Below are 72,089 nucleotides of genomic sequence, written 5' to 3' on the forward strand. Positions count from 1 at the left end.
TCTCCTTCCTTCATGCTGTCTTGGCCTTTCTTCTCTTCTTGGAAGCTCAGTCCCACCTCAGAACATTTTCACCTTCTGTTCACTCTGCCTGCAACTCTCTCACCCGAGACATCTGCATGGCTCCTCCTTCAGGGTGTTTCACAGGCAGCTGTCCAGGTGTCAGCTGGGACTACAATCTCCTCTGAAGGCTGGATCAGATAAGCACCCACTTCTTTCCAGCTCTAGCTTTAACATGATCTCTTTCAACATGCATTCTTGATTCGCTCTTTAATCCTGTGCAGTATACAGTTAACTTAGAGGGCTTGGGTGCTTCAATCCTGCACCTTCCAAAGGAAGGCCTGTCTGCCTGATGCCCTTGCCTTGCTCCTGAGAGGTCATCTTTAAGGACCAGGAGTGTCCTGCCCGATAAAAGTTTTTGTATGCTTTAGACCTTAGACCATGTCAGAGAATAATGCTCACAATGTGACTCTTGGTGGAGGCCTTGGGCCAACATGCACTATTAGCTTGTTCTCTGAAGAGGCTGAGGTCAGCCACATGACTGGTCAGCCAGGCTCATGTGAACAACTCCCAGTAAAAACTCTGGACATCAAGGCTCAGGTGAGTTTTCCTGGTTGGAAATACATCATTGTTGTCACACATCATTGCTGGGAGAGTTGACAGCTGGGATTGCACTGGGAGAAGATACCTGGAAGCTGATGTCTAGTATCCTCTGAGTCTCACCCATGTGCCTTTTTCTTTGCTGATTTTAATCTGTATCCTTCCCTGTAATCAACTGTGACCAGGGTTATAACACCTTTTCTAGGTTGTGAGTCTGAGTGATTCATTCACCCCAAACCCTAACCGTCATTCACCCAGCCCTCCTCTTTTGAGATATTTATTGCCTTTTTCACTGAATGTATATTCTTCTTCATTTGCTATTTCCTGTCTCTCTCCCCAGACAGAATGGAAAGCTGGAACCTTGTCAACAGTTCTCATAAGAGCAGAAGACCTGAGTGGCCAGGGGTCAGGTCCTAAGTGTGCCAATGTCTGGCGGGGTGGCCCTGGGTGAGCAACCTCACCTATCTGTGCTCCAGTCTCCCTATCAGTAAAACAGGAACAGGAGCATGAGATCCTCTTTCATAGACCACCGGGAGAGGGATGGACTGATTTATTAAGGCCCAGAAAGGCCTCTATAAGTACTAGCTTCTAAGTGTTGATTGCTACCCAGTATTAACAGCTCAGTTCAGGATAAAGAAATTCAGATGACCCCTCTGAGGCCTTTGATATGGAGAGGCAGGAGGCAACCAGAGATGCCCAGAGGATGGACAGCAGGACAGGAGAATTGCCAGGAAGGGCTGGAAATCCACCCTGTGGCTTTGTTCCCACACAGGCCTACCAAGGCTATTTGGAACTCTCCTGGGAGCCAGGCCCCTGGTCACCACAGCGGAGTAGATCCTGGGGAGTGGCCGAGGTCAGTAGGAAGGAGAGGGTGAGCAAAACCAAATTCTACAATCTGGGCTCCTAGGAAGAAATGTGTGGGAAGAACTGGGAAGTGGAGGGTCAGAGCAGCAGCTGGGCTTTTGGACACAATCCTACACATCCTTATGGGGAATGTCCCCCTCCCCACCCCTGCTTCTAGTTTCTTTACCATAGGTTTTTGTGGGTGCTCATGCCATATATTTTCAGGACACAGGAATCAGAAGCTCATGGTCTGAGTCTCCAGGGAGCAGTACTTCTGGAAACAAGACTAAAAGGAAGAGAACAGAGCCAGAGGGGGAGCACTGGGGTGTCGATTTGAGAGGCAATGGGAGGAGGTGCCTGGCTCTGAGCAGGCTCTGCACCTCACGATACCCACACCACCAGGGCTCTCACATCAGGGCCAGGCCTTGGCTGGGAATGAGGCCACTGTGGACTTATATGCAATCTGGGAGCTCCCTCTGCCTCTCTGAGCCTCAGTGTCCTTCCTAGTGACACAGGTGCTCAGATAAAATACTACAGTCATGTGTTTCTCCCTCTATCTCTGTCCCTCGCGAGCCACTCCGCCATCCCCCACCCCAATACCAACTTTAGCAAACTCTGAGGGCTCTGCTTTCAAAATCCATCCAGAATCCACCCACTTTTCACCTCTTCCATAGCCCCACCCTGGAACAGCCCCATTATTTCCCACTTGGAACAATGCAGACACCTCTGTCCTGGTCTTTCAGCTCCCAGTCCATACCCCCTACAGGCTGTTTTCCCAACAGTGGCCATAGGGCAACCTCAACTCAAAAACCCTTGGTGACTCCAGGGTCACTCAATACCAAAGTCAAAGACCTCCTTGTGACCCACAAGTCTCTACATGTCCTGCCCGGTCCCTCCCTGACATTATCTCCTCCCACTGTCCCCTCGCTATTTCCTCTAGCCCCACTCTGGTTTCCTACTGATCCTGTCTTTCATGCTTATGTTGAGTGGTGGATATACACAAGCATCTGAGATTCTGTGTGTGTGCGTGTCTGTGTGTGTGTGTGTGTGTGTGTGTTTGCCTTTGTTTAATTGTTCCTCATAATTCATAGGTTCCATATTTGAGAACTCATCTACTTGCACAGTGAAGTTGGAGAAGTGCTGGTCTAGACTAGGTGTTCTCACCTTTTAATGTGCACAATTGAGGCAGGATAATTACGTGTGTTGGGTACTGTCAGTGTTCAGCAGCATCCCCAGACATTGCCAAATAGCCCCTGAGGCACAGTCATCTCTGGTTGAGAACCACTGCCCCACAGTGAAAACTAGAAGCATCCAAACAGAATTACAATCAAAACCCCATCTCTTATCATTTTGTGCTTTGAGTAGAACAGTAAACTCCTTCAAGCCCCATTTCTGCAATGGGAAGAGAGTTCATAATAATAATACCTCATAGAATGGATTTTTCTAAAAATTAGATCATACAATTCTTACAAAATGATATTCTCAGTACATGTGTCATAACAATATCTAAATGTATCTCTTTATAGATATTTTATGAGGTACCAAATTTCATCTCTTAACTTGTGATATAAGTATAACATCCCTAACTTTTGACAAATATGTCAGAAAGCCAAAGAGTATGGTTCCCAGGATTGCACCTCTAAGGAACACAGTTCCACCTTGTTGAAGAGGAGAGTGCCAATTTTCCAGAAATATCTGGTCTATGTCCCATCCAAAATCAGACTTTGAAGAAAACATGAAGTCAGGGATGAGATAAGTTTAGACCTCTGGAAAACATGGAGCCATACAAACTAAGTACACTTGACTTCTATCCTGGTCTCTTGGGATCAGAGAATCATTAGGAAAAATTTCCTTTCTGCTTATTCCAGGTGGCCCAGAGGGAAATCATCTGCTTAGTAGTTGGAATGACATGATGGAAATGTTTCTTATGATCAGATATAGAGAGAGCTGTAAATATCTCTCTTGTGGACTCCCTAAACTTGTACAACCTTGATAGACAGGACATGGTTGTTGCTTTTGATTCCTAAGTCTGGCTCAAGAATTGATGCTTCAAGGCTTCCTGCTGTCTCGTGTGGGGACAGAGGTTCAGTCTCATCATCCACCATCCAGGGAGCAATTCAGACTTCCACACGGAGACCTACCTCTCAGAGACCCATCCAGGTGAGCCTGGGAGGCCAGTATGTACACCAGGAAAGGGTCAGAGAGGGTGGAACCTGAAAACTTTTACCTGAGTCACTGTGACTCTAAGCAGCCCAGCCTAGAAATGAGATATCTCTGTACTCTAGATTAAATGTGTAATTAATTTAGTTAATGCATTAAGAAATATGTGTTTGTTTGAATCTGCACTATAAAGACCTTAGTTTACAATTAAGTGATGGGAATGGATGTCCAGTTGGATGACACTATAGAATGAGTGAGATACATAAAATGATTGCAGTAAAATGAGAACATATCTGAGAAGTTTAGTTGTTTGAAGAGAAGAACATAGAGCATTAGGTGCAGATGACAGTGCAGTGGAGTGAGTGTTTGCATTAAATTTCAAATTAACAAATATTTCATAGTGAGGGACCAAATGACAGTTCATAACTTGTGATGTAAGGTTGAAATGCCAAATTGTTTTGGCTAATGAGTCATGAAGCCAGCCCAGTGCGTAACACCCAAAGTTTGTATCAAAGGAATTTAGTTAGTTCTCCTCCTTATTGAAAAAAAAATAGCAATTTTGTGAAGACTCCAGGGCCTGTGTCTTTAACACAAGTCAATATTTATATATCTGAGTTTTCTAATCAACACTAGAAATACCTTAAATCAGAGTTGGGATAAGGTGCTGGGAGGGTAGTCCTCTGAAAGCAAACAGATTTCATGAGAAAGAACTAGTAGATATTGGATTAACTTGACTTCTAAGCTGGTCTTTTGGGAACAGAATCTGCAGGAAAATATTCCCTTCAGTCCAGACCCACAGAGAAATCGGGTGATTAGAAGTTGATGTAACAAGACAGAAATGGACCTAATGAGCAGACATAGGAGCTGTAAATATCTCCTCATCTCCAGTCTCTCAGCGTGTGTGACCTTGGGCTGGGTGGGACCTGGTTGTTGCTTTTGGAATCCTAAGTTTGTCTAGGAGACCTGTGCTTGCCTCCTTCCTGCTGTCTTGTCTGGGCAGAGAGCTTCAGTTTCCATCATCAGCCATCCAGGAGGTTGGACTTCCCCATGGAGACCTTCCCCTCAGAGTTCCCAATCAGGTGAGTCCAGAGGTCCAGTAGGTACTACAGGATAGTGTCAGAGAGAGTCAAAGCCAAGCATATGTACCTGAGGTCTCTTGACAGGCATCAGCCTGTGGTAGGTTGTTTGCTTGATAAATAATTAATGATTAGTTAATGATGCTAAAAGGAGAAGTGAGCATTGATCTCAGCAACATATGGGTAATTGTTGACAATTAACTGATGGAAGACCAATGAGAAGTGGCAATGGGAGGCATAGAATATTTCAAGTAAAAGTAGAACATATACAATGAGTTTTGCAACTAAAGGAAGTAGGAAAATACAGTGCTAGGTATGGAAGCATGTTCAGTAAAATGAGGGCAGTTCTTCTTTGTTTTTATCATGGGATCTATTCAACTATGTTTCCATATTAATGGGAAAGATCCAGATCCAATATATTTCTTGTAAAGATTACCTTGCAACAGTAGTTCATAAAACATGCATTGCGTAGTATATCCTTTCACTCTGGGTATTCACTTCACATGCAAAAGAATTTATTTGATAAGTAAAAGGAGGTATGCTAAATAGCTTAACTTTGCAATTTCCTCATTACCTGTGACCTGAATATATTAGTGGTTTGTTATTCATTTGTTTTCTCTCTTATAAATTGTCTGTACAAGTCTTGACATTTGTGTAGTGGGGTCAGAGTGTTTTTATTCCTGTTTTTCATTGCATTCCTTTAAACAAGGAATTGGAGGGTTTTTCCCCCACTCACTTTGTTGTCATTGAGTACCTTCATGTATGTATAGTGGGGAATTGTGAGTGTCTATTGATAGGGTGGGCTCAAATCTGTCACTCAGTCATATTGTATTCTCTCTGTTGCTTTTTTATTTTTTACTTTTCTTACTGAAAAAAAATTTAGCTGCTAATTTTATATTCTTCACTTGGGAATCCTTGCTATAATACAAAAACAAAAAGTGAATGTTTTGAGTAGTTGATACTAATATATCACCCTACACACATATTGCCAACTTGTTTCACGTCTCTGTTATTCCTTATTGTTCCTGTTGGCCTTTGTCGTTAGCTCTATTTCCAAAATTTGAATCATCTTCTACCGTCCTCTGGAAGGCATTCTTTTTTACGTTTGACTACAGATTACCTTTACCTTCCATTAGCATACTTGAATTAATTTATTTTTCTATAAGAAGAAATTATAACTTAGACACTGCTTTCTCCCTGATTATAAAAGCCCTTCTATACTATTCTTTTATTTGCAAGTCTGTGGAATTTTAAGCTGGAATTAGTGGACCATGTTGATAATATTGACTTATTATTATTTTCTGTCTTTATATAGATCAATTTGATTCTAACTTTATTTTGTTTCATACAATTGTTTTGTAACCACTACACTTAACCTAATATCATTCCTACTGATAATCTTTAGTCCATACATTCTTAAGTTTTGTAAAAAATGTGTCTTCCTATGTTATGCACACATGCACAGTCATATGCTTTTATACAAATGCGTAATAGCATCCTGTGCCCATCAGAAATTCTCTTTGTGTTGTACAGTCTTTTTTTTCCGTGTGCCCACTCTTCCTTATTACTCAACGATACCTTATGGTCTTCCCTCCAATCAACTAGCGTGATGCCAATTCAGCATTACTATGTGCACTTAATATTTTAAGAAGTGGCTGTGCTAGTCACACTTTGAAAGTCTTCCATATACTTTCTCAATACATTGCAATTATAACAATTATTCAAAAACATTCTGAGATTGTTACATTAAAACTCCGGTTCTCCACCAGAGGTAGTATTGTTTTCCATGGGACATTTAGCAATGTCGAGAGACATTTTGTTTGTCACATGGGAGGTGCAGATAGAATCCAGTGATGCACAGGAGAGACCACACCACAGACAATGATCTGGCTCAGAATGTCAATAGAGCAGAGATTGAGAAACCACGACTGAAAGAATATATGTACTTGTAATAGCATCTTCAGATTGGTTTCCCAATGTTGTAACACGTTATAGTTCTGCCAGAAAAGAAAATAGACTACCCCTTTGTTACCTGTTTGAAAGTTCCAACCCCAGTCAGTGTGACACCTTTTTAAGTTTTTGCCCAGGCTTACAGGTATGCAAAACCTCTTTGTTGTTTCCTGAACTTTTTCTAAGTTTGATCAGTCATATATTTGTTGTTCTTTTCAATTTGAATATTATTGTTACATGCTTTTATTATTCCATTATTAGCATTTAAAATATTTTTAAAAATTATTATGGTGGGGTAGGTAGAAGAGAGTAAAAGGGGAGATAAATGGTGATGGAAAGAGGCTTAACTTTGGGTCTTGAGCACACATTACAAAATACAGATGATATATTATAGAATTCTAAACCTGAAACCTATACACGTTTATTGATTGTCACCCCAATAAATTCAATAAAATTTTAAAAATAAAAAAGTATTATTTTTCAATTGGCTTGTTTTGGCCATAAAAATGTTTTACATTTTATTTAGTTAAAATGTCTGTCTTATTACCTTTGAGGCTCCTAACTTAATTGCAATGGTTTGGCCCATCTATAAACATTAATATGCAGTTTTCTCTATGCTCACCTAAAAAGGATAAGATACTCTTACACTGAGTAGGCAATCCCTTGAAGTTTTTGTAACATGACTGGTATAGGGGATCAACTTCATTTTCTTCCAAGAAAATATTTATTCTTCCAGGTTTATTCAACAATTTAATCTTTTCAAAAATATTGAATTGCAACCTTACCTTGTGTTAATATATACTGAGCCCTAATTCCTGATTTATTCAACAAACAATAATGGAGCATCTGCTATTTTCCTCTATTTCTAGGAACATTATAGATTATCTTCTACTAGAGGCCTGGTGCACCAATTCATGCACTGGTGGGGTCCCTCAGCCTGGTTTGTGCCCTCTTGCAATCTGGGAACCCTTGGGGGATGTCAGACTGCCAGTTTCGGCCTGATCCCTGCAGGCCAGGCCGAGGGACTCCACCAGTGCATGAATCTGTGCACGGGCCTCTAGATCTTTGGTTAATCTCTTCCCATTCTCCCCCCTTCCTCTTTCCCTCAGAGATTCACCAGTCTGTCCCATGTTTCCATGCCTGTGCATTGAGCATTTGCCTCCTGGTGCTCAGTGTGCATCATAGCTACTGGTGGAACGATCAAATAGTTGAACAGTTGAATGGTCGTGTAGGCTTTTATATATATAAATGTCTATGCCTTTGCCAATTAATTACTAATCTATATTGGTGTCACTAAAGTATTGCTATTTTACACCTTGTTTCTGTTACTTTTTGATGCTAAGCTCAATTTTCTTTAATTGATTTCAGTTGCTTTAAAATCACTCTGTTTAACCAGGTTTCATTGTCTCTGTCATTCCTTTAATTTCATAACTTCACATTTACTTAAATGTGTTCTTATTTAAATGCACATATATTCACAGACATTTGTGAAAAAACAAAGGCGAACTAAGGTGAATTCTTGCTTGTTTGGATCTGGCACAGTGAAGTCAGAGTACCATGAAATAAATGTTTGCATGAGAAGGTGCTCAAGCTAAATTATGTGAAGAAAGTTACTCAGTGTAGAAGGATGGCTCCTCAGGGTGTGTGCAGGATTTATTGATCATGTCTTGGGAAGCCTTTGCATGTTAGATGAAAACTGGAACCAGAATTAGACTGTGCCAATTCACTTGTCAAAAATGAGGTCAAAACCCAAACTCCAAGAAAGACAATGATGCCACATTAGAAAAGTAAGAAAGGGGCTTGTCTCGTCTGCCATCAACTACATAATGACCTACTGTAACTTGACAAACAATGGGTCCATGCTGCCTGACACTACTTAAGCCAATTAAGCACAGACAGTGTTGAATCATATATGAGCATTTTTTTTCCAAGACTGAAGGTAGTATGGGAGAGCAGTAAGTCATCCACAAAAATCTGCTAAGCACCCCACTATAAGCCAGCTGCTTATATTGGGTAAAAGTACAAAGATTACATGTGGAAGTAGCCAAAGGGTATGGCAAATGGGCAGTTAACAGGTAAGCAGGCTGGAGATTTGCAAAGGCCTGCAGGTATGCAAAAGGACTGGGGATATTCAAAGGGCTTAGTGATATGCAAGGGCTGAGGTCTTCAAAGGGCTGGTGGCTCTGATTTCTGAAACAAAGTTGTTGATCTTTCCATGATAAGAGGCAGCTCAAAATGGGAGGATGGGCTGCATCTCCAGGTGAGCTCTCAGGTCCCCTGTGTGCAACTGCCAGCCAGGTTACAATGTGCCTTCTTTAATCAGAACAAAACAGTCACTGTTAACAATTCATGATTAATATTTCTACAATTCTAGCTGGTCCCCCAACATTCTATTTCTGCCCCTATCACTACTGGCCAAATAAATATAGAAGAGGCACAGGAAAAACCGGTCTTCTGCTTGATGTTAAAAATATTCAAACTGTGTTGTTTTTGTACATTTCCTTTTGTGAATTATTGGTTTATTTTTTGGTAATTTTTCCTTTGGGGTAGTCAATCTGTAAGTTGTTTCACACCATATGTTTATAACTACTTCTGTCTTTTGGAGAAAGTTATTTTTTCTCCTTTATTATTTTTGCTTGGCCTCAAGGGGGTGTTATTTGGGTTGGAAAGCTGCTAGAATCCAAAGATTTTGCTTCCTCATCATCTCTCAGGGGCCAGCTGAGCTCATTAGATCTCTTTTCTTCCTCATGTGCATTTTATTCCTGTTCATGTTTCTTTAAATGCAAGGCAGATAATGGACATAGCCATATGAAACCTCAAGCGTATTTGTCCATGGGAGGCTTATGATAAGAATATCTAGGTACTATTTCTAAATTCTTCTTGGAAAATATACTTGATCTGCACAACTTGACTTGTATTTACTCCTAGAGTGAGAAAGACTTGGCAATAACACAAATGAAGAGGCCATTGTGTGTACGTGTGCGTGTGTGCGTGTGCCTCATAAACTGAGAGCAGTGCTCAGAACAGAGGTGCCTAGACTCTTTTCCAATGTGACTCTAATAGCAAGGGAAGGTAGTAAGGAGGATATCCTGTTTGATTAACTGGATGCTTTTGCAACCAGATTAATAAAGTGCAACATTTACAAAGTGTGCATTTACATAGTGTTCAACAGCAACATGCAGGCTACCTTGTTCTTACTATTCTCTGCCACCATCTCTCACCCTCTCTGCCTTGCTCATTCCCCTGGACGCACTGGGTCATTGTGAGCATCGTTTTTTCTCAAACAACCATCTTCTGAGGGTCTTGGCATTGACTGTTCCTTTTTGTCTGCCAAGAACTTCCCCCTTAGTCTCTAGCTTATTCTTCTTTGAAGTATCTATTTAACAATGGCCTGTTGGCAAGTCTTGGCTAAACTCTATAAAAAAACACACACACCCTCTACCCACTCTCTCCATTTAATGTGATTTTCTCTTCTTTACAGCATCTGTACCATTGGATATGTTATATTATCGTTTTTATTTGATTAAATTCTGTCTTCATCATTAATTTGTAGAGACTTTTATTTAAAGCATTCCTATACTCTGAACAGTGCCATGAACATAGTCTATAGTCAACATACAGGGTGTCTCCAAACATGTATACACACTGTACAAGCTGATAGGTCAATTTTGAAAATAAAATGCATTTTGATAAACACTGCCTTTATAATTATTCAAAGTGTGGGTTACATTTTTGGGACACCCTATATATACCTCAAATGAATGAAAGATATCCTCAATAAAACAGCAATATACATTATGTTTGAAGAATTGATTGATAAAAAAAGGAAATTCTAATGAGAAATGGCAATAGAGATGACGTAATGGAAACCAGATCATACACCAAATATGGAAATTATTTTCCTGATTCTAAAATATAAATGTGTCATTTATTCTCTGTTACTAATGCTGGCTAATGTGAAAATTTGTTTTTCATTTTTTCTATTTTCTGATAGTCACCTCTGACACATGGAACCAGGCAATGATACGCATATTTCAGAATTCCTCCTCCTGGGACTTTCACAGGCACTGGAACTACAACCCCTCATATTTGGGCTTTTCCTCTCTATGTTCCTGATCACTGTGTTTGGAAACCTGCTCATCATCCTGGCTGTCAGCTCAGACTCCCATCTACACACTCCTATGTACTTCTTCCTCTCTAACCTGTCCTTGGTAGACATCTGTTTCACCTCCACCACCGTCCCAAAGATGCTGGTGAACATCCAGACACAGAGCAAAGCCATCACCTATGAAGGCTGCATCACACAGATGTATTTTTATACACTTTTTGTAGTGTTGGACAACTTCCTCCTGACTGTGATGGCCTATGACAGGTTTGTGGCCATCTGCCACCCCCTGCACTACACAGTCATCATGAACCCCCGGCTCTGTGGACTGCTGGTCCTGGTATCCTGGATTCTGAGTTTCTTAAATTCCTTGCTACATAGCTTAATGGTGTTGCATCTGTCCTTCTGCTCAGACTTAGAAATCCCACACTTTTTCTGTGAACTCAATCAGGTGCTTCAACTTGCCTGTTCTGACACCTTTCTTAACAACATTATGATATATTTTTTAATTGTGCTACTAGGTGGTGGTCCCCTTGTAGGGATCCTTTACTCTTACTCTAAGATAGTCTCCTGTATATGTGCAATCCCTTCAGCTCAGGGGAAGTATAAAGCATTTTCTACCTGTGCTTCTCACCTCTCAGTTGTCTCCTTATTTTATGGTACGAGCCAAGGAGTTTATCTCACCTCTGCTGCTTCCCAAAATGCACAGTCAAGTGCAATAGCCTCGGTGATGTACACTGTGGCCACACCCATGCTGAACCCCTTCATCTACAGTCTGAGGAACAATGACATAAAGAGGGCCCTGGTAAGATTCCTTGGCAGGTAAGCTTTTCAAGGGCCAACTGTACTAGGCTGAAGAAGTGACCATGAATGAAGGGTTCAAAACCTCAGAGCCCTATTATTTTCTGATATAAATTAATCCAATCTTTTGACCATACATAATTGGAAATTCTCATCTCATGGGTTAACATGAATTCTTTTAGCATAATTTATTCTCTTATGGTATCCTATCATTCAAAGTATTATTTCTATTGTTTCCTTGAAAGAGTAGTCATGAGTTATACTCTCCTATGGACATAAGTACATTTGGGTAGTAAGGATATTTACATAATTTTCTGGAGGAAAATTGGAGACCGCAGTTTTCATGGTGCACATCTAATCATTAAAGTGTGGATAGGATGTCTCTGTGTCTGTGTTCTTATTCACTGGGTGAATAATTACCTGGAGAGTTTTATGTGCTTTTTCTGAACTATTTTTCTGCTTCTTCTGAAAACTTTCAATGTACTCCTTACTAATGTGCTTCTTTCTAGTGCTCTAAGTTAAATATCTCCTCTTTTCTAAACCTTTTCAAATCCACCAAGGGACAGTGAGTGAACAATGTCCATATCATACAATATATGTCTGAATGAAGCTTATCTCACACATATTTTCTCCACAAGTCACATCCCAGCCTCCCTGCACTTAGAAACATTATAAGGGGGTACCAATTTCAACAGTGAAATCACCAACAGAAAGAACAAAACTGTAAAATGTGTGGCACTACAGAGACTATGAAAACTACACATTTATGGTATCAGAGCTGAAACAAGAAAGCAGAGTCATGCCTTGTTGGACCTCAGATTAGAAGTGGCCAGTAAGCAATTCAGATTGTTCTCTTCTCTGTGCATGTTTGAGAACTACTGAGTTCTTACCAGTACTGATTTTAGGATGCAAATAAGTGTTTGCAAGTTGGTGAGTTCTCAAATGTGGAATCTGTGAATAACGAGGAATGACAGAACAAATGCACACACACACACGCACAAACATACAGAATCTCAAGTGTGTGTGTCTGTGTGTGTGCCCACGATTCATCATAAGCAATAATCACAGGAATAGTAGGAAGCCAGTGGGGCTGGAGGAAATAACAAGGGGACAGTGTGAGGAGATGATGGCAGGGAGGGACAGAGCAGGACATGTAGAGCTGTGTGGGTCACAAGCACTTCTTAGACTTTTGTTTTTGAGTGTGGTGGGAGCAGAGGTTGTATTCAGGGCCCTCTTTATGTTGGGTGAACAGCCTGTGTGTGTGTGTATGTGTGTGTGGGGAGGGGGAGCAGGAGTGGAGTGGAGCTGAAAGGTCAGGGAAGAAGTGACTGAACTGTTCCAAGTAGAAGACAATGGGGCTTATCCATGGTAAGGCCATGGAGGAGGTGAAAAGTGGGTGGATTCTGGATGGATTTTGAAAGTAGAGCACTCAGGGTTTGTTGATTCTGGGGTCTTGCGGGGATAGAGAGCAACAGAGATAGAGATACAGATGACTCTAGGATTTTGACTTGAGCACCTGGACCACGAGGAAAAATACTGAGGCCCACAGAGGTAGAGGGAGGTGCCCAGGTTCCAGATGGGCCCCCAGTGGCTTCATACCCAGCCAAGGCCTGGCCCTGATGTGAGAGCTCTGGTGGTTTGGATATCATGAGGGGCAGAGCCTGCTCAAAACCAGGCACCTTCTCTCATTGCCTCTCAAGTCCACATCCCAGTACTTCCCCTCTGGCTCTGTTTTCTTCCTTTTAGTCTTGTTTCCAGAACTACTGCTCCCTGTAGACTCAGACCATGTGCTCCTGATTCCTTTGTCCTGAAAATAGATGGCATGAGCACCCATGAAAGCCTTATGTGGCAGAGGCTGGAAGCAGTGGTGGGGAGAAGGAGATTTCTCCCTTGGGGTTGGATAGGCCTGTGTCTAGAAGTCCAGCAGCATCTCCAGGGCAACCAGGAGAGGAGAGGAATCCTCTCAAGCCAGGCCAAACAGGCGGCTCCCCAGGGCAGCCTTCCTTTGAGGCCCTCTGGTGCCCACCCCGAGCCATGGTTCCAGCTTCTCTGACCCTCCATCTCCCAGTTCTTGCCGCACATTTCCTCCTAGGAGTCATGATTGTAGCATTTGATTTACCTCACTCCCTCCTTCCTACACAGCTCTGCCACTCCTCGGGACCTCCTTTCCAGTGGCTCCATGAACCTGGCTACCCAGGGAGTCTCAAATAGCTCCAGCAGGCCCTGTGTGGGACCAGAGCCCTTCCTGGCACATTTCCTGCCCTTCTTTCCACCATCTGGGCATCTCTGGGTCCCTCCTGTCTCTCCATGTCAAAGGCCTCAGAGGAGTTTTCTTAACTCACTTGTCCTTAACTGAGCACTGACACCTGCCCTAGTTACTGCTTTTCTAGGTTATGAGTCTAAACAGAGACCAATACTTGGAAGCACGTGCTTTTAGAGGCCTTTCTGGGCCTTAATAAATCAGCCCACTCATCTCCCGATGGTTGATGAAGGAGGAACTTGTGTTTGTGTTCCTGTTACAAGATAGGGAGACTGGAGAAAAGAACCCAGAGAAGCCATACCTCATTCCTGATCCACAAAAACTGTGAGATCATAACTATTTGCTGTTATTTTAGGTCCTTACGTTTGGGGCAATTTGCTGCACAGCAATAAATCACTAGCACAACATATTTGGCCAGAGATTAAGAGGTGAATCAGGAATTATAGTGTTCGCCCAGTTGAAATAAAATTGTAATAGATGTGTGCCTTGGGCTGGTTTCCCTGAACGGCAGAGTCTGAGATAAGGATTGAGTGTGGGTACATCATTAGCAGTGGATCTTACAAAGCATGAGAAGAGAAGAAGGGACATGAGACAGGGAGGTGTAGCCAGCAAATCATGAGAGTTTGAATGAACAATTTCTGCAGTTGGCACGGGGGTCAGTCCTACCAGGGACCTTTGAGAGAGTAGAACATACCCCTGAGGAGTGAGGGAGCTGGGTAATTGATTTACCAAAAGTGGTGGAGGGTCATTCTCAGGGATGCAAACTCCTTATCAATTTTGATCTGCAGCCACATGGGCCACAGAAAGCCCTTAGGCAGAATGTCACGAGTGTTCACCAGAGCAGGGACTACAGGGAGACGAATGAGGCACAAAGATTAATTGTTCCCTTGGCCCCTGTTCTAAAATGTCTCAGCACATTGCTGTGACAGATCCTGTCTTATTTAACATTTTGCTATTTAAATCATCATGAATGTTTTGCATTAATTTTGATTTTTTAATATACTTAATTTAAATAAGAGTCATCTTGACTACTTGAGTTCCTTGGTGTCCCTTAAATTTTGTTCCAGCCCTGGGGATCATGGATGAGGGCATCAGTACACATGGAAGAGGACTCGGGTGTCAGCTGCCACATCTGAATAGCGTGGGCTCAGTTCTGCTCTAGTAATAAGCAAACTCCAAATCTCCATGGTTTAATGCATCAGAGATTTTCCTTCTCACCTAGCTACTGTCTGCACACAAAGGAAAAGAAAACAGTGTGTGGCCACTTAGGTCTCCTGCCCTGGATTTTTTTCTTTTTTGGTTTTATAAATACATTTTTATTGATTTCAGAGAAGCAGGGAGAGGGGAGAAAGATAGAAACACCAATGATGAGAGAGAATCATTGATATGCTGCGACCTGCATGCCCCCTATTGGGGATGGAATCTGCAACCCAGGCATGTGCCTTTGACTGGAGTCAAACCCAGAACTCTTCAGTCTACAGGTTGATGCTCTATCCACTTAGCCAAACCTGCTAGGGCTGGATTTTTTTCCTAATGTGGTGAAATACAGGTAACATAAAAGTTACCATCTAACCATTATTTAAGTTGACAGTTCAGTGCATTAAGTACATTCACATGCAACCATCACCACCATTCATCTCCAGACTTTCTTATCTTCACAAATTGGCAATTGGTCCCCATTAAACATTCATTCCTCCACCTCCTCCCCCAGCCCAAGGCACCCACCATTCTACTTCTTGTCTCTATGAGTTTGACACCTCTAGGGACCTCATAAAAGTGGAGTCACACAGTATTTGCCCCTCTATGACTGGCTTCTTTCACCAGCATGATGTTCTTAAGGAACATCCATGTGGTAGCATGTGTCAGAATATGGTTCCCTTTACTAAAAATTTAAAGTGGTAAAAAACACATAACAAAATTTATCATTGTAACCATTTTTAAGTGTGCAGTTCAGTAGGGTTAAGTACCTTCACATTGTTGTGCAACTAACCTCCAGAATTTTTTAAAATATATTTTATTGATTTCTTACAGAGAGGAAGGGAGAGGGATAAAGAGTTAGAAACATCGATGAGAGAGAAGCATAGATCAGCTGCCTCCTGCACACCCCCTACTGGAGATGTGCTTGCAACCAAGGTACATGCCCTTGATAGGAATCAAATTTGGGACCCTTCAGTCTCCAGACTGACGCTCTATCCAGTGAGCCAAACCAGCTAGTGGTAGAATTTTTATCTTGGAAAACTGAAACTCTACACTCACTAAACACTAACTCCCCATTCCTCCTCTGCCCAAGCCTGGTGACAACCATTTTATTTTTAGTTTCTATGGATTTAACTCCTTAAGATATGTCATATGAGTGAAATCATGCAGTATTTGTATTTTTGTGATTGGCTTCTCTCACTGAGCATAATGATAGCAACTCTCCTTCCTCTTTCAAAATCCTATTTCTCTGTTGTATGTGCATTTCAAATGTCACCTTCTTCCATCAGGAACTCCACCCCCAAGCAATGCAAGTATTGGATTGGATTATGAATATGTTAAGAGCAGATCAATAAAACGAAAAGGGCTGTCTACATGAGGATGCCCAAAAAAGATGGTTATCAATAAAGTAACAGCTTTCTATTTCTGTTAATCAATGAGTTAAGTCCTTAGAGTGAAGATATCTGGAAGGAAAAAGTTTTACTTTTTAAACCTAGAAATGACAAGCTGGAGATAAGCGGCAGAGGGGTGATGTTTATATTTGGAGGGGCCTGATCCTTTAGAGTAGAATTTCCACATCTGCTCATTAAACATATTTTTACTCTCATTCTTCTCTCTAAGATTATTCAGCCATTGAGGGTCAATATAGAAATAAAACTTTACTGAGTTAAAATTTACACAATTGGTAGCCTGTTTGCAGAGATGTCCCCCATTCTTTGTCTGTTTCCATGTCTTCGTCAATGTGACTGTAAGCTCCTCCCACCCAGAGTTGAAGTCTTCTTCTCCACCTTTGAATCTGGGCTGGACTTAGGATTTTCTTTCTTTAGTTGTTTTGGTCAAATTAATGGTGGAAGTGATAGTGCGTTTTACCAGGCCTTGGTGCATTTCTACTGCTCTCGGAACCCTGGCTGAGCCATGTGAACAAATCCAGGGGCCTTCCAGAGAAGAAGAGGACATGGGGACAGAGCTCATTTATTCCAGCCAAGTCCTCCCTAGATCAGTCACCATAGCTGAGTCCCTAATACATTAGAAAGCCCAGCCAAGGTCAGCAGAGACATCCCTGCTGACCCATAGCTGACCCATAGCTGACCCATAGATGACTGCAGCCTCATGAGGAGACCAGCAGGGATCAGAACACCTCCTCACTACACAAGCCCATTGGAAAATAAAGGAATTGTATTAAACAATTTGCTTTTAAGATGGCTTACTATACAGCAATAGTGAATTGATACTATAATCAAAGCAAACAGAACTGAGGGAAATGTTAGTAATCTGCTACTTCTTACTTTTGGCATTTGTACTGATATTTGAGGACAGCACTCACTATCATTCTGTTATTCAAATGCATTTCAGATAACTGTATAGCAGTGCCTCCACTGAGTTCCCTTCCAGGTAGTCAGGGCAGGGTAGAAGGACATGCATGTTTGTGCAGGAAAATTTGTGATTCTTATTCACATGACTTGGCAGAATTTTAACTCCTGTGTGATTCATCCTTTGATCATAAAGATAGTATATATTCTTGAGTATAAAGCAGATATATGTATTGTATGATATTGAGATTGTTCACTCACTGTCCTTTCAGTGGGTTTGAAAAAAAGTTTAGAAAAAGGTAGATATTTCATTTAAAGCACTAGAAGGAGGCACATTTGTAGGGATCACAAATTGAAAATTTTCAAACAGAAACAGGAAAATAACTCTGAAAACAAACAAACATAAAACAATTCACACTATGGATCCTTACACATGAACCTCATATTTTATACTTTATTTTTTAATTGATGTTTTAAAGAGAAAGGAATGAAGAAAAAGAGAGAATGGAAAAGAGAAAGAGAGAGAGAAAAAAACATCAATGTGAAAGAAAAACATTGATTGATTGCCTCCAGTATGCACCATGCCTGGGGATGTAACCTGCAACCTCGATATATGCCCTACAGCATTTTTGGTGCACGGTTAGACACCCCAACCAAGGAAGCCACTGGGTAAAGACCATATTGCACAGTTTAGAATTGATGTCTAGAATTTTTGTGTAGTAATAAATTATATGGCTATTTTTGTTTCCTTATATTTAAGGTCATCTCTAACTATAACCATATAAGATCAGTCTATTTATTAAAATATATATTTCCATGCAGATTCTTCTTGGACACATGTATTCGATAGTCGGTTTTTTACAGTGGATATGGTAGGCATGTGGTCACACAGCTGAACAAAAGAATGAAGAATATAAAACCAGGAGACCAGCTATAAAACATACTAGCATGTTGAAGTCTACATCATCAAGAAGAGCAGTAAAGGTGGTGCTACAGAAACTAATGATGAGCATGTAAGTGAAAACTGTGATCTCAGATTTTCCTCCACAATAAAATTATACAAATGACCTAAGTAGCCAAGAGTAGTTTTTTCCATAGGGGTAATATAATTCATGACCATATTTTCAGGGAAACAATAGAAAAATTACTAGGAATCCTATATAATAAGAGAGGAATATGCTAATTAGCTGGGACACCCTCACAGGTAACGTCAGGCAGGAGCGAGTGGGCGTGGCTGCCAGCCCCAGGAGGCTGGGCATGTGAGGCTTCGTCAAATAAAATAAAAGGCATTCACATGTCTGAAGACGACTGTGTTCAAGGAGGAAGGGCTCCAGTTTTGTTTTCTCACACCCAGTTAGGAGGACTCCCTGGGCGGTCCTCCCCTCCGAGCCCTGAGAGGATGGGCGCTCTGCTCCGCCTGGGATTCCGGAGGGGAGGTGGAGTGAAGTACTTTCCCTCTGGGACCCCGCTCTCCCTTGGAGCCCTGCGCGGAGGGCCCTCTCTCTGGGAACCCGGAAATCCACCTCCCGGGGTGACTGTGCAGCAGCCAGGCCTGGCCAGCCTCAGGCAGGGCAACCTACCCAGAGGACATGTGGCTGCCATAGTTGAAGTCATCCTCGATGGAGGAGCGGGGGTAGTGGGGATTGGAGTGGCCATGTCAGCAATGGAAACCCAGCTCCCCATCAAATGAGTAGAGCTCACGGACCTCAGTGGTCCTTGGTCACTTCCTGAGCAGCAGTCAGCCCCCACCGGGATCAAACCCAAAACCTAAGAAGGTGCCCTGACAGAATGGAACCCAAACCTTTGCTGTGGCAGAGGAGCTCCAACCCACAGCAGGGGCCAGTGCACGCCAGAGGGGTTTTGTTGAGGGACCCTGACAGGCAGCGTGCAGTACAGTGGGTTAGAACCTCCTCCTGATTCAGCAAGGTTGCGGGTTGGAACCCTGGTCAGGGAACAGACAAGAAGCAACCAAAGAGAGCATAATAAGTGGAATAGCACACTGATGTTTCTCTCGCTCTCTTCCTCTCTCTAAAATAATCAATCAATAAAAATTAAAATACAAAATAAACCCTCTGACCCTAACCAGTTTGGCTCAGTGGATAGAGCGTTGGCCTGTGGACTGAGGGGTCTCCGATTAGATATGGGTCAAGGGCATGTACCTTGGTTGCCCGCACATTCCCAGTGGGGAATGTGCAGGAATTTGCTGATAGATGTTTCTAACTCTCTATCCCTCTCCCTTCCTTTCTGTAAAAAAACCAATAAAATATATTTAAAAAAAAAATAAACCTTCTGGCTTGCAAAGTTGCTAAAACAGCTAGAAAGCAAAGTCCCATCCCTTTCCGTTCATTCAACAAATACTTCATATGCTCCTTCAATAATCACACTGGGGATGGGTGTTTGTTTGTTTGTTTGTTTTGGTTAATTCTCACCTGAGGACATTTTTGCATTGATTTTTTTTTTTTTTTTTTTTTTTTTTTACAGAGAGTAGAAGTGAGGGAGAAAGACAGAAACTAATGTGAGAGATATCAATTGGTTGCCTCCTGCTGAATCCCCAACCAGGGCCCTGGATTAAGCCCAGGTACTTGCCCTTGATCAGAATCTAACCCAGTACCCTTTAGAGAAAGGAAGGGAGAGGGAAAGAGAAAGAGAAACATTGATCAGTTGCCCAAGCAATCCAACAGGGATGAAACCCATAACATGTATTTGTGCCCTTACCTGGAATCAAACCCATGACCCTTTGGTGCATGGGAGGACACTCTAACTACTGATCCACACCAACCAGGGCCTGGAGGTACATTAAAAATTTTTTTTTCAGATCTGCCCTTGCCAGGTGGCTCAATTGGTTGGAGTCACAACCTGTATACCAAAGGATTTCCTGTTGGATTCTAAGTTAGGGCACATACTTAGGTTTAGGTTAGATCCCACGGGGTCAGCATGTGCAGAGGCAGCCTACTGGTATTTCTCTGTCACATGGATGTTTCTCTCTCTAAAAATCAATTTTAAAAACATTCTCAGGTGAGAATTAAAAATATATATATATATATATAAAATTTTCAGATCTAAAATTTTATTTGGTTATTTTTTAAATTTTATTTTTCATTTATAGTTCACATTCAATATCCTATCCTATATAATAAAACCCTAATATGCAAATAGATCGAACAGTGGAATGACTGGTCGCTATGAACTGACCACCAGGGGGCAGATGCTCAATGTAAGAGCTGCCCACTGGTGGTCAGTGTACTCTCACAGGGGGAGCGCTGCTCAGCCAGAAGCAGGGCTCACGGCTGGCAAATGCGGTGGAGGTGGCGGGAACCTCTGTGGCAGCACTAAGGAGCAGTGAGCTGAGAGGTAAGGAGCAAGGGGTTCCGGACTGTGAGAGGGCATAGGCCGGGTTGAGGAACCCCTCCCCCCCAAAGCCTGGGCATGAATTTCGTGCACCGGATCTCTAGTATGTCATAAGAGAATAAATTATGCTAAAGTAATTCATGTTAACTCATGAGATAAATGAGAATTTCCAATTAAAAGATTGGATTAATTTTTTTCAGACTTCAGACTCTGAGGCTTTGAACCCTGCATTCCTGGGCAATTCTTCTGTTCAGTACAGTTGGCACTTGAAAAGTTTACCTGCCAAGGAATCTTTGCAAGGCCCTCTTTATGTCCTTGTTCCTCAGACTGTAGATGAAGGGGTTCAGCATGGGTGTGACCACAGTGTACATCACTGAGGCTGTTGCACTTGACTGTGCATTGTGGGTAGCACCTGAGCTGAGGTAAACTCCAAGGCTAGTACCATAAAACAAGGAGACAACTGAGAGGTGAGACACACAAGTAGAAAATGCTTTATACTTCCCCTGAGCTGATGGGATTCCACATATGGAAGAAAGTATCTTAGAGTAAGAGTAAAGGATCCCAGCAAGGGGACCACCACCTAGCAGTCCCGCTGAAAAATACATTACCATGTTGTTAAGAAAGGTGTCAGAACAGGCAAGTTGGAGCACCTGATTGAGTTCACAGAAAAACTGAGGGATTTCCAAGTCTGAGCAGAAGGACAGACCCAGCACCATTAAGCTTTCTAACAAGGAATTCAGGACACTCATGATCCAGGACACCAGAACCAGCAGTCCACAGAGCCGGGGGTTCATGATGACTGTGTAGCGCAAAGGTTGGCAGATGGCCACAAACCGGTCATAGGCCATCACAGTCAGGATGAAGTCATCCAACCCAGCAAAAAGTATAAAAAAATACATCTGGGTGATGCAGCCTTCATAGGTGATGACTTTTTTCTGTGTCTGGATGTTCCACAGTGTCTTGGGGACAGTGGTAGAGGTGAAACAGATATCTACCAAAGACAGGTTGGAGAGGAAGAAGTACATGGGCGTGTGGAGGTGGGAGTCTGAGCTGACGGCCAAAATGATGAGCAGGTTTCCCAACACAGTGACCAGATACATGGAGAGGAACATCCCAAATATGAGGGGCTGCAGTTCCAGTGCTTGTGAAAGTCCCAGAAGAAGAAATTCTGAAATTTGTGTACCATTGCTTGGTTCCATGTGTCAGAGGTCACTACTAAAGAAAAAAAAGAGAAATAAAGAAAAAATGAATAACCAATTTTCACATTAACAAGCATTAGTACCTGAGAATAAATGACATGTTCTTGTTTTATAATCAGGAAACAATTATCATATTTGGTATGTGATCCGGTTCCCATTATGGTATCTCTGTTAGAATTTCCTTTTCTACCATCAACCTGCTCTTCAAGCATAATATATATGACTGTGTTATTGAGGATATCTTTCATGCATTTGAGGAAAATATATTGACTATAGATCATGTTCCAGGCACTGCTTCAGTATGGATCCTTAAAAACAAATGTCTACAAACTAATGATGGAGCAATAATATAATCAAATGAAAAAATAATATGACATATCCAATGGTGTAGCTGATATAAAGAAAAGGAAATCACATTAAATGGAAAGAGTAGATAGAGAGTGTTATTTTTTTACTAGAGGCCCAGTGCATGAGATGAGTGCACTTGGGGAGGGGGAACCTCAGCCTGGCCTGAGTCCTCTCATACTCCAGGACTCCTCGGAGTATGTCTACCTGCCGGCTTAGGCCTGATCCCAGAAAGGATCGGACCTAAGGTGGCAGTCAGACATCCCTCTCACAGCCCGGGGCTCTCGTAGTCCAGGACCCCTCGTTCCTTACCACCCGCCTGCAGTGGAGGCCAGAGAGGCTCCCACCACCACCGCTGTGCTCGCCAGCCATGAGCCTGGCTTCTGCTTGAGCAGTGCTCCCCCTGTGGGAGTGCACTGACCACCAGGGGGCAGGTACTGTGTTGAGCGTCTGCTCCCTGGTGGTCAGTGCATGTCATAGTGGCCAGTTGTTCTGTTCGGTTGATTTGTATATTAGGCTTTTATTATGTAGGATGGTGTTTAGCCAAGACTTGGCACAGGTGAGTCTTTAACAGACACTTCAAAGAAGACTAAAATGGAAACTGAGGGGGAAGTGTTTGCTAGGCAGAAGGATCAGCCTGCGTAAGGGCCCTGAGGAATTTGATTGCTTCAGAAAACCAATACTCAACATGAGCCAGTGTGTCAAGGGGAATGAACAAGTCAGAGCAGGATGAGAGATGGTGTCAGAGAATATTAAGAAACTAGGTAGCCATGTGTTGCTGTTGAAATTTCAAATCACGGAGAGTGCCCTTTGCACACTATGTAAATCTTGCACTAAGTAATCTGGTTGCAAAAGCATCCTGTGAATTGCAAAGGATCTCCTCCTTCTTGATATTGTAAGTTATCTTGGAATATATCAGTCCAGGCACCCCTGTTCTGAGGGCTGCTCTCAGTTTACAAGGCACACACACACACACACACACACACACACACACACACCATGGCCTCCTCATGTATGCTATTTCCATGTCCTTCTCACTCACTCTCACACTATGTAGGCAATGAGTAAATATAAGTCAAGCTGTCCATATCAAGGTTCTTTTTCAAAAAGAACTTAGAAAAGTACCCAGATATACCTAATGGTAAGCCTCCCATGGACACATAAGCTTGGGGTTTCATATTGCTATGTCCATTTTTCAGCCCTGTATTTAAAGAAACATAATAGTTTAAATAAACATTATAAGTGAGAGAGCAATAAAATGTACATGAGGAAGAAAATAGATCCAATTAGCTCAATTGATCCCTGAGAAACAATGAGGAAGAAAAACCTTCTTTGGATTCTGGCTGCTTTCCAATTATACCCCCTGAGGCTAAGCAAAATTAACAGAGAAATAAAATTGTCCAAGAAACTAAGGCAGTTGTAAATCTATGATGTGAAGCACCTTACAGATTGACTATCCCAAGTGAAAACTGACTAAAAAATAAACCAATAACTCACAAGGAAATATGCAAAAACAACACAGGTTAAATATTTTTAATATCAAGCAGTAGAAGACCATTTCTTTTCCTGTGCCTCTTCCATATATTTTTGACCAGTTGGTTTTTGTATGGTGGATGACAGATGAGACAAGGCCCCCTTCTCACTTTTCTTAGGTAGCATCTTTGTTTTTCTTTGACTTTAAGTTTTGATCTCCTTTTGACAAATCAATGGGCTCAGTCTAATTCTGGTTCTGGTCTTCATCCAATGTGCAAAGGCCTCCAGGATATGATCAATAAATCCTGCACATGCCATGACAGTCCATCCTTCTACACTGAGTGACTTTCTTCATATGATTTAAGCTTGAGCACATTGTCATGCAAACCTTTATTTCATTGGACTCTGTCTTCACCATCACGGTGCCAGATCCACACAAGCAGGGCTTCCCCTGTTTTGTTCACCTGTGTACTTTCACAAAAGCGACTATATGTGCACTTACATAGGAACACATTTACCTAAATGTGAAGTTATAAAATGAAGGGAATGACAGGGAGAATAAAACTTGGTCAAACAGAAGTGATTTTCAAGCAACTGAATTCAATAAAAAATGAATAGAAGGCCCCCTCTGCAGGATTGACTGCGGAGGCTGCAGTTGGGGTGGTGGTGGGGGAGGCAGCAGGCCCAAACAAGATGCTCCAATTCACTTCCTTGTAGCTGTCTTCAAAGGAAAAATCACTCGCCGTGTGCTCTTGGCACAAAGTCAAACATTGATTTTTAAAAACTAGTTTATTTTAAAAACTATGGAGTGCTTTACAAGTTTGCATGTCCTCCTCGCATGGGGGCCATGCCAGTCCTCCCTGTATCCTTCCAATTGCAGTATATGTGCTGCCAAAGTGAGCACTCTTGATTTTTTTTAATCTTGAAATTTCTTCATTTTCTTTCCTTAGGTTCTTAAGTCATTGCCTGAATCAGAACCTGGCTTTTATTTATTTTTAACATTAAATATGCAGACATACTTTAAGCACCTTTCTGGATGACTAGCTCTATAGTGGGAGAAAAATGGAAATCTTTCCATTGAGGTTAAGTCCCTATTTAAAAAATATCGCATTCTCTATTTCGCTTTTTTGTTTAATATCCTCATTTCCTCCCTTCTGCCTTTGTCTTCTATAATGAGTATAGAAAATTTTTGGAATGAAGCAGAAAAGTACCTCAAAACACACTTTTCTTCCTGGTTTTTGGATCTAATTTCTAAAGAATGCTATTTTAAATATTTATATACATTCTTTGAACACCAGGTAGCCAAACCAATAAGGAAAGTTAACTCTCTGTTTATGGCTTTTGCATCTTTAGTGTTACTCCCACTGTCTCCTCTGATTCCTAGACCTTTATGTAGACATGTCATTATCCCATGGCCAAACCTGTGAATTTAAAGATGTAAATTACAGCTTATTTATTGCCCGTGCCTTATCTTGTTCTAAATAAATTTACGGGATAGAGCAGCAGTTCTGAATTCTAGACTTGAGACCACTGAAGCAACCATTTGATGAGGTGTACTATGATCAAACACTGGAAAATTCAGGGAGTCATCTTTGGTTTCTTATTCAAATGAATATAGTCATAAGAAAGTATCTGCTACATAAGAAGGCCAGTGTTAAGCAAATACTCACCACCACTCTTAACTGAAGTGGGGGGGAGAGGAAGGATTTTTTAAAAAATCAGCATTGCCATACAGTACAGTTCTTAATGAAATGTATTGAGAAATAATCTGGAAACTTCAAGTGTTTTTCCCTATATAAGAATACCTTTCCTGACTTGGGGGTTGTGGTCTTCAGGAAAATAATTGCCCAGAACATTATGACTCTGCATCAGTGTCATATAATACATTGAATAATCAAATGCATTAAGAATATTCACAATGTTATTGCTTCTGAATATAAGAACTACAGGCGTAAGCCTTAAACATATATGTACATCAGGTTTAACATGCTTGAGATTCAGACTCAGGGTTGAAAATTTGATCGGGGTCCTTTGCTAAGATAAAAGTTTTAGTTCCTGGCGTGTTCTCTCCCACATATAGTACAGCACCCCATGACTTCTTTAAGACTTACCACTAAATGCTCCCTGCTTATGGACAAAGAGCTATGGAGGAGTTTGAGTTACCAGCCGTTATCTGTACTTAAGTCTTTAAAGAAAACAGTGGCCATATCTTAGCATTATACAGAGATCAAACTGAGGCTGTTTCTCCTTACTTTGTTTATTGTCTTCCAAGCTTGTATCCTTAATAGAGTTAACACTTACTTGAGGGACATTCCCAAAGACTCTCTTGAGTTGCTACTGCTTCCCACACTCCCCCATTTTTATATTCTTTTCTCATAGTTTTATCATTCAAATATAAACTCTTTCTTAGACTTAATGAAAGGCTGCTTGCTGCTTTCTGAAATTAAGTCAGGTAAATTCATACCGAGTTAGATTTTTTTCATTTGAATGAAATATATAAGATGAACAGTTCAACAGCATGTGGCTTCATGGCCACATTTATTTGTGATGTGGTTCTTATTTTTAGCAAGCAGGGAGGGTGCCACATAAAACCTGGTGTAGTTCAGAGAAACCTTTGCACATCAGTTACATATACTTTTCCAGTCAGTCTGCCATTTACATGAACTGTTCTGTATTAATGACTGAGCATGGGCATTACCACAGTTGTACCATCTTTTTTAAACTACATTTTTAGGACCACATTTTCATTGCAGTGAGATGCTCCTTGTAATTTAATGGTCCTTAGTGTACTAACTGAAGGCAAAATACTCTGAAGAGATGCTCGTGAAGTTTGAATTTTTTACTTCTTGAATATTTTTCAGGTTTGATATTTGCTGAGTGGGTATGTATATTTTGTTTAATTTTGCTTTTAGTGGAAGTTTTAAATTTTTGAGAAGATCAAGCAGAAATAGAAATCCATTGCATATATATATACTTACCCCATCTTGTAGATTTTGGTTAGTGAAACACAGATGGGAGTGGGGTTTTATTGTAAGAAGAAGAATGAAAGGAAACTAAAGTTAGAGAACCCTTTCTGTTTGAGCTACTGTTTAGAAGAGCCAGCTTTTATTACATTGCTGATCCACATGATGAAGATTTTGATGCTGTTCCTGACTAAATGAGGAGTATTTAATGAAAAAGGGTTTAGGTTACATTTCAGAATTTATCAGCTATGCACCATTAAAAAATAAACTCACTTGGAACTCTTAAAAAAAACTAATAGAAATAAAGTACAAAATAGCAATAATTTAGTGATACCAACATGGATTAGTAATTAGATTGGCAAAGGCATAAACAGAAGATAGTCCTTAATGTTCCTAGAAATTGTGGCAAACAGCAGATGCTGTTATTATTTGTTGAATGAATCAGGAGTTAGGTATGTACTTATTACTATATCAGTACATTGAACACATGAGAAGGTTGCATTTCAATATATTTGGAAACATTGAATTACTGAATAAAAGCTGGAAAAATAAATATAGACTTGGAAGAAAATGAAAATGCTCTACTACCTTAGTCACTATACAAAAAAATCAGAGAAATTGACTACTCACTGTAAGTATAACCAATCCTTTTTAGGTGAACATATAGAAAACTACATATTAATATTTATGGATAGACCAAATCATCATAATTATGCCAGGAGACTCAGAAGTAATAAGACAGACATATTTAACTAAATAAAATGTAAAATATTTTTATGGCTAAACCATCACCCAAAGTCAATTGAGAAATAATAACATATTAGTTTCTATGTTATTTAAAAAATTTTTTTGAATTTATTGGGGTGACATTGATGAACAAAATTAAATAAGTTTCAGGTGCACAGTTCTATAATATATCTTATGTATATTGTATTCTGTGTTCAGCACCCCAAGTCAAGTCTCCTTCTATCACCATTTATGCCCCTTTACCCTCTTTTACCTCCTCTATCATAATAATGTTTAAAAATCATTAAAAAGGCTGATAATGAAAGAATAATAGGCATAGAAAAATTAAATTCTAAGTAACAAGACTGTCAAATATATTAATATTTGATCAAACTCAGAACAAGTTCAGAAAACAACAAAAAAACTCTTTCACATCTGTCAGCCTGGGCAAAGCTTAAAAAGGTGTCACATTGACCAGGGTCGGAACTTATAAACAGGTAGCTAAGGAGTACTCTATTTGCATTTCTGGCAGAACTGCAAAGTGTTACAACAATGGACAACCAATCTGAAGACAGCTATAAGCATTACAAGTACATATATTCTTTCAGTCATGTCTCTCAATCTCTGCACTATTGACATTCTGGGCCAGATCATTGCTTGTGGTGTGGTCTCTCCTGTGCACTGCAGGATGTTTAGGGCATCTTTGGGCTCTACCTACGCCTCCCATTGACAGGGAAAAATGTCTCCGGACATTGCTCAATGTGCCCTGGGGGAACAATACTGCCTCTAGTGGAGAATCAGAATTTTAATGTAACAATCTCAAAACATTTTTGTATAATGGTTATAATAGCAACATATTAAGAAAGCTTTCAATGTGTGAATAGCACAACCACATCCTAAAATATTATGTGCACGTGGTAATAAATACTTGGCATCATGCTAGTTGTTTTGGTGGGAAGACCATGAGGCATTTTTGAGTAATAAGGAAGAGTGGACACAGAAAAAAAAGACTGTACAACACATGAAGAGAATTTCTGATGAGCACAGGTTGGTATTTATACATTTGTACAAAAGCATATGAGTGTATATAAGATGGGAAGAGAAGTATTTTAATAAACTAAGAACTTATGGAATAAAGATTCTCAATAGGAATGGAATTAGGTTAAGTATAGTGGTTACAAAACAATTGTAGGAAATACTAACTTAATAATATCAAACATAGGCCACAAATTCCAGGTTAAATTTCCAAAAACTTGGAAATAAAAGAATATTAAAGAAGAGCTCTTAATATCAGGGAGAAAGCAGAATCTAAGTTATAATTTCTACTTATATAAAGGTATATGGATTCAATTTGCTAATGTAATTAAAGGTAATTTTTAATCAAATATAAAATAGATTGTTTTCCACAGATCAGTAGGTGATGCAAATTTTGGAAATAGAGCTAACCACAAAAGGCTGAAAAGAACAATAAGGAATAATGAAGATGTGAAACAAGTTGGCAATATGTGTGTAAGGTGATTTATTAGTACTATGTACACAGAAGAAAATTCACTTTCATTTTTGTTTTATAGCAAGGATTCACAAGTGAAGAATATAAAAGTAACAGCTGAATGTTATTTTTCATTAAGAAGAGTGAAAAATAAAAAAGCAATAGAGAAAATACAATATGTCTGAGTGATACACTTGAGCCCACACTATTAATAAACACTCACAATTCCCCACATATACATACATGAAGGTACTCAATGACAACAAAGTTGGTGGGAAAAACTCCAATTCCTTGTTTAGAAGAATGCAATAAAAAATAGGAATAAAAACACTCGGACCCCCTATACAAATGTCAAGACTTGTACAGATAATTTACAAGAGTGAAAACAAATGAGTAATGTACAAATATATTTAGATCACAGGTAATGAAGTAATTGAAAAGTTAAACTATTTATCCTACCAATTTTTACTTATGAAATAAAATCTGTTACATGTGAATTGAATTACCAGAGTGAAAGAAGATCATGTGAAATGTATGTCTTCATGAACTACTATTGTAAGGTAATATTTGTAAGAAATATGTCTGATCTGGATCTTTCTCATCAATATGGACATGTAGTTGAATAGACCCTATGATAAAAATAAAAAAGAACTGCCCTCACTTTACTGGACATTCTCCATACTTACTACTCTACATTCCTACTTCCCTTAGTTGCAAAACTCATTGTACATGTTCCACTTTTACTTGAAATACTTTATGTCTCCCATTGTCACCTTTAATTGAGCTTCCATCAGTTAATTGTCAACAATTACCAATGTGTTGCTGAGTTCAATGTTCATTTCTCCTTTTAGCATCATAACTTACTCATTAATTAGTTAATCAGACAATCAAACAACCATAGGCTGACGGCTGTCAAGAGACCTCAGGTACATGTGCTTGGCTTTGACTCTCTCTGACACTATCCTGTAGTACCTACTGGACCTCTGGACTCACCTGATTGGGAACTCTGAGGGGAAGGTCTCTGTGTGAAAATCCAACCTTCTGGATGATTGATGATAGAGACTGAAGCTCTCTCCCCAGACGAGACAGCAGGAAAGATGCAAACATTGGTCTCATAGACAAACTTAGGATTCCAAAAGCAACAACCAGGTCCCATCCAGCCCAAGGTCACACACACTGCAGACTGTAGATGAGGAGATATTTACAGCCCCTATGTCTGCTCATTAGGTACTACTCCAGACTCTAATAATCTGATTTCCCTGTGGGTCTGGACAGAAGAGAATGCTTCCTTGGAGATTCTGTGTTCCCAAAAGACCAGCTTAGAATTCAAGTGAGTCCAGTTTTTACTGGTTCTTGCTCATTACATTTATTGGCTTTCAGAGGACTAACCTCCTAGTACCTAACCCAAGCCTTATTTAATTTTTTTCCTAAATTTAAGACTGAGGCTCTAGCCTGGATTAAAAAACTTGAATCTCCAAATACAGACTTGTGATATGGACATAGCCCTGGTATCTCCAGAAAGTTACTATTTTTCTTTTCATCAACCAAGTTCCTTCTGTATAAATGTTGAGTGTTACACACTGGGCTTCACGACACATTAGCTAAAATAATTTGGCATTTCAACCTTGCGTCACAAGTTAAGAGCTGTCATTTAGTCCCTTACTATGAAATATTCATTTATTATAAAAAATATAATTAAAATATTTGCACTCTAATCTAAGCTTGGAATAGGAAAGTAAATAGATTCTTCCCTGTAGCCTCCAGAAGAAACCCAGCCCTGTAAATATCTTGTGTTTAGCTCGCCGAGACCCCATTTCCTGTTTCTGATCTCAAGAATTGTAACAGCATAAATGTGTTTGTTATAAATCACTTTGTTAGTAATTTACATTAGCATTAAATAGTGAATACAGACATTTATCCAGTGAAATTTTGTTCAGGAATCTGAGATTAAGTGTCAAAATTCATTCATTTAGCCTTTGGGTGAAAGCATTTTGCATTTTAATCCCTCCTAAAATAGAAGAAATTTGTAATCTTTGGGATGGTGGTAGAGGTGAAACAGATGTCTGCCAAGGACAGGTAGAAGAGGAGTGGACCCTTCCCTCATCAAGCCCTCGGCTGACACTGCAGCCCATTAGAAACCCTGGAGCAAAGAACTCAGAGAGGCCATACCTCATTCCTGACCCACAAAAACTGTGAGATCAAAGCTATTTGGTGTTATTTTAGGCCCTTACGTTTAGGGCAATTTGTTGCAAAGGTAAATCACTAACACAACAGATTTGGTCAGAGATGAGGAGGTGAATCAGGAGTTATAGTGTTTGCCCGGTTGAAATGAAATTATAATAGACATCTGCCCTGGGCTGGCCTCTCCTGAATGCAGAGTCTGAGACAAGGATTGAGTGCAGGTAATTCATTAGAAAGGAATCTTAGAAAGCATGAGTAAAAAAGAAAGGATGTGAAATAGGGAGGTGTAGATAGCAAATACTGAGAGTTTGAATGAGCTCATTTCTATGGTGGGCATTGGGGCTCAGTCTCTTTAGGGACCTCTGAGAGAGTGTAGGACACACAGTTGAGTAGTGAGGGAGCTGGGGTACTGATCCACCAAAAGTGATGGGGGCTTGTTCCCAGTGATCCCATCTAAAATTAACATTTTGCTATTTCGATCACCATGAATGTCTTGCATTAATTTTGATTTTTTAAATCACTGCATTCAAATAATAGCCATCTTGACTATTGAGTTCTTTGGTACCCCCTTAAATTTTGTTCCTGAGGCAAGTGCCTCGCTTCTCATCCTGGTACCAGCCCTGGGGTTCATTGATGAGGGCATCAGCACACACTGGAGTAAACTCAAGTGTCATCTTTCACATCTGAATCATGGTGGTCTCAGTTATGCTCTAGTAACAAGCAAACCCCAAATATTAGGGCTTTAAAGCATCAGATATTTTTCTCAGTAGCTGGCTATTGTCAGGACAAAAAGGAAAAGAAAACAGTGTGTAGATCCTCCTGTCATCTTGCCTTAGATTATTTTTTCTAATGTGGTAAAATACACATATAACGTAGAAGTTACCATGTCAGCCACTTTTTAAATTGACAATTTAGTGACATTAAGTACATTCATATGCAACCATCACCATCATTCATCTCCAGATCTTTCTCATCTTCACAAACTGAAACTTGGTCCCCATTAAACATTCATTCCTCATCCTTCTTCCCAGCCCATGGCACCCACAATTCTACTTTTGGTCTTTATGAGTTTGACTCCTCTGAGGACCTCATAAAAGTGAAGTCACATGGTACTTGTCCTTTTATGACTGGTTAGTTTCACTCAGCATAATGTCCTTAAGGCTCATCCGTGTTGTAGCATGTGTGAGAATTTCCTTCCTTTTATTAGAAACTAGAGGCCTAGTGCATGAAATTCACGCAGTGGGGGGTGGGGGGTGGGGGGAGGGGGGTGTCCCTCAGCCCGGCCTGCACCCTCTCCAATCCAGGACCCCTCGGGGGATGGCCAACTGCCTCTTGCAATCTGGGACTGCTGGCTCCTAACTGCTTGCTTGCCTGCCTGACTGATCACCCCTAACCCCTCTGCCTGCCTGATTGCCCCTTACCCACCTCTGCTTGCCTACCTGATCACCCCTAACTGCTCCCTTACTAGCCTGATCACCCCTAACTGCTCCCCTGCTGGCCTGATTGCCCCTAACCACCTGTGCCTCGTCCCACACCCAGGACCCAGATTTCCTCTTCTGTCCGGTCACAGGCACTCGGGACCCAGGCTTCCCTCCCTCTGGCGGGCTGCAGGCACCCAGGACCTGGGCCAGCTTTGTGCAGGCAGGCCGCAGGTGCAGGGGACCGTGGGCTGGCGGCTTGTACCTCTCCCAGGCTGCAGCCACAGGTGCTGGTGTCCAGGATCCAGGGAAGGCAGCCTGTCCCTCTCCCAGACCACAGCCTGGCTGGTCCCCATTCCTCTCTCCCCAGTGTTGAGTGTCTGATCCATTATGGCATTATGGTGTGAGGGCATGATGACTATTAGCATATTAGCTCTTTTATTATATAGGATTTGAAGTGGTAAAAAACACATAACAAAATTTAACGTTGTAACTATTTTTAAGTATGCAGTTCAGTATTGTTAATTACATGCACATTGTTGTGCAATCAACCTCCAAAACTTTTTCATTTTCTTGCAAAACTGAAACTTTCCACCCACTAAACTCTAACTCCACAGTCCCCCTTCTCCCAGGTCTGGTAAAAACCACTCTGTTTTCTGTTTCTATGAATTTGACTACTTTAGATATATCATGTAAGTGAAACCATGTAGTATTTGTCTTTTTGTGACTGGCTTCTCTCACTGAGCATAACATTAGCAACTCTCTCTCCTCTTTAAAATAACAATTTCTCTGTTGTATGTGCATTTCAAATGCTACCTCCTTCCATCAGGACCTGCACCCCCAACAAATACAAGTATCAGATTGGAAATTATTAAGAATATGTTAAGAGCAGGTCAATAAAAAGAAAAGCAATGTCTACATGAGGGTGACAAAAATATAATTATCAAGAAAACAATAGGTTTCTAGCTCTGTTAATCAATGAGTTAAATCCCTGGACTCCAGATATCTGGAAGGAAAAAATTTTAGTTTTCTTCAGCCTAGAAATAGTAAGCAGGAGGCAAGTGGCAGAGGGGGCATGTTTATATTTGGAGGGCTTGACCTTCTAGTGTAGAATTTCCACATATGCTCATTAAACATATATTTATTCTCACTCTCTAAGACCATTCAGCCATTCAGGGCGGTGGCAGAAATAAAATTTTTCTGAAGTAAAATATACACACGTGATAGACACTTTCCAGAGATGGCCCCAGTTTTTTTTGTTTGCTTTCATGTCTTTGGCAATGTGACTGCGAGTTCCAGAAGAGTAGTCTTTTTCTCCATGTTTGAATCTGGGCTGGACTTAAGATTTTTTATTTGTTTGGGCCAATAGAATATGGTGGAAGTGACAGTGTGCTTTACCAGGCCTTGGTGCATTTCTGCTGCTCTCTTTCAAAATCCTGCCTCAACCATGTGAACAAATCCAGGTGGGCCTTTCAGAGAAGGAGAGGACTTGTGGACAGAGCTCATTTATCCCACCCAAGCCTTCCCTAAATGAGTCACAATAGTAGCTAAGCCCCTAATACATTAGAAAGCCCAGCCAAGGTCTGCAGAGACATCCGAGCTGACCCATAGCTGACTACCGATTCATGAAGAGACCAGCAGAGATCAGAACATCTCTCCACTACACAAATCCATTGGAAAATAAAGGATTTGTATTAAACGTTTACCTTTAGGATGGTTTGTTATATAGCAACTAGAGGCCCAGTGCATGAATTCGTGCAAGGGTGGGGGGTCCCTTGGCCTGGCTAGTGATTGAGGTCTATTGGGGGGACAGCTGGCTAGAGGGGGAGGGACCCTGGGAGGTTGGCTGGCTGGCTCTTCCCCCATCAGGGTGGGGGGACCTGATCAAGGGTGGGACCGGCTGGGGGAAGGGTGGTGGGAGGTTGGGGAAGGGCCAATTGGGGCCCAGATCTGGCCGATTGGCCACCGCAGTGCATATCATAGCAACCGGTCCTTCTGTCATTTCGGGTTGCTGGGCTTTTATATGTATAGATAGTGAATTGAAACTATAGTCAAAGCAAACAGAATTGAGGGAAATTTTAATAATCTGCTACTTGTTACTTTTGGCATTTCTACTGATATTTGAGGACAGCATTCACAATTATTCTGTTATTTCAATATATTTTAGATAACTCTATAAAAGTGACCCCTTTCAGGTAGTCAGGACAGGGTGGAAGGACATGCATGTTTGTGCAGAAATTTTGTGGGTCTTATTCACATGAGTAGGCAGAATTTTATCTCCTGTGTGATTCATCCTTTGATCATAAAGATTGAAGATATTCCCAAGTGTAAAGGAGATATATATTGTATGATATTGAGATTGTTCACTCACTTCCCTTCGATGGATTTGAAAAAATTTAGAAAAGGGGAGATATTAAAGGAGTCACATTAGTAAGGAGCACATTTAAAGTTTTTAAGGAACCCTGGAGGGTATGGCTCAGTTGGTTGACCATTGTCCAATGCACCGAAATGTTGCTGGTTGTATTCCCAGTCAGGGGACATGTCCAGGTGGTGGGTTTGAGCCCTGGTTTGAATGCTTTGGGAGACAACTTATTAATGTTTCTCTCTCATATAGATGCTTTTTTTCTCTCTCTCTCTCTCTCTCTCCCTCTCACTTTATTTATTTATTTATTCACTTTATTTTTTTTTAATATATTTTATTGAGTTTTTACAGAGAGGAAGGGAGAGGGATAGAGAGTCAGAAACATCAATGAGAGAGAAACATCAATCAGCTGCTTTCAGCACACCCTCTACTGGGGATGTGCCCGCAACCAAGGTACATGCCCTTGACCGGAATCAAACCTGGGACCCTTCATTCCGCACGCCGATGCTCTATCCACTAAGCAAAACCGGTTAGGACTCTCCCTCTCACTTTAAAAAAATCAATGAAAAAGAAAGTATTCAAGCAGAAACAATGAAATAATTCAGAAAAAATTCATGATACTCTATGTAATCTTTCACTCCAGTGAATAAGGAGCCTTACAAATGGGAAGCATATTTCACACTTTATTGAGTAGATATGGGCCATGGAAAACATTTTTGTACAGAAAAAATTGTATGCTTATTATTGCTTAAGCACATTTAAAGTCATCTCTGACTCTAACCATATTAGATCAATCTATCTATTAAAATATATATTTCCTTGTAGACTCTTCCTGAAAACAATGTGTTTGATAGTCAATTTTTGCCAGTGGCTATGATAGACATGTGGACACAGAGCTGGATAATAGAATGAAGAATATAAAACCAGGAGACCAGCTATACAACATGCTAGCATGTCAAAAAGTCTACATTATCAAGAAGAGCACCTATAGAAATAATGATGAAATGGAAGTGAAAACTGTGGTCTCAGAGTTACCTCTAAAATGAAATTATGCAAATGACCTTAGTAGCCAAGTATAATTTTGTACATAGGGGTAGTATAATTCCTAACTATTCTTTTAGGAAAACAATAGAAAATTTACTTATAATAAAATATGTCATAAGAGAATAAATTACGCTAAACTAATTCATGTTAACCCATGACATAAATGAGAATTTTCAAATCCATATGGTCAAAATATTGGTTTTATTTCTGTCAGACTTCTGGCTCTGAGGATTTGCACCCTGCATTCCTGGCAATTTTTCAGCCTAGTAAAATTAGCCCTTGAAAAGCTTACCAGCCAAGAAATCTTTCCAGGGCCCTCTTTATGTCCTTGTTCCTCAGACTGTAGATGAAGGGGTTCAGCATGGGTGTGACCACGGTGTACATCACTGAGGCTGTTGCACTTGAGTGTGCATTTTGGGAAGCAGCAGAGCTGAGGTAAACTCCTAGGATTGTACTATAAAATAAGGAGACAACTGAGACGCACACGTAGAAAATGCTTTATACTTCCCCTGAGCTGATGGGATTCCTCGTATGGAGGAAAGTATCTTAGAGCAAGAGTAAAGGATCCCAGCAAGGGGACCAACACCTAGCAGTCCAGCTGAAAAATACATTACAATGTTGTTAAGAAATGTGTCAGAGCAGGCAAGTTGGAGCACCTGATTGAGTTCACAGAAAAAGTGGGGGATTTCCAAGTCAGAGCAGAAAGATAGTCGCAACACCATTAAGCTTTCTAACAAGGAATGCAGTGAACACATGACCCAGGACACCAATACCAGTAGTCCACAGAGCCGGGGGTTCATGATGACCATGTAGTACAGAGGGTGGCAGATGGCCACAAACCGGTCATAGGCCATCACGGTCAGGATAAAGCTGTCCAACACTGCAAAGAGGATATAAAAATACATCTGTGTGACGCAGCCTTCATAGGTGATGCCTTTGCTCTGTGTCTGGATGTTCGCCAGCATCTTTGGGATGGTGGTGGAGGTGAAACAGATGTCCACCAGGGACAGGTTGGAGAGGAAGAAGTACATGGGTGTGTGGAGGTGGGAGTCTGAGCTGACGGCCAGGATGATGACCAGGTTTCCAAACACAGTGATCAGGTACATGGAGAGGAAAAGCCCAAATATGAGGGACTGTAGTTCCAGTGCCTGTGAATTCTGAAATTTGTGTACCATTGCCTGGTTCCATGTTTCACAGTTGACTACCATAAAATAGAAAAAAAAATGAATGAGTAACTATCACATTAGCCAGCATTGGTAATTGAGAATAAATGACATATATATTTTAGAACCAGGAAAATAATTTCCGTTGTTGGTGTCATCTGGTCCCCAATATGGTATCTCTATTGGTATTTGTCATTAGAATTTCCTTTTCTACCATCAACCTGTTCTTCCAAGATAATGCATATGGCTGTTTTATTGAGGATCTCTTTCATGCATTTTAGGGATACAGAGTGACTATGAACCACTCTTTAGGCACCATTCAGGGTATGGGCTTCTGAAAAACAATCTCTACACACTAACGATTGAGAACATTATCAAATATATATTAACAAAACATATTCAATGGTGTAGCTTCTATAAAAAAGTAAATCACATCAAATGGATAGATATAGAAGGTACTCTTTTTTATAGACGTTAGCCAAGACTTGCCAACAAATGGCACTTAAACAAATACCTCAAAGACTGCTAACTAGGAGACGGAGGGAGATCTGTTTGCCAAGCAGAAGGGACAGCCAGTGCAAAGGCCCTGAGGAAGAAGATTGTTTAGAAAATCAGGGATCATAATGAGTCAGTGTGTCAAATGAAATTAGCACAGCAGATCAGGATAAGAGATGATATCAGAGAAATTGAGAAATAAGGAAGCCTGTGTGTTGGTGTTGAAACTTCAAGTCACAGAGAGTGCCTTGTACACAAAGTGTAAATTTTGCACTTTATTAATCTGGTTGCAAATGCATGCCACGAATTTAAAAGGATCTCCTTGTTATCTCCCCTTGATATTTTAGTCACATTGGAATATATCAGTCCAGGCACCTCTGCTCTGAGGACTGCTCTCAGTTTACAGGACATATACGTGCGTGCGCGCGCGTGTACGCTTACACACACACCACACACACACACACACACACACACACACACACACAACACAACACGCCATGGCCTCTTCATCTGTGTTATTTCCATGTCCTTCTCACTCCCACACTATGTAGGTTATGAGAAGATAAAGTCAAAGTGCCCAGATTAAGTGTCTTTTCCAAAAAGAATTTAGAAATATTACGTAAATATTCTTATATTAGGTCTCCCATGAGCAAATAAGCCTGGGGTTTCATACTGCTATGCCCTTTTTCTGTCCTATACTTAAGTACGTTAAATAAACATAGAGGGAAAGAGAGCAATCAAATGAACATGAGGAAGAAAAGAGATCTAATTAGCTCAGGTGGTCCCTGAAGGACAATGAGGAAGAAAAATCTCCTTTGGGTTCTGGCTGCTTTCCAAACTTAATTACACCCTTTTGGGTTAAACAATAATAACAAAGTAGAAAAAATAAATTTGCTCAATTTGTAGTTATAGATATGTGGTGTGACTACCCCCAAGTGAAATCTGACCAAAAATAAAACAATAACTCACAAAGGAAATATACAAAAACAACACAGGTTGAAAATTTTCACATCAAGCAGAGATGACTGGTTTTGCCTCTTCTATATTTATTTGATGAATCAGTTTTTGTATGGTTGATGGCAGATGAGAGAAGCCTCTTTCTAATTTATCTTATGTGGCATCTCTGTTTTTCTTGGACTTTGGGTTTTGATCTCATTTTTGACAAATCAATGAGCACAGTCTAATTCTGGTTCTGGTCTTCATGCAACATGCAAAGGCCTCCCAGGACATGTTCAATAAATCCTGCACAGGCCATGAGGAGCCACCCTTCTACACTGAGTAACTTTTTTTCATATGATTTATGCCTGAACACATTGTCATGCAAACATTTTTTTATTGTACTCTGTCTTCACCATCACAGTGCCAGATCCAGACAAGCAGGGCTTCACCTGTTTTGTTCACCGTTGTATTTTCACAAATGTGTGAGAATATATGTGCACTTATATAGGCACACCTTTAAGTAAATGTGAAGTTGTGAAATGAATGGAATGACAGGGAGAATGAAACCTGGTTAAACAGAGTGAATTCCAAGCAACTGTATTAAAGAAAATTGAGTGGAACATCAAAAACTAACCAAAACCAGATGTAATAAATGCAATAATTTAGGGTTACCAACATAGATTAGTAATTAAAATTGGCAATGGCATAAATATAGAACATAATCTATAATGTTTCTAGAAATTGTGGCAAACAGCAGATGCTCCATTATTATTTGTTGAATGAATCAGGAATTAGGAGTCAGTATATAAGTGCACTGAACCCATGGTAAGGTTCCATTTCAATATATTTGGAACGACAGAATTGTTGATTAAAAGCTGGAAAAATAATGACCTGGAAAAAAGTAAAGTTGTTCCCCTACCTCAGTCACTTTACAAAAATTCAGAGAAATTACCTATTCACTGTTAAGTATAACCAATTTAGGTGAAATGATAGAAAACTGCATATTAACATGTATCGGTGGGCCAAACCATTGTAATTAAGTCAGGAGACTCAGAAGTAATAAGACAGACATGTTTAACTAAATAAAACATAAAACATTATTATGGCCAAAACATCCCCCAAAGTCCATGGAGAAATAATAATTTATACTTATGATAATTCCAAATTTTACTTTAAATTTCATACAATTTACTAGGTTGACATTGGTTAATAAAATTATATAGGTTTCAGTTGTACAATACTATAATATATCATATATATATTGTATTGTGTGTTCAGCATCCCAAGTCAAATCTCTTTCCATTACCATTTATCTCCCCATTACCTTCTTCTACCTCTCCCAACATCATAATGTTTAGAAATCATTTAAAAGACTGATAGGATAATAGGTGTAAAAATAATATTTACATTAACACGACCATTAAATATATGAATCTTTACACAAACTCGGAAAAAGCTCAGAAAACAATAAAAAATTATTTCACATCTGTCAACTTGGGGAAAAACTTAAGAAGGTGTCACATTGACCATGGTTAGAACTTGCAAACAGGTAGCTAAGGGGTACTCTATTTTCTTTTCTGGCAGAACTGTAAAGTGTTACAACATGGGGAAACCAATCTGAAGATGCTATAAATATTACAAGTACGTATATTCTTTAAGTCACGGTTTCTCAATCTCTGCACTATTGACATTCTGGGCCAGATCATTGTCTGTGGTGTGGTCTCTCCTGTGCACCCCTGGACTCTATCTGCACTTTCCATGTGACAGACCAAAATGTCTCTGGATATTGCTCAATGTCCCCTGGGGAAAAAACACTGTCTAGCTGTTAGAGAACCACAATTTTAATGTAACAATTCCAAAATGTTTTTGTATAACTGTTACAATAGCAATTCATTGAGAATGTATATGGAAGGCTTTCAAGTGTAAATAGCACAGCCACATCATAAAATATTATGTAAACATGGTAATAATGAATTGGCATCACACTAGTTGATTGGAGGGAATACCATAAGGTATTGTTGAGTAATAAGGAAGAGTGGGCATATGGAAAAAAAGACTGTACAACATAGAAATAAATTTTCTGATGGGCACAGGATGCTGTTTCTGCATTTGTACCAATGTACATGAATGTGTATGTATTCAAAGCAGAAATGACAAGTTTTTTCTAAAGCTAAGAATTTATGGAATACAGATTATCAGTAGGAAAGAAATTAGGTTAAGTATAGTGGTTACAAAACAATTATGTGAAACAAAATTAAGTGAGAGTCAAATTAATTTACATAAAGACAGAAAACAATAAGTTAATAATATCAACATGGACCACTAATTCTGTATTCAATTTCCAATAACTTGGAAATAAAAGAGTAGCATAGAATGGCTTTTAAATTTGGTAGGAAAGCAGCATCTAAGTTATAATTTCTTCTTATATAAAGATATTGGATTCAAATATGCTAATGGAAGGTGAAGGTACTCTTTAGTAAATACAAAAGAAAATGCCTTCCAGAGGATGGAAGAAGATGATGCAAATTTAGGCAATAGAGCTAACCACAAAGTCCAAAAAGAACAATAAGGAATAACGGAGACGTGAAACAAGTTGGTAGTATGTGTATAGGATGATTTACCAACACTAAGTACATAGAGTAACATTCACGTTCATTTTCATTGATAACAAAGATTCATATGTGAAGAATATAAAAGTAACAGCTGAACTTATTTTTCAGCAGGCAAGGCAAAAAATAAAAAAGCAATGGAGAGAATACAATATGACTGCGTGACAAATTTGAGCTCACAATATCAATAACCACTCACAGTTCCCCACATATACATATATGAAGGTACTCAATGACAAACAATAAAGCGGGTGAAAGAAATGTCCAATTCCTTGTTTAGAAGAATGCAATCAAATATAGGAATAGAAACACGCTGGCCCCACTATACAAATGTCAAGACTAGTACAGACAATTTCTAATAGACAAAACAAATGAATAACTAACCCACAAATATATTCATGTCACAGGCAATGAAGGAGTTGCAAAGTTAAGCTATTTAGCATACCTCCTTTCACTTATCAAATACATTATTTTTCATGTGAATGAATTCCAGAGTGAAAGAAGATAGTGTGAATGTATGTCTCATGAACTACTGTTGCAGCTTAATATTTGTAAGAAATATATTGGAGGAGATCTTTATCATCATATGGAAATGTAGTGGAATAGAGCCCATGATAAAAATAAAGAAGAACTGCCCTTTACTGGACATCCCTCCATACCTAGCACTCTACCTTCCTACTTCCTTTAATTGCAAAACTCATTGTATACTTTCTGCTTTTATTTGAAATACTTTATACCTCCCATTGCCACCTCTAATTTGGCTTCCATCAGTTAATTGTCAACAATTACTAATGTGTTGCTGAATTCAATGTTCATTTCTCCTTTTAGCATCATTAGTTAATCATTAATTAGTTAATCATGCAAATCAGCAACCATAGGCTGATGGTTGTCAAGAGACCTCAGATAAATGTGCTTGGCTTTGACCCTTTAGGACCCTTTCCTATTGTACCAACTTGACCTCTGGACTCAACTGATTGGGAACTCTGAGGGGATGGTCTGATGGGAAAGTCCAACCTCCTGGATTGTTGATTATGGAGACTGAAGCTTTTTGCCCAGACAAGACAGCAGGAAGGAGGCAAGCACAGGTCTCTTAGACAAACGTAGGATTCGAAAAGCAACAACCAGGTCCCATGCAGCTCAAAGTTACACATGATGAAAGACTGGAAATGAGGCATTATTTACAGCTCCTTATAGCTGTTCATTAGGTACATTTCTCTCTTGTTACTCCAACTCTTAACCATATGATTTCCCTGTGGATCTGGACAGGATGGAAAGTTTTTCTGAAGATTCTGTGTTCCCAAAAGACCAGCTTAGAAGGCAAGTGAATCCATGTCTACTAGCTGGTCCTCACAAAATCTGTTGGCTTTCAGAGGACTAACCTGCCAGCACATTATCCCAACCCTGATTTAAGATATTTCTTGTGTGGATTGGAAAACTCTAATCTCCAAATATTGACTTGCCGTAAGGACAGAGACCCACAATATCTACATAAAATTGCTACTTTTCTTATCAACAAGGGGAAGAACTAAATTCCTTTAATATAAACTTTGATCATTGTACACTGCACTTAATTACACATTAGCCAAAATAATTTGGCATTTCCACCTTATATCACAAGTTAAAGCTGTCATTTAGTCCTACTCACTGTGAAATATTAAACTATAGGAAATATATTTAGATTTTTTGCACTATAATCTAAATATAGAATAAGAAAATAAGTATATTCTTCTCTGTAGCCTCCAGAAGGAACATAGCCTTGCAAACATCTTCGTTTTAGCCCAATGAGACCCATTTCCTGTTTCTGACCTCATGAATTGTAACAGCATAAATGTGTTTGTTTTAAATCACTAAGTGGAAATTTTACATTGATATTGAAAAGTAAATATAGACATCTATCCAGTGAAATCTTGTTCAGAAAACCAAGATTACATGTCTGAATTCATTCATTTAGTATCCTCTACGTAAAGGAACCTTGTGTTGTAATTCCCCTTAAGTAGAAGTAACTTATAATCAGTTGGAGATATTCTGCCTCTTTATATGGTAGAGAATTTCTTATTGCATAAATGTAAATGTGCTTCAGACTTTAATGTATTTGAAGCATTAACATAGGAAAAGTAATTCATCATTTAAGTTCATGTCTATCGTTTACTTGAAATCTTCATGTCTAAATTTCTATATATTTTCATATTATATGAATTCAAACATTCTTTCTTTTCATTTCTAGACACTTCAGCTCCCTCTTAAGTTTCTTTTCAGCATAAAACATGAGATTACAAATGAATCTGTGTTTGTGTTCATGTAAGTGTGTACGTTTCTTTGAAATAATTATACTTATGAATAAACACACATACATACACAGACTTTATCTTTGAACATTTTATTTGTGTTCATCAAAATATATACATATATCTTAGTCATCTGAAGTCATGTTTAATAACCCGCACAAACTTCAGAAAAAAGGAAATTGAGGCTCAGATAGATTAAATGCTTAAAAATTACATTAAGAAGCCATTAAAGTTTATTGCACATTTTGTTGACTTATATACAGATGGAAACCTGAGGTACGGACTGTAATTTTTTATACGGCTTTTTACACCACATTGTACATTTTAATCATTTTTAGTTTATATTATGTAATTATACTTCAACTAGAGGCCCGGTGCACAAAAATTTGTGCACTCGGTGGGGGGGGGGGGGGGGGAGAGGGGGTCCCTCAGCCTGGCCTGTGCCCTCTCGCAGTCTGGGACCCCTCGGGAGATAACGACCTACTGGCTTAGGCCTGCTCCCTGGTGGCAGAGGGCAGGCCCAATCCCTAGGTGCAGCCCCTGGTCGGGCTCAGAGCAAGGCCGACTGGGGAGTTGGGGCGCCGCCCCCTGTCATGCACAGAGCAGGGCGGATCTGGAGGTTGCGATGCCACCCCTAGTCACTCTTAGGGTAGGGCTGATTGGGGAGTTGGGGCACGGCCCCCTGTCACACTCAAGGCAGGGTCGATAGGGAAGTTGCGGCGCCACCCCCTCTCACGCACAGAGAAGGGCGGATCAAGGGGTTGGGGCTCCGTACCCTGTCACACACAGAACAGGGTTGATCAGGGGGTTGGGGAGCTCCCCCTGTCCCTCACAGAGCAGGGCTGATCAGGGGGTTGAGGAGCTCCCCTCTCTCACGCACAGAGTAGGGCCAATAGGGGAGTTGGGGCACCGCACCCTGTCACACACAGAGCAGGGCGGATCAGGGGGTTGGGGCACTGCCCCCTGTCACACACAGAGCAGGGCTGATCAGGGGGTTGAGGAGCTCCCCACTGTCACTCACAGAGCAGGGCCCATCAGGGGGGTTGGGGCACCGCCCCCCATCACACACAGAGCAGGGCGGATCAGGGGGTTGAGGAGCTCCCCACTGTCACACACAGAGCAGGGCCAATCCAGGGGTTAGGGCGCTGCACCCTGTCACACACAGAGCCGCAGGGCAATCAGGGGGTTTGGGCGCTGCCCCCTGTCATGCTGATCCTGGTGCCGGGAGGCATATTACCCTTTTACTATATAGAATAGAGGCCTGGTGCACGGGTGGGGGCTGGCTGGTTTGCCCTGAAGGGTGTCCTGGATCAGGGTGGGAGTCCCCACTGGGGTGCCTGGCCAGTCTGGCTGAGGGGCTGAGGGCCGTTTTCAGGCTGACGGGTGACTGAAGCTCCCAATCGCTCCTTTTTTTCTTTTTCTTTTTTTTTTATTCTGGGCCAGCTTTAGCTCTGAGGCCTCGGCTGCTGAAAACAGGTTTCTGGCCTTTGTTTACCGTCTGTATTTGATACAATGTTGCGGTCCGGCTGGCTGAAGCTCGGCTGAGTAAAGCAGGTTTCTGGGGTTTTTTTAGCTTCCATATTTGCAACATAGTTGCTTAGAGTTGCAGCTGAGAGGCCAGCAAGTCAGGCGGGGAACGTTGGAGTCCTCTGTCACTGAAGCAAGCAAGCCTCCCTGTTCGCATCAGCTGCCTGGCTGCCGGCCGCCATCTTGGCTGGCAGTTAATTTGCATATCTCCCTGATTAGCCAATGGGAAGGGTAGTGGTCGTACGCCAATTACCATGTTTCTCTTTTATTAGATAGGATGAACTACTTAGAAGAAAAAAATCCAGGATACATAGCTCACATAGCTGATTCACACTGAGAAATTATAGGAGGAATCTCTTCTATATGGGAAGAGAACAAAGTGTCATGGATATAGGAAGAATAGAAATAAAATAAAGCAATTCACATTTGGTACAAAAAATATAAAATAGAAGATAAACATAGATATAACATTAGGGTAAAGTGATCATATATTGTTTCAAGGGAGAAAAACACCATGGCCACACACAACATCATGAATAAGCCTTAGAAAAACATGTAGAGACTCACAGCTGACTATAGACACATAAAGTTGTGGGCAGAGCTCAGAACAACTCCCAACTACACAACCTCACTTGATAATAATGGAATTATATAAAGTCATTTTTTTTGTAGGATGGTTTGTCATGCAGCTTGTCATAGCTACTGATACAATAATCAAAGTGAATAGTTGTGAGGACAGTAATAACATGCTGCTGATTCTAGCTGGCATATGTTATCATTTTTTAAAATGTCATTCGTGGTTACTGTGGTTTTTAGTTTATGTCAGATGACTGTATTTAAAAACCCACATTGGTATTCATTTTCCTGTAACTAGGAGAGGTGGAAAGAACGTTTATTTTTTGTAGGAAAACTAGTGACCCTGATTTACATGATTAAACAAGAATGTGAAAAAAAAGTTTGTATATTGACTCTATCCATGTCAATATCCTAGTTGTGGACACTACCATACATACTCCCAGGACCAAACTTGGATTATAACTAAAATACAGAAAAACTACCATGAATAATCAAATGAAGACTAGCTGAAGAGAACCCTGATAACCAAGAACAGAAAGTAGAGACCACTTAGAGACTGATTCAAGTGTGGAGGTGCAAAAGGGTTGGTCTGCTCCCACAGACAGCAGCTGAAGGTCCGGAGGAATATCTCAACTGTGGGAAGTTCCCACTGAGAACTCTGGGGTCTAAACCCAGTCCAGAGCACCAGAACTGAAAAGCAGAATGGTTGCTATTTGCCATGGGGAGATGGCTGTAAATGCAGGCACACTCTTAAAGGGCCAACACACAAACTTTTGTGTGCTGCCACTCATCTTGGGCTCTGGCAGAGGGAGGGCAGAGCTATCTGGACCTGTGCAAGCAGAAGCCAGGTTTGGGAACTCTGGGGTTAGACCTCCAAAGGCAGATACCCCTGTTTCCTATGCTTAGTCATTCCCTCACACTGAAGAGGACATCTTTCTCAGGCAGACCTTTGCTATCCAGGCAGTTTTTCCTGGGAGAGGCAATTGCCCCTCCCAATTGAAAAACACCTTGCTCCACCCTATGGCATTTCTGAGGCCCAATAAGAGACTGAGAATAATAATCAGCCTGAAGGCAGAAGCAATTACTCCACCATGTGGCAAAACCTCTTGCCTCCCCCCCCCCCCTTTGGTGATAGCTTGAGGCTAATCAAGACAATACAATAAGACTGCAGAGGTGGGTCTCTGGAGACTTTGAGTCTTTGTCCTAATTTGGGGCCCAGGGCTAGGAAAAGTAGACTTTGGTGCACTTCTTTCCAAAGGCACCAAGCAACAGCAGAGGGAACCACAAGTGGTGGATTGCTGATAGCTCCAAACAGGGTATGCAGGGCCAGTCAGAAACAGTGTCTCACACTGTCCTGCACTAGAAATTGGGAGACATAGCCGATCTACCGAATACAGTCACAAACCAAAACAGGCAGCCAAAATGGGGATACAAGATAAAATAAGCCCCAATGAAAGAATAAGAGAATTTTCCCAAAGAACTACATGAAATGAAGATAAAAAATTTATCAGACATAGAGCTCAGAGTAATGATGGCAAAGATGCTCAACAGCTTGAGAGAAGATGTAGTAACTATGAATAATGACACAACAATAATAAAGAACACAGTGGAAGAAATAAAAAGCAGATTAGAGGAAGCTGAGGATGAGATCAGTGAATTAGAAGATAGGGTAGAATAAATCACTTAATCAGAGAACCAAAAAAAAAAAAAAAACACAGGAGGACAGCTTAAGGGAGCTGTGGGACAACATAAAATGTAACAATATTCATATAATAAGAGTACCAGAAGAGGGAGAAAGTGAGCAAGGAATAAAGAACATGTTTAAAGAAATAATGGCAGAAAGCTTCCCTAAATTGGTGAAGGAAAAAGGCACATTTGTTAAGGATGCACAGAGAGTCCCAAGCAAGAAGAACCTAAAAGGTGAACATCCAGATACATCATAATGAAAATGTCAAAAAATAAAGACAAAGAATGAATCTCAAAGGCTGTAAGAGTAAAGCAATTTGATACCTACAAAGGAGCTCTCATAAGGCTGCCAGCTGATTTTTCATCAGAAAATCTACAGACCAGAAGGGAATGCCATGAAGTATTTAAGCTAATGAAAAGCAAGTATGTAAAACCAAGATTACTATATCCAGCAAACCTACCATTTGAAATAGACAGTGAAATAAAAGCTTTTAAGACAAAAAAGCTAAAAAAGATTGTCACCACCAAATCAGCACTACAAGAAATGCTAAAATGACTGTTGTAATGAGAAGACATAGAGAGAAAAGCATAGGCATAAAGAATTTAAATGGTAATAAACAAGTACCTATCAATAATAACCTTAAATGTAAATGGATTAAATGCTCCAACCAAAAGACTTGAGGTAGCTCAATAGATACAAAACCATGAACCAAATATATGCTGTCTATAGGAGATGAACATCAGAACCAAAGACTCACACAGATTGAGAGTGAAGGAATGGACAAAAATTTCCATGCCAATGGAAAAGAAAAATAAGCTGAAGTAGTCATACTCATCTCTGACAAAACAACTTCAAAATGAAGGCCATCAGAAGAGACAACACATAATACTAAATGGATTGATCCAAAAAGAGGATATAACCCTGGTAAACATATATTGACCCAATATAGATGCAACTAAATATATAAAAATAAACTTCTAAAGAACTTCAAAGGAGAGTTCGACAACAGTCATAGTAGGGGAATTTAACACCCTGCTGAACTCACTGGATAAATCTTCAAGACAAAAAAATTAACAAAGAAACAGTGACTCTAAAGGACACACTGGATCAGATGGAGTTCATTGACATTTATAGGACATTTCACCCCAAATCTGCAGAATATACATTTTTCTCAAGTGAACATGGATCATTCACAAAGATAGAGCACATGTTAGGATGCAAAACAAGTCTCTAAAAGTTCAAGAAGATTGAAATCATATCAAGCATCTTCTCAGATCACAGTGGAATGGAATTTGAAATCCACTACAGTAAAAAAACACCCCAAAATATTCAAGCACATGGAGGCTAAATAGCATCTTATTAATTAATGAACACTTACCAATGAGATCAAGAAAGAAATTAAAAACTTCCTGGAAACAAATGAAAATTAACACACAATAACCCAAAATCTCTGGAACACAGCAAAAGTCCTGAGAGGGAAGTTCATAGCACTACAGGCCTACCTCAAAAAATAAGAAAAATTCACAATAAACTATTTAACTCTACAACTTAAAGAACTAGAAAGAGAACAATAAGAAAAGCCCAGAGTAAGTAGAATGAAGGAAATAATAGATTAGAGAAGAAATAAATGATATAGAGACTATTCTATATAATAAAGATGTAATATGCAAATTAACCCTCACACCCTCACAAGATGGCTGCTTACAACCAGGCTGCCAGGGGGGTTAGTGAGGGATGACCAATCGACTGAACAAGCAGGCTGTGTGGGGCAGCCAGGCCAGCAGGGGGGTTAGTGAGGGATCACCAAACAACTGAACAGCATGCTGCATGGGGTGACCAGGCTGGCAGGGGTGTTGGGTGTTAGTGAGACCGACCAAATGACTGAACATCAGGCTATGAGGGGTGACAAGGCCAGGGGTGGGGCATTTGGGGGCAATCAGGTCAGCATGGGGGGGCAGTAAGAAGTGACCAGGCCAGTGGGGGGGGGAGGTTAGGGTGGACCAGTCTGGCAGGGGGGCAGTGCAGTTGGGGGCAACCAGGCTGGCAGGGGCAGCAGTTAGGGGTGACCAAACAGGCAGGCAGGTGAGTGATTAGGAGCCAGTGGTCCAGGATTGTGAGATGGATGTCCGAATGCCGTTTTAGGCCCAATCCCCGGGTTCAGGCCTAAACCATCATTCGGACATACCCCAAGGGGCCCCGGATTTGAGATAGTGCAGGCTGGGCTGAGGTGACCGCCCCTCCCCCCCCCCCGTGCATGAATTTCGTGCACTGGGCCTCAAGTATATATATATACAAAAGATCAATGAAACCAAAAGCTAGTTCTTTGAAAAGATAAAGAAGATTGATGAACCATTATCCAGATTCATCAAGAAACAAAGAGACATGGACCCAAACCAATAAAATCAGAAAAGAAAGCAGTGAAGTAACCGTTGACACCATAGAAATACAAAGGATTGTAAGAAAACACTATGAACAACCATATACAAATAAACCGGACAATGTGGACAAAATGGACAAATACCTACAAAAATACAATCTTCCAAAACTGAGTCAGGAAGACTCAGAAACCTCGAATAGGCCAATAATGACTGATGAAGTAGAAGTAGTAATTAAAAAAAAAACAACTCTCAGCAAAGAAAACCATGGTCTGGACAACTTCACAGGGGAGTTTTACCGAATATTCAAAGAAGAACTAACACCTATCTTCCTCAAACTATTACAAAAATTCCAAGAGGAAGGAACACTTCAAGTTATTTTTATGAGGCCAGCATTACCCTAATTCCATAACCAAATAAAGACACTACAATATCACTGATGAACATAGATGTTAAAATCCTTAACAAAATATTAGCATATCAGATCCAGCAATATATTAAAAAGGTCATACACTGCCGAAACAGGTTTGGCTCAGTGGATAGAGCGTCGGCCTGCGGACTCAAGGGTCCCGGGTTCGATTCCGGCCAAGGGCATGTACCTGGGTTGCGGGCACATCCCCAGTGGGAGATGTGCAGGAGGCAGCTGATCAATGTTTCTCTCTCATCGATGTTTCTGACTCTCTATCTCTCTCCCTTCCTCTCTGTAAAAAATCAATAAAATATATTCAAAAAGAAAAAAGAAAAAAAAAAAGGTCATACACCATGACCAAGTGGGATTTATTCCAGGGATGCAAGGCTGGTACAATATTCACAAATTGATAAATGTGATACATACATCACATAAACAAATTTAAAGACAAAAGTCATATGATCATATCAATAGATGAAAGAAAAGCATTAGACAAAATCCAGCACCTTTTTTTTTTTTAATAAAACCTCTCAGTAAAGTGGGAATAGAGGGACCATACCTCAGCATAATAAATGCCACATATGAAAAATCTATAGCCAACATCATACTCAATGGACAGAAACTAAAACCACTTTGCCTAAGAACAGGAACAAGACAGGGATTCCTGATTTACTATTCTTATTCAACATAATGTTGAAAGTCCTAGCCATAGCAATAAGACAAGAAGAAAACATAAAAGGCATCCAAATTGGAAAGGGGAAAGATAAATTCTCATTATTTTCAGATGACATGATATTGTATGTAGAAAACCCCAAAGACTCCACCAAAAGTCAACAAGATTTAATAAATATATTTGGCAATGTAACAGGATACAAAATTAACACCCAGAAATTCATGGCTTTTTTACACATCAAAAATGAATTGTCAGAAAAAGAAACTAAGCAAACGATCCCATTTACTATAGCAGCAAAAAATTAAGATAGTTAGGAATAAACTTAACCAAGGAGATAAGACACTTGTACTTGGAAAACTACAAAAAAGAAATAGAAGAAGATATAAACAAGCGGAAGAATATACTGTGTTCATGGATTGGTAGAATTACAATTATTAAAATTCCATGCTACCCAAAGCAATCTATAGATTCAATGCAATCCCTATTAAAATACCAATGACATATTTCACGGACCTAGAAAAAATACTCCAAAAATTTATATGGAATAAAAAACGACCCCAAGTAGCCACAGCAATCTTGAGAAAGAAGAACGAAGTTGGAAGGATCACAATACCAAATATCAACTTACACTACAAAGCCACTGTAATAAAAACAGCATGGTACTGGGCTGGGACAAGAACAGACATGTAGATCAGTGGGACAGAACAGAGCACCCAGAAATCAACCCAAGCCATTATTCTCAATTAATATTTGATAAAGGCTCCATTCCTGTCTCCACCACCTCTACTTTGCTCCCTTCTGTAGTGCTTCACTTGCACATTGTCTTCGGTCTTTGCTCCCAGCCGGTATATGCAAATTAACCTCCATCTTGGTTGGGATAATTTGCATATAGTTGCTCTGATTGGCTGGTGGGCGTGGCGAAGTTATGGTCAACTACCATCTTTGTCTTTTCTTAGTGTAGGTATAGATATTTTATATTGACAGAAACCTTAAGAGGAGTTTGAAGAGGATAGCAAAAAAAATAATGAATTTTTGAATTAACATAAACTTAAAAGATGTAGAAATTTAGACATGAAGATTTAAAGTAAATGGTAGACATGAACTTAAATGATGAATTACTTTTCCTATGTTAATGCCTCAAAGGCATCAAAATTGGGAGCACATTTACATTTATGCAATAAGAAATTCTCTACCCGCTAAAGTGGCTATCTCCAAACTCATTATAATTTTTTTATTTTACTTAAGGGGCGATTACAACTCATAATGCCTTTACCCAGGGGAGGCTAAATGAATGAATTTAGACACTTGATCTCAGTTTCCTGAAGAAAATTTCATTGGATAAATGTGTATGCACTTTAATGCTAATGTAAAATTACCACCTGAGAGATTTAAAACAAACACATTCATGCTCTTACAATTCCTGAGGTCAGAAACAGGAAATGGGTCAGTGGGATAATACCAAGATGTTTGCAGGGCTACATTTCTCCTGGAGGCTACAGGGAAGAGTCTATTTACTTTCTTATTCCAAGCTTAGATGAGAGTGTAAAATAATCTAAATAAGTTTCTTATAACTAACAAATATTTCACAGGGAGGGACTAAATGACAGCTCTTGTGATATAAGATGAAATGCCAAATTCTTTTGGCTAATGTGTCATGAAGCCCATTGTGTAACATTCCAAGATTATATCAAAGAAATTTATTTCTCCCCCTTGTTGAAAAGAAAAATAGCAATTTTCTGTATCCCTACCACAAGTCAATACTTGGAGATTCAAGTTTTCTAATCCATACTACATCCTCAGTCTTAAGTTTGGAAAATTTTTAAATCAGGGTTAAGGTAAGGTGCTGGGATGTTAGTCCTCTGAAACCCAACAAATGTTATCAGGAAGAACTACTAGACACTGGAATCACTTGAATCCTAAGCTGGTCTTTTGGGAACACAGAATCTCCAGGAAAACATTCCCTTCCATCCAAACCCACAGGGAAATCAGGTGATTAGAAGTTGGAGTAACAAGACAGAAATGCACCTAATGAGCAGACATAGGGAGCTGTAAATATCTCTTCATCTCCAGTCTCTCAGTGTGTGTGTGACCTTGGGCTGGATGGAACCTGTTGTTGCTTTTGGAATCCTAAGTTTGTCTAGGAGACCTGTGCTTGCCTCCTTCCTGCTGTCTTGTCTGGGAAGAGAGCTTCAGTCTCCATCATCACCCATCCAGGAGTTTGGGCTTTCCCATGGTGACATTCCCCTCAGAGTTCCCAATCAGGTGAGTCCAGAGGTCCAGTAGCTACTACAGGAAAGGGTCAGAGAATGTCAAAGCACATGTACCTGAGGTCTCTTGACAGGCACCAGCCTATGGTTGTCTGTTTGCCTGATTAACTAATTAATGACTGATTTATGATGCTAAAAGGAGAAGTGAACATTAAAGTAATTGCTGATAATTAACTGATGGAAGACCAATTAGAGATGGTAATCTGAGGCATAAAGTGATTCATGTAGAAGTAGAATGTGTACGCTGAGTTTTGCAACTAAATGGAGTAGGAAAAGGGAGTAGTGGGTATAGACGGATGTCCAGTCAAATGAGGGCAGTTCTTTATTTTTATCATGGTGTCTATTCAACTATGTTTCCATTGATTAGAAAGATCTAGGTCCAATATATTTCTTGAAATATTACCTTACAACACTAGTTCATGAGACATAGATTTCACAGGATCTTCTTTCACTCTGGTATTTACATCACATGAAAAAGAATGTAATCTAATAAAAGACAAACATGGTAATTAACCATACCTCTGACATGCTTCCCATTGGCTAATCAGGGCGATGTGCAAATTAACTGCCAACCAAGATGGTGGCAGGCAGCCAGGCAGCTGAAGCGAAAAGGAGGCTTGGTTGCCCCGGTGATGGAGGAAGCCAAGGATACCCGCCTGCTGCTGCTGGGCTCTGAGCTGCACTCTAAGAAACAATGTTGCAATTATAGAAGCTAAACAAACCCCAGATACCTACTTTCAGCAGCCGAGGTCTCAAGCTGGAGCCGGCCTCAGAGCTAAAGCAGGCTCTCAGCTCCACTGACAGCCATAGAAGGTAAATAAATCCCAGAATAATAAGAAGAAAAGAAAAAAAGAAAAAAAGGAGAGGTTGGGAACTTCAGTTGCCCACAAGCCTGAAAACGGCCCTCAGCCCCTCACCCAGACTGGCCAGGCACCCCAGTGGTTACCCCCACTTAAGGGGGTGTGACCAGCTGCAAACAGCCATCAGCCCCTCATCCAGGCACCCAAGCGGGACGCCCACCTTGATCTGGAACACCCTTCAGGGCAAACCAGCCGGCCCCCACCCATGCACCAGGCCTCTATCCTATATAGTAAAAGGGTAATACGCAAACTGACCCTAACAGCAGAAAGACTGGGAATGACTGGTCACTATGACACACACTGACCACCAGGGGGCAGACGCTCAATGCAGGAGCTTCCCCCCTGGTTGTCAGTGGGCTCTCACATGGGAGGAGCTCTGCTCAGCCACAGGCAAGGCTGATGGCAGCTAGTACAGCGGTGGTGGTGGGAGCCTCTCCAGCCTCCTCAGCAGTGCTAAGGATGTCCGACTGCAGTTTAGGCTTGCTCCCTGCTGGCAAGTGGACATCCCCCAAGGGCTGCCGGGCTGCTAGAGGGATGTCTGATTGCCATCTTAGGCCCAATCCCCCGGGGAGCAGGCCTAAGCCAGCAAGTGGTCATCCCCTGAGGGGTCCCAGACTGCGAGAGGGCACAGGCCGGGATGAGGGGCCCCCCCTACCGAGTGCACAAATTTTTGTGCACCGGGCCTCTAGTATCTAATAAATAACAAGAGGTATGCTAAATAGCTTAACTTTGCAATTACTTTATTTTCTGTGACCTAAATATATTTGTGGGTTAGTTATTCATTTCTTTAATCTCTTTTAAGTCATCTGTAAAGTCTTGACGTTTGTGTAGTTGGGTCAGAGTATTTTATTCCTGTTTTGATTGCATTATTCCAACAATGAATTGGAGGTTTCTTTCACCCACTTTGTTGTTGTTCTTATTGAGTGCCTTCATGTGTGTATATGTGGACAATTGTGAGTGTTTATTAATAGTGTGGGCTCAAATCTGTCACTCAGTCATATTGCATTCTCTCCATTGTTTTTCTAAATTTTATTTTTAAAAAATAATTCTTTATTGTTGAATGTATTACATGTGTCCCCTTTTATCCCCCATTGACCCCTTCCATCCTTCCCCGCCCAGACACCCCTCTCCAGGCCTTCTCTCCCCCTTCCCCTCATTGTCTGTGTCCATGGGTTATGCATATATGCATATAAGGTCTTTGGTTGATTACCTCCCACTCCTCCACCCCTGCAAGCCTTCTCTCTGAGATTCCACATCCTGTTCCATGCTTCCATGTCTCTGGATCCATTCCCTTCATCTGTTTATTTTGTTACTTAGATTCCACATATGAGTGAGATAATCTCCATTGCTTTTGAATTTCTACTTTTCTTACCGAAAAAAATCCAGCTGTTACTTTTATATTCTTCACTTGTGAATCTTTGCTATCACAAAAACCAAAGTGAATGTTCTTCTATGTATGCAGTGCTAATAAATCACCCTACACACATACTGCCAACTTGTTTCACATCTCCATTGTTCCTTATTGTTCCTTTTGGCCTTCTGTTGTTAGTTCTATTTACAAAACAGGCATCAGCTTCTTCGATCCTCTGGAAGGCATCCTCTTTTCCTTACTAAAGATTACCTTTACCTTTCATTAGCATATTTGAAGCCAATATCTTTATCGAAGAAGAAACTATAGCTTAGATACTACTTTGCTCCAAATTTAAAATCCATTCTACCTGGCCGGCATGGCTCAGTGGTTGAATATTGACTTATGAATCAGGACGTCACTGTTAGTTTCCTTGTCGGTCTGGGTTGCAGGCTTGGTCCCTGGTAGAGAGTATGCAGAGGAAAGTCAATCACTGATTCTTTCTCATCATTGATGTTTCTATCTCTCTCTCCCTCTTCATTCCTCTCTGAATAAATAAAAATATATTTTTTAAAAAGTCATTCTATAATATTCTGTTACTTCCAAGTTATTGGAAATTTAAGCTGGAATTAGTGGCCCATGTTGATATTAAGTTATTATTATTATCTGTTTTTATATAGATTATTTTGATTCTCACTTAAGTTTGTTTCATACAGATTTTTTATAACCACTAACAATCTATTTCATTCCTTTGATAATCTATACTCCATAAATTTTTTTAAAAAACTTATATTTTGTGCTTTGAATACATATACACTCATATGCAATTGTACAAATGCATAAATAGCATCCTGTGCCCAGCAGAAATTATCTTTATGTGTTGTACAGTCTTTTTTTTCTGTGTCCACTCTTCCTTATTACTGAACAATACATTATGATCTTCCCGCCAATCAACTAATGTGATGCCAACTTATTATTACCATGTATACAAAATATTTTATGATGTGGCTGTGGTATTCACACTTTGAAAGTGTGAATAACAATTATATAAATCTAGAGGCCCGATGCATGAAATTCATGTATGGGTGTGGTCCCTAGGCCTGGCCGGCAATCGAATCTCAAGCATCTGGCATGGAAGGCAGATCCCAGTTGACCTTTGGGCCCTGAGCAACACCTGAGTCCCAGGGCCCCTGCCTAGCCCCTCCGCCTGAGTCATCTGGCCCCCACGTGGCTCCCTCAGCGCCTGGGAGCCTGGCAGTAGCCCCGCCCCCAGTCACCGCCTCTGGTCACCTTCTGCCTGATCATAGGCAGGGTGCTCGGGCCCCACTCACACCTGCCTTGGCCTGGCGCTTCCCGCTCAGTGCTCCACCAACCTGCCGCGGTCCCACTCTTATTGGGGTGCATCGGGGCTGGCAGCACCTCCACTACCACCTGTTGCCAGCACTGTGTCAGCAACGCCCGCCATGTTTCACGCCGCCCCCTGGTGGTCAGCACACATTATAGCAAGTGGTCGAACTCCTGGTCAAGGAAACAATTTGCCTATTAGGCTTTTATTATATAGGATTATACAAAAATATTGTGGAGTTGTTACATTAAAATTCTGGTTCCCCACCAGAGGCAATATTGTTCCTCCAGAGGATATTGAGCAATATGCTGAGACATTTTTGTCAGTCATATGGAAGGTGCAGGTAGGTAGAGTCCAGGGATGCACAGGAGAGACCACACCACAGACAATGATCTGGCCCAGAATATCAATAGTGCAGAGATTGACTGAAATAATATATGTACTTGTAATATTTATATCTGATTTCAGATTGGTTTCCCAATGTTTTAACACTTATAGTTCTGCCAGAAAAGAAAATAGAGTACCCCTTAGCTACCTGTTTGCAAGTTCCAACCCTGGTCAATGTGACACCTTTTAAGTTTTCCCCAGGCTGAGAGATGTGGGAGACTTTTTTTGTTGTTTACTGAACTTTTTCTAACTTTTATCAAAGATTCATATATTTGATGGTCTTGTTAATTTGAATATTATTTGTATATGCCTATTTTTCTTTCATTTTTAGCCTTTTAAATGATTTCTAATCATGATTATGGTGGGGGAGATGGAAGAGTGTAAAGGTGATAGAAGGAGATAAAAGGTGATAGAAGGGGACTTGACTTGGGATGCTAAACACACAATACAATATACATCTGATGTATGACAGAATTGTATACCTGAAACCTATATAATTTTGCTAACCAATATTACCCCAATAAATTCCATGAAAATGCTATCTAATAATATAGAAACATGGTAATTAGCCGTACCTCCGCTACTCTTCCCATTGGCTAATCAGGGTGATATGCAAATTAACTGCCAACCAAGATGGTGGCCGGCAGCCAGGCAGCTTGAGGCGAACAGGAGGCTTGCTTGCTTCAGTGACGGAGGACTCCAACGTTCCCCTCCTGCCTTGCCGGCCTCTGAGCTTACAGTTTAAGAAACATTGTTACAAATATAGAAGCTAAACAAAACCCCAGAAACCTGCTTTCAACCAGCCGGGCTTCAGCCACCAGGACTGCAACATTGTTTCAATTATAGAACAAATGCAGATCCCTGCTTTCAGCCAGCCGGGATCTCAGAGCTGGAGTGATCAGGACCACAACAGTGTTACAATTATAGAACACAAACAAACCAGATACCTACTTTCAGCAGCCGAGGCCTCAGAGCTGGAGCCAAGCCTCAGAGCTAAAGTTGGCCCAGAATAAAAAAAAAGAAAAAAAGGACAGGTTGGGAGCTTCAGTCACCCACCAACCGGAAAACAGCCCTCAGCCCCTCACCCAGTCTGGCCAGGCACCCCAGTGGGGACCCCCACTCTGAAGGGTGTGTGACCAGATGCAAACAGCCATCATCCCCTCATCCAGGCTGGCCAGGTACCCCAGTGTGGACCCCCACCCTGATCCAGGACACCCTTCAGGGCAAACCAGCTGGGCCCCACCCGTGCACCAGGCCTCTATCCTATATAGTAAAAGGGTAATATGCCTCCCAGCACCGGAATCAACAGAGCAGCGAGACCTCCCATCACCGGGATCAGTGTGACAGGGGGCAGTGACCAATCCCCTGATCGCCCTGCGGCTCTGTGTGTGATGGGGGGGGCGGGGGGGGGGGCACAACCTCCCTATCTACCCTGCTCTGTTCAAGACAGGGGAAGGTGCCCCAACCCCCTGATCATCCCTGTTCTGTGCCTGATAGGGGGGAGCTCCCCAACCCCCTGATTGGCCCTGCTCTGTGTGTGACAGGGTGCGGCACCCCAACCCCCCCCCCCCCCCACACACACACACGGTCCCTGCTCTGTGTGTGACGGGGTAGAGCTATAAGAGCTATAACCTCCCCACCGGCCCTTCCCTGAGTGTGACAGTGGCGGTGTCCCAACCCTCTGATCCGCTCTGCTCTGTAGGTGATAGAGGGTGGCGCCCCAACCCCCTGATCCGCCCTGCTCTGTGTGTAACAGGGAACAGTGCCCCAACTCCCCTATTGGCCCTACTCTGTGCGTGACACGGGGGAGCTCCTCACCCCCCAAATAGGCCCTACCCTGAGCGTGACTGAGGGTGGCATTGCAACCTACCCATCCACCCTGCTCTGTGCATGACAGGGGGCGGCGCCCCAACTCCCCAGTTGGCCCTGCTCTGAGCCCAACCAGGGGCTGCACCTAGGGATTGGGCCTGCCCTCTGCCACCCGGGAGCAGGCCTAAGCCAGCAGGTCATTATCTCCCGAGGGGTCCCAGACTGCCAGAGGGCACAGGCCGGGCTGAGGGACCCCCTCTCCCCCACGAGTGCACCAATTTTTGTGCACTGGGCCTCTAGTTTAAAAATAAAACTTAATAAAATTATTATTTCTCAATTGACTTTGGGGGATGTTTTGGCCATAAAAATGTTTCACGTTTGTTTAGTTAAATAAGTCTGTCTCATTACTACTAAGTCTCCTGACCTAATTATGATAGTTTGGCCCACTCATACTTATTAATGTGCAGTTTTCTATCATTTCACATGAAAAAGATTGGATACACTTAACAGTGAGCAGGCCATCCCTCTGATTTTTTGTAATGTGACTGAGGGAGGAGAACAACTGCATTTCCTTCCAGGTTGATATATTTCCAGCTTTTATTAAACAATTCAATGTTTCCAAATAAATCAACAAATGGCAAGTGCTGGTGAAGATGTGGAGAAAAGGGACCCCTAGTAAACTGCTGTTGGGAATGAAGACTGGTGCAGCTATTATGGAAAAGAGTATGGAATTTACTCAAAAAATGAAATATGGAACTGTCATTTGACCCAGTGATTTCACTTCTAGAAATATATCCTAACATACCAGAAACACCAATAAGAAAGAATGTATGCACGCCTTTGTTCATAGCAGTGCAATTTATAATAGCTAAGGTCGGGAAAAAGTCCAAGTACCCACAATCTATCAGTGAATAAAAAGCTGTGATACATTTGCACCATAGAATACTATGCAGCAGTGAAAAAGAAGGATCTTTTACCCTTTGATACAGCACTGAAGGGACTTGAAGAGTATTATGCTAAGCAAAATAAGCCAGTCAGAGAAAGACAAGTAGCACATGATCTCACTCATATGTGGAATCTAATGAACAAAATAAACTGATGAACAAAATAGATCCAGAGATGTAGAAGCATGCAACAGACTGTTGAATCTCAGAGGGAAGGTAGGTGAGTGGGAAGAGATCAACTAAGGAACTTGTGTGCATATATGCATAACCCATGGACACAGACAATAGGTGCTAAAGGCCTGGGGAGAGAGGGGCGGCAGCAAAGCGGGCTATAAGGGGTCATCCAGAGGGAATAAAAGGGACATATGTAATACTTTCAACAATAAAGATTTATAAAAAATAAAAAAATCCCACGATAAAGTGATTTTTCTCTTCAGTCATCCTTTAATCATTAAACATGAATAAAATCTTGTGCATAATAGAGAGAATTAATGGATGCAGCTGATAATGATCATTCACCATCCCCTTCATGCTTACGGAACCTTTAGAAGGGGAGAATCTGTATTATTTAATAAAAAGAGTCACATTATAGACAGCTCTGAAAGTTTTCAAACGGAAACATAGAGATCATTCAATAAAACATAGAAAAACACCAACCAATTTTCCATGATATGTATAAACCCCCTTACAAATAGGCATCATTCCCCCATACTCCAATGAATAGATGTACAGCATGAAGAATAAATATTTTCATAGTAATACAGTGTGTGATTTAAAAATTTGGTTCATCATATTGAAATTCATCTGTGATTTTAAGGCGGTAATAAGTCAACCTACTTATTAAAATTTGTCTTTCAGTGAAGAGTCCCTCTTGGAGACATGGATTTGATAGTCATTTTGCAAGTGGGGAAGGTAGGGATTGTGAACACTAAACAAAAAACCCAGAATCTTAACAAGGAGAATAAAACCCAGTGATCTGTTATTAAACACACTTTTATGTTAGCGTCTACATTACCAGGAAGAGCAGTTAAAATAGTGATATACCAAAGAATGTCAGTCATCAGAGTGAAAAACACAAGTCTCAGATTTTCCTCTCTTTTCAAATTGTATAAAATGCCATGGTCATTAAGAGTATATTTTTCCATAGGAGTCGTGTAATTCAGGATGATTATTTTAGTAAAAAAATATATTTGCTAAGATATATGTCATTTGAGAAATATCCATGTTGCCTCATTAGGTAAATGAAATTTTCCAAATATATCTGGTCCATGATGGAAATAAATTTGAGAAAGTAGAAAAACAACAAAGAGAATAGTTGTTGAATATCTGAGAGAGCAGACAACTTAATTGAGTTACATAAATTGAATAGAGAAGATGAGGTCAAAGAAATAGAAATTTCAGGAAATAAAAGGAAAGAGCAAGTTCTACTTCAGTAGCCTGACCATCATCACACTGTCTGACTCTGCAAACATGGGCACATCTGCAGTCTTAGGACAACTGACCAGTTTGTAGTTTTCTTCACAAAGAATGTTTTCAGAGCCTGTTTGATGTCTTTGTTCCTGAGACTGTAGATGAAGGGGTTCAGCATGGGTGTGACCACGGTGTACAACACCGAGGCTGTTCCAGCTGAGTGTGAGCTCTGGGTAGCAGCAGAGCTAAGGTACACTCCTAGGATCGTACCATAATATAATAAGACAACCGAGAGGTGAGACGCACAGGTAGAAAATGCTTTGTACTTCCCCTGAGCTGATGACATTCCATGTATGCAGGACACTATCTTAGAATATGAGTAAAGGATCCCAACAAAAGGACCACCAACAACGAAGACAGCTCCAAAATACATCACCACGTTATTAGGAAAGGTGTCAGAACAGGCAAGTTTGATCAACTGATTGAGTTCACAGAAAAAGTGAGGGATTTCCACGTCCATGCAGAAGGACAGTCGTAATGCCATTAAGGAATGTAGAAAGGCATGCAGGATACTTATGATCCAGCATATCAGCACCAGCAGTCCACAGAGCCGGGGGTTCATGATGACCGTGTAGTGCAGGGGGTGGCAGATGGCCACAAACCGGTCATAGGCCATCACGGTCAAGAGCAAAATATCCAACCCAGCAAAAAGTATGAAAAGATATGTCTCGGCGATGCAGCCTGCATAGGTGATGGCTTTGTTCTGTGTCTGGATGTTTACCAGCATCTTTGGGATGGTGGTGGAGGTGACACAGATGTCTAGCAAGGACAGATTGAAGAGGAAGAAGTACATGGGTGTGTGGAGGTGGTAGTCTGAGCTGACGGCCAGGATGATGAGCAGGTTTCCCAACACAGTGATCAGGTACATGGAGAGGAAAAGCCCAAATATGAGAGGTTGTAGTTCTGGTTTCTCTGAAAATCCCAGAAGAAAAAAATTTGAAATTTGTGTAAGATTCACTGGCTCCATGTGTTGGAGGTGACTACAAAGAAAGATTAAAATAACATGAATAAATTTCACACAGTTTTGCATTGCTCATGTACTTGAAATGCTACAATTCATATTTTATAGACCAGACATTAATTTTAATATTTTGTTTATGGATATGGTCCCCTGTAGGGAATATCCAGTGCCACCCCTGATATGGAGTGTTTGTCCCAATCACCTGTGCCTCTGAGGGGATCATGTATTCTACAGTTTTACTGAGAATTTCTTCATGTTTCTCAGGAATGTAAATTGAGTGCTGACCATGTTTAGGCACTGTCCAGGTTGTGAGAAAAGGGTGCTGAAGAACAAGTTTCTATAATCCAATGAGGGAGAAAGAATGTAGAAGCAAATAATAAAATGATAAGTTACTTTAGGTGGTGGCAGTGGTATGAACAAAAGGAAAGCACATCTAAAGGAGAGCGTGAGTAGGGACTTCTGTTTTTCATGGGTGTGTAAGTAGATCTGCAAACAAGGTGACTTTTGAACAGAGACCGCCAAAGTGAGCAGGAGAAAATCTGAGACGTCCTAAATTAAATAGCAGTTGGGCCAGAGAGTGAGAGAAAGACAACAGTCATCAACTAGGCAAAAGCTGTGGCTCACTTACAAAAAGCTGCTCACATTCCTGAATGTATGTTGGAATTTGAATCAACTTCTGTAGTGACCACTAGATGCCCCTGAATCCTTCACATGCATGAGCTTTCAGAACTGTTACCTGTAACCAATTAAAAGTAGTAAATATTTCTTCTTTGGTACCTGTCCTAGAACTGCTGCACTTTACCTTCTCTTGATGCCCCCACCGCTATCAGTAGCCAATGAAAATTCTTTCAAAAAAGTACCTTTTTCTTCCCCAAAATATAAAGTGTAAAGAGCCGTCAACTCCAGGTCAGTGGACATGACATTTCTACCCCGCTCTGCTGCTTGTGGTTTAGACTTCATGCCCAATCACCTGCTCCTTTTCTGGCTGGAATTTGGCTCAATAAACCTTTGTTTTAAAGGAAGATTTTGGCCCTCAAAATTTTTTAACTCAAGAGAGGAAGAGATATATAAGAAGATGTGGGAAAGTGTGAGCCCTGCAGAGGGACTAGCCCGTGAAAAGGTCCAGAGGAAGGAGGTGCTTCTTTCAAATGTTCAAGTCAGAAAAATGAAGCCAGTTTAGAAGATGAATGAACAGGAGGGAGCGTGATGAGAAGTGGTGGCTAACACATTGAGGAGTGAGGTGGCCTCTCTGCCACTGCTGAAACCTCAGGCACAGGGACTTTCACACCCCCACAGCCTCTTATGCTCTATTATTCTTATTGCAAAGGTGTCCTGTGAATGGAAACAGATCCCCTCCTTAGTACCTGGTCTTGATTGCTTTCGAGCCTTATATTGTAAGAACCACCCTGGAGTGTATGAGTGCATCTACCAGTGGTCTGAGGACAGCTCACATCCACAAATCACACCCACCACCACCACCACCACCACCACCACTACCACCACCACCACCACCACCATGTCTGTCTCAGCCCCAGCCATACTGATGATGCTAGGAATGGATAGAACACAAGCTGACCCAATCAGTGATCTTTCACTTGTCAGATGTAGAAATGTTTCTGGAAATTCCAATTCTTAAGCCTTCCATGGACATATGATTTGAGGTTCTGTATTTGATGGTCATTTTCTGCCCTGTTTTTAAAAAACATAAAGAAATCTGTTCAATGAATGGATAGGAGAGATTGGGGGAGGGGGATGAGCAGGAATAGAGATTTAATAAGCTCAAGTGATCCCCAAGATACTGTGAGGAAGAAAATCGTCTTGGCAGATAAATACAGTAAAAGATTTGTTTTCTGTACATTTTCCATTGTCATTTGACCAATTTGTTTTTTTGTGGCCCAATAGTGGGTGAGGTTATCCCCTTTCTCCCTTTCCTTATGTGGCACCAATTCTATCTTATTTGGGGGCTTTGGGTTTTCATCTCTTTTTTGAAACACCCGGGGTGCACCACTCTGTTCCTGGTTCAGGTCTTCATCCAACCTGCAAACACCTCCCCAGACCATGCTTCACAGATCCTGCCCACACCATGACAGTTCTACCTATTTAGACGGAATAGCTTTCTTCATATGTTTCTTCCTGAGGACATTATTTTTAACACGTTTATTTCATTGTTTTATGCCCTTGTTGTTTTATGGCATGAACCAAAAGAGCAGAAATTACACCTGCTTTGTTCACATAAATTTTTCACAAAGATAAGTCATTAGATGTGCACTTACATAGAAACAAAATAAAAAATGTGAAAAGTGATAAAATGAAAAAATGATGAAGGGATAATGTTCCAGGTTAAAATGAATAGCTTCAAAACAACAATAGTAAGCAAAATGGAATGGAGGATTAAATACTAACTGAAACATGATATGAAATGGCCATAATTTAATAAATCACTATAGGCTAACAATTAAATTGTAAAGACTTAGAGCTAAAAGAGCATAATGTGCTGAGAAGGTGCTGAGTTAACTGTTCTTCCCATTAATTTGGAATTAGGTCTCCATGTATATGAACATTTACCATATAGGAAGGTTACAATCCAATTTTGTTGAAAAAGATTGAATTGTGACATGAGCGCTGGCATAAATGGCTATCGATCTGCAAGAATATGAAATTGATCCTCACCCTCAGACATCTGACAGTATCAGAGAATTCAAACTTGGAGTAAGAGTAACCAATACATTTGTTATAAACATTAGAAACTACATATAAAATTTACAGGTGGGCAAAACCATCTCAAATAAATCAAAAAAACTCAGTAGTAAGAAAATAGATCTATTGAAATAAAATTTAAAAAATTTATGGTAAAAAATATCCTACAGAAGTCAATTGAGTATCAATGATCTATAGAAACTATTTGAAATGCTATACAAAAATGGGAAAGTAACACATGGGCATAGATTAACAATAGGTAAATCAAAATGGTGATCTAAGAAATGAAGTTTGCTAGAACTGTGTAATAGTTTGAAAAAACAAGAAGAAATGACTTTTGCACACATTAGATGAGGAAAAATTGGAAGAGCAGTCATGTTGATTGAGGTTGGGACTTTCGAACTGGTAGTAAAACGGGCTCCTCTAATTTTATTGGTAGAAAATAAAGTGTTACAATTTTAGAGAACAACCTGACATCAGCTATAAATACTACAAATAATGATGTTATTTAATTCAGAGTTTCCCAGCCTCAGCACTGTTGGCACTCTGGGACAGATCCTTCTCTACGGTGAGGTCTGTCCTGTGAATTAAAGGTTGTTTAGAGCACCCCTCCCTCCACCCACGCCTCCCCAGTGTGACATTCACAAATCACCCTGGACATACCTCAGTGTCTCATAGGGGACAAAATCAACCCTGATCAGAAAAACATTTTGAAATTAATAATTTAAACATGTTATAGCATTGATATGACAGCAATTTAATGATGAAGAGTGTGAAAGACCATTAAAAGCAGCCGTGGGCAAACTACTGCCCGCGGGCCGGATCCGGCCCGTCTGAAATGAATAAAACTAAAAAAAAAAAAGACCATACCCTTTTATGTAATGATGTTTACTTTGAATTTATATTAGTTCATACAAACACTCCATCCATGCTTTTGTTCCGGCCCTCCCCTTGTGAAGAACCCATTGTGGCCCTTGAGTCAAAAAGTTTGCCCACCCCTGATTAAAAGTGTGGGTAGCCTTTATCGTACGAACTCTTCTGTAGCCATTGAAATAAATCTAATGATCAAGCAAGCAAACAAACACAATAATCTCTTGCCTCTAGACTAAGTAGAATGGACTCTCAGGTGACAACAGGTAAATGTTCCTGGCTTCCATTCCCTATGACCCTCTCCTGCAGTGTCATGTGGGTTATTGGAATCACCTGGATTAGATCTCTGAGAGGAAGGTCATTGTGGGGACATCTGAATTCCTCCACAAATGGTTGATGATAGAGATTAAAGCTCTGTTTACAGGCAAGACAGCAGGAAGGTGTGAAGCATCAGTCTCCAGCCAGAATTAGGCCTCCAAACAAACAATGACAAATAAACATAACCATGCTTACAGCCTAAGTTTACACAAGCTGAGAGACTGGAGCAGAGGAGTTATTTATAAATCCCTGTACCTCTAAGCACACAATTCCCCTGAGAAATAATGTTCTGGACAGAAAGGAAAAATTTTCCAGATTTACTGTTTCCAACAGACCAGGTTACAAGTCAGGTGAATTCAGTTTTTTTCCCCCCTTTACTCCTTCTCCATGAACTCTCCCCTCATCCAGATCTCTAATCTCCTAGCATCCCATCTCTACTCTGAGTGTGTCCTCCAAATCTGAGATTGAGGAACCTGTCTGCATTAGGTCTCTTTGTCTTCAGCACTGACTTGTGTTGGGGACACAGTCCTGATAGGTCTGGAAAATTCCTGTTCTTATTTTCAACAAGGGAAGAGCTGACTCTTTAGACAATAAACCTTGGGCGCTACACTTGTTGGCTTTCTGACATTTTTGCTATAACAATGAGGAATTCTGTACTTCCATCACAAGTTAAGACTGTCCTTTGGTCCCTCGTTATAAAAATGATTGTTAATTCTAAAAAAATTATTTAGATATTTTTATGCACTGTAAACTGAGGCTAACACCCTATAAGGATTGTATGACTTAACTTTTATAGGCAATTTACCCATGAGAAAGCACATTTATGAGCTCCATTCTCCATTGCAGAAGTGGGACTTGGAGAAGTTTAGTGATCTGCCCAAAGTTAATATCCAAGTAAGTGATGGGCCTTCATTTTAATTATGTCAGATGCTTCTAGGGCAGTGTCCATCTACCAGAAATGATTTCTCCCTGGACTGTTAGGCAATGTCTGAATGGAGGACAATAAATACCTGTGATCCACAGGAAAGCACCCATACATGGAATTATTATTCTGTCCCCAATATTAGCAGTGACAAGGTGAGAACACCTGTTCTAGGCCAGCATCTCTCCACTTCATAGTGCATACAAATCACTAAAGTTCATAGTGCAAATGCAGATTCTGATTTGGCTCAAATGAATCCAGGGGCTGCATTTCTGACAAGCTCCCAGGTAATGTTGATGCTGCAGGTCCTCCTGGTCTGTGGACCACAGTGTGAGTAGCTAGGCTGTGGCTCTGTGTCAGAGTCAGGTGGAAATGGTTCTAGATCGTCTCAAACAAAAATCATATTTGCATATAACTTTGAAGGAATAGTGTATTCACTTATTCTAGAGGTTGTGGTAAATATAAGGACCCTTCAGTGATACAAATAATGCATTTCTGAAAAGGAATTTGTAGCAGGCAGAGTAAGGACCTCCTAAATACGAACACATCATACCCCAGTAACTTCGAATATGATATTTTCATGAAAAGGGGAGGATTGGGGTAGCAGATGGAACAGGCTTGTTAATCAGCTGACTTTAAGATAGAGGATGAGCCAAGTTCATCCAGGTGGGACTAAGGTAAGCATAGCGGTTCTGTTAATGTTGAAGAGAGAGACAAAAGATTTGGTCTCAGAAATATTTTGAAAATGCTACCCAGCTGGCTTGAAGATGGAGGAAGGAACATGAGCCAAGCAATGCAGGCAGCCAGCCACATGGACAATCATTAGAAAGAAACAGATCCTCCCCTGAGCCTGAAGGAGCCCAGCCCTGCACACACCTTGATATTAGCCACCGAGACTCATTTCAAGCTGCTGACATCCAGCCTGTAAGAGCATAGGTTTGTTTCTTTTAAGCAACTACTGTGGGAATCCTTTACAGCAGCTACTGGATTCAATGCAGACATTTATTTAATAAACCTTGTTTGACAGAAGCTTCCCTTGGGTCAAGGCATTTCATATTAAACACAGGCATGAAGTAGAAAAGGAATTTTAAGGACATTTGAAGCTATTCCCCTCCCCCTTTTGCTGGTACAGTGAGGTCCTGACTGCATAAACTGACTGTGCTGCCTCTGTGGCATTAAGAGTTAAGGTAGAATGGGTGACCTTTATTTCTCCATCTATATAATGACAGTGACTTTTTTTTCCTCAGCACCCTATATCTTTGCCTAGGGAGTTGGTCTGTCCTCAACTTACATTCCCCGGTTGCTTGCCAGAATTTCTCATTACAAGTAGAGACCACTGAGGGAAGAGGCTGAGTGTGGGGTAGGAATTACTGTCAATTGTTCCAACAGAGACAGTCCATGGGTAACAAATCCAAGAATATATGCAGCCCTGCCAATAATAATTAATTCAAACTAAAACTATTTAGTATCCTCTTCAGACTTATTAAATACTTTTTCGTGTGAATACTCAGCATGAAAGAAGATGCTACAATGAATGTCTCACAAATTGCTATTGAAATGGGCCAACTCCTTGTATTTTCAATAAATACAAAACATGCTCAAATGCACACCATTTTTGAAATTTCATACAAACACACTCACTCCACTGCATTGTTCTTCCAACATAATTTTCTGTTAGCTTCTTCCCAAAAATCAAATCTCGGATATGTTTTCATTTTACTGCAATCGTTTTATGCATCTCACTCATTGCACAGTGTTATTCTACTGGCCTCCCATTCCCAGCACTTAATTGGCAATTATGGCCCTCGTAGTGCAGATTCAAACACACACACATCTTTCTTATTCTATTAACTAAATTAATTTCCAATTGATTACTAACCAAGAGTACAGACACAAAAATATCTTGTCTCTGAAACAGGCTGTTTGGACTCCTATGTGACTCTAGTAAAAGTTCTAAGGTTCCATCCTCTGTGACCCTCTCTTGATGTATCTGCTGGGCTCCCAGACTCACCTGGATGGGGTCTCTGAGAGGAAGGTCTCCGTGTGAATTGCTCCCTGGATGGTTGATGAGGAGACTGAAGCTTTGCCGCACAGGAGACAGCAGGAAGGAGTGAAGCCTCAGTTCCTGAACCAGCTTAGGAATCAAAAGCAACAGCCATGGGCTGCCCCCCAGCATTGTACAAACAGGACTGCACAGGGGAGATATTTACAGCTCTCTCTATACCTGCTCATCAGGCACATTTCCCTTGTGTTATTCCAACCTCTAAGCACACGATCTTCCTCTGGGCCCCTGGAATAAGCAAAAAGGAAATTTTTCCTAATGGTTCACTCATCCCAAGAGACCAGGCTGGAAATCAAGTGAGCTGTTTTTATGCCTCCTTCTCTTGAGCTCCCCTGTTTCCCAGAGGTCTAACCCTACCCATTCCTGACTTCATGTTTTCTTCAAAGTCTAATTTGGGGTGGGACACTGATCTTATATCTCTGGAAAATTGCTATTCTCCTCCTCAACCAGGCAGAACTGCATTCCTTTGATATGCAATACTGTGTACTTCCCTGTTTGGCTTCCTGACACATTTGTCAAAATAACTGGGGATTTTATACTTACATCACAGGTTAAGAGCTAACATTTAGTGCTTCATAAAATATTATGAACTAGAGGCCCTGTACATGAAAATTTGGGCGCTCAGGGCGGGGGGTACCTCAACCCAATCTGCACCCTCTCACAGTCTGTGATCCCTCAGGGGATGTCCACCTGATGGCTTAGGCCCAATCCCTCTGGTTGAGAAGCACTGCCCCACAGTGAAATCTTTTGGAATTCTAATTTGACAGAATTCTAATTTGCTAGAATGTCTCTGTGCATATGAGTCACCCAGGAGTCTAGTTTAAATGCAGAATCTGAATTATCAGGTCCTGATGGGCTTGAGATTCTGAGAATCAAGGTGCTGTATGATGCTGATGCTTCAGGTTCTGGTCTGTAGACCACTCTGAACAGCAATGCTGTGGCTCTGTGTTAGAGTCATAGTTGCATATAATTTTCAACAAGTAGGGTTTTCACTCATTCTGGAGACTATTATAAATTTATTGTTCACTTATCGTATATAATAAAAGACTAATATGCAACTTGCCCCCTTAGGCAGGAGTTCGACTTAGAGGGATTTCAACTGACTGGAAGCTTGACTGCTTGCTATCACATGCGCTGACCACCAGAGGACAGTGTGGACCAAAGGAGGTCTTGGCCAGTGGCTGGGGAAGGGAGGCCCCTGCTGGCAGCCAGATGCTGCTAGAAACCCTACCCACGCTCGAATTTGTGCACTGGTCCTCTAGTTTCATATAAGGATTCATGAATGGCATTATATAATAAATTCCTAAAGAATGCCTTCTTCAATTATTTTATACTACAGGCCTGGTGAATGAAATTGTGAATGGTATGGTCCTTAGGACTGGCAGGCAATCGAAGCCGAGCATCTGGCATGGAAGGGCAGGTCCCAGCTGACCTCCTGGCCCTTGGCAGCACCTGGGTCCCCGCACCCATATGCGCCCCCTCTGCCTGAGTCTCGGCCCCTGAGTCCCCACAAGGAGATGCGGTGAGCATGGCCAGATGCCGTGGGCCGGGGCACAGTGTGGGCCTCTGGGCTGCCCAGCGGTGCTGCACAGAAGCCGGGTGGGCAGCGTGCTCTCTCCCAGCTGTCCTCACAGACTGGCTCCTGTGCAAACCCACAGGGAGCCCTACTGGCCCCTGTGGTCCCAGCGGCGGTCACCCAGCTCACTGGCGAGAGGCTGCATGGGTGCGGGGCGGGCTGCTTGAGAGCGCCCAGCACCTGAGCGTGGAGACTTCCCCTGCATGTGAGTTCTGGCATCTTGGGGGAGGTTAGTGGGGCGGGGGTAGTGAGAGCAAGCTCAGGGGACACCCCACATTCTCACTGCACCTCCATTCCTGTCACCCCTGCCCCCAGGTAGCCAGCGAGAGGTTACAGTGCGTCACCAATGCCTGACATGGTCCACACCGCCCCCTGGTTGTCAGTGCACATCATAGCAAGTGGTCGAACTCCCAGTCTCCTGGTCAAACTCCTAGTCAAACGACCGCCAGAGGGGACAATTTGCATATTAGCCTTTTATTATATAGGATAAGTGTCATTGAGAAGCCAAATAATATATTACTGAAAAAGATTTTATAATATGCAGACTGTTCACCTCCAAAAGATGCTAACATCTTAGCCCCAGAAAATTGTAATATGTCATTTTTCATAGCAAAGGAAGATTATGGTAGTAGATGGGATGTGTTTGCTAATCAGCTGACTAACAAATAATTGCCCAGGCATCAAAAGCAAAATAACAGAATGGCACTACATCAAACCAAAACCTTTGCAGAACACATCATGATGAAAGGCAATCTATTGAATGGGAGAGGTTGTTTGCAGATGATATATCTGGGTAACTCATGCAACTCAACATAAACAACAAACAATTCAATTAAAAATGGGCAGAAGACCCAAGTAGACATTACTCCAAAGCAGACATACAGATTAAAAGATGTTCATCATCACTGATTATCAGGAAAATGCAAACAAAACCACAATGAGATATCATCTCACACCTGTCAGAATGTCTATTAGCAAAAGTCTACAAACAGCCGGTGTTGATGAGGATGTGGAGAACAGGAAAGCCTCATATATTGCTGGGGGGATTGCAAACTGGTGCAGTCAGTATGAAAAATAGTATGCAGGTCCTTTAAAAAGTTAAAAATAGAAGTACTATATGACCCAGCAATTCCACTTCTGGGTATTTATCTGAATAAAATAAAAATAATTATTTGAGGAGATATATGCACCGCTATGGTCATGCAGCATTGCTTACAATAGCCAAGATATGGAAGCAAGCTAGGTGTCCACTGATAAATGAATGGATTAAGAAGATGTGGTACATATATACAATGCAATATTACTCAGTCATAAAAACAATGAAATCTTGTCATGAGCAATAACATGGATGAACACAGAGAGTATTATGTTAAGTGAAATAAGTCAAACAGAGAAAAAAATTCTATATGATTTCACTTATATGTTGAATTTAAAAAAATAGAAATAAAATGAAACAAAGAAATTTATGCATACAGAAAACAAACTGATGGTTGTTAGAGAGGAAGGAGTATGAAGTTGGGGACAAGGATAATGGTATTATGAAATATAAACATCCAGTTATAAAATAATTCATGAACTACAATGTACAGTACAGGGAATAGACTCAATAATACTATAATAATTATGTATGGTGACAGATGGTAACTATGATTATGTAGCGATCACTTTC

The 72,089-nt window shown here is 40.9% G+C and overlaps 3 protein-coding genes and 1 pseudogene across 4 annotated transcripts; 1 reads left to right on the forward strand and 3 right to left on the reverse strand.

Moving 5' to 3' along the window:
• Positions 1-10,633: 10,633 nt before the first annotated feature.
• LOC308519007 (olfactory receptor 7A5-like) lies at positions 10,634-11,557 on the forward strand (the record flags this gene model as incomplete). The annotated part of the gene is made up of 1 exon (XM_081090897.1): positions 10,634-11,557. One exon carries the CDS (start codon positions 10,634-10,636, stop codon positions 11,555-11,557), a length of 924 nt encoding a protein of 307 aa, XP_080947023.1.
• Positions 11,558-20,921: 9,364 nt separating this feature from the next.
• On the reverse strand, positions 20,922-21,845 carry LOC308519481 (olfactory receptor 7A17-like; the record flags this gene model as incomplete). Its single annotated transcript, XM_081091477.1, has 1 exon — positions 20,922-21,845. One exon carries the CDS (start codon positions 21,843-21,845, stop codon positions 20,922-20,924), a length of 924 nt encoding a protein of 307 aa, XP_080947603.1.
• A 14,289-nt stretch (positions 21,846-36,134) lies between these two features.
• LOC308520152 (olfactory receptor 7A5-like) lies at positions 36,135-37,034 on the reverse strand (annotated as a pseudogene). Its single transcript has one exon. The product of its transcript is annotated as an olfactory receptor 7A5-like (transcript).
• Positions 37,035-60,991: 23,957 nt separating this feature from the next.
• LOC308520153 (putative olfactory receptor 7A2) lies at positions 60,992-61,981 on the reverse strand (the record flags this gene model as incomplete). Its single annotated transcript, XM_081092696.1, has 1 exon — positions 60,992-61,981. The coding sequence occupies one exon, from the start codon at positions 61,979-61,981 to the stop codon at positions 60,992-60,994; it is 990 nt and encodes a 329-aa protein (XP_080948822.1).
• Between the last annotated feature and the right edge of the window lie 10,108 nt (positions 61,982-72,089).

The sequence above is a fragment of the Myotis nattereri genome (assembly GCF_964212035.1).
Source record: "Myotis nattereri genome assembly, chromosome: 5".
Lineage (NCBI taxonomy): Eukaryota > Metazoa > Chordata > Mammalia > Chiroptera > Vespertilionidae > Myotis > Myotis nattereri.